The 69177-nt window shown below is 40.3% G+C and overlaps 1 protein-coding gene across 2 annotated transcripts; it reads left to right on the top strand.

The window, feature by feature from the left end:
• Window positions 1–16355: 16355 nt before the first annotated feature.
• Window positions 16356–63339, top strand: TAF15 (TATA-box binding protein associated factor 15). Of its 2 annotated transcripts, none has more exons than XM_060203940.1 (16): window positions 16356–16491; window positions 26416–26455; window positions 29880–29931; window positions 30015–30096; window positions 30277–30379; window positions 33513–33703; window positions 35356–35377; window positions 46661–46695; window positions 47337–47369; window positions 49021–49130; window positions 52450–52579; window positions 60126–60218; window positions 60978–61059; window positions 61176–61264; window positions 61361–61820; window positions 63014–63339. In XM_060203940.1, exons 1-16 carry the CDS (start codon window positions 16485–16487, stop codon window positions 63051–63053), a joined length of 1569 nt encoding a protein of 522 aa, XP_060059923.1. In that variant the 5' UTR covers window positions 16356–16484; the 3' UTR covers window positions 63054–63339. The 2 variants fall into 2 exon arrangements, with proteins under 2 accessions (XP_060059923.1, XP_007517047.1); XM_007516985.3 differs by having other exon boundaries at window positions 35356–35476.
• The last annotated feature ends 5838 nt before the right edge of the window (window positions 63340–69177 follow it).

Genomic DNA, 69177 nt, shown 5'->3' with positions numbered 1-69177 from the left:
CCTTTATATCTAAATGGACACAGTAAAGAAAAATGGAATGGAGCAGGCTTAAATGTTTTGTTTTGTTTTTTGATGTTTCCTTTTTTTAAAAAAAATTTATTTCTTTATTAGGGAATTAATGTTTTACATTCAACAGTAAATACAATAGTTTGTACATGCATAACATTCCCCAGTTTCCCATTTAACAATACAACCCTCACTATGCCATTTATCATCCTTCATGGGCCTGTATTCTCCCCACCCACCCACCCCAGAGTCTTTTACTTGGGTGCAATACGCCAATTACATTTCAGGTTCTACTTGTGTTTTCTTTTCTGATCTTGTTTTTCAACTTCTGCCTAAGAGTGAGATCATCCCATATTCATCCTTCTGTTTCTGACTTATTTCACTCAACATGATTTTTTCAAGGTCCATCCAAGATCGGCTGAAAACGGTGAAGTCACCATTTTTACAGCTGAGTAGTATTCCATTGTGTATATAGACCACAACTTGCTCAGCCACTCATCTGTTGTTGGACACCTGGGTTGCTTCCAGGTTTTGGCTATTACAAATTGTGCTGCCAAGAACATATGTGTACACAGATTTTTTTGGATGGATGTGTTGAGTTCCTTAGGATATATCCCCAGGAGAGGAATTGCAGGGTCATAGGGTAGGTCCATTTCTAGCCTTCTGAGAGTTCTCCAGACTGTTCTCCACAGAGGTTGGACCAATTGACATTCCTACCAGTAGTGCAGGAGGGTTCCTTTGACCCCACACCCTCTCCAGCATTTGCTGCTGTTACTTTTTCTGATGTATGACATTCTCACAGGAGTGAAGTGGTATCTCATTGTTGTCTTGATTTGCATTTCTCTGACAATCAGAGACTTGGAGCATTTTTTCATGTGTTTCTCGGCCTTTTGGATCTCTTCTGTGGTGAATATTCTGTCCAAGTCCTCCCCCCATTTTTTGATGGGGCTATTTGTTGTCTTGTTGTTGAATCTGGCAAGCTCTTTATATATGTTGGTTATTAAACTCTTATCTGATGTATGGCATGTAAAGATCTTCTCCCATTCTGTGAGGGGTCTCTTGGGTTGGGTAGTGGTTTCTTTTGCTGTGCAGAAGCTTTTTAATTTGATGTAGTCCCATAGGTTTATACTTGCCTTAGTCTTCTTTGTAGTTGGATTCGTTTCATTGAAAATGTCTTTAAAATTTATAAGGAAAAGAGTTCTGCTAATATTTTCCTCTAAGTATTTGATAGTTTGTGGTCTAACATCCAAATCCTTGATCCACTTGGAATTTACTTTTGTATTTGGTGAAATACAGTGATTCAGTTTCATTCTTCTGCATGTTTCAACCCATTGTTTCCAACACCATTTGTTGAAGAGACTCTGCTTTCCCCATTTAATAGTCTGGGCCCCTTGGTCAAAGATTAGATGTCCATATGTGTGGGGCCTCATTTCTGGGCTCTCAATTCTATTCCACTGGTCAGTGTGTCTATTCATGTTCCAGTACCAAGCAGTTTTGATGACAATGGCCCTATAATACAGTTTGAGATCTGGGAGTGTGATGCCTCCGGTTCTGTTCTTTTTTCTCAAGATTGTTTTGGCAATTCTAGGTCTTTTCTGGTTCCAGATAAACATTTGTAGCATTTTTTCTATTCTCCTAAAAAATGTGCTTGGGATCTTGATGGGGATAGCATTAAATTTGTAGATGGCTCTGGGTAATATATTCATTTTGATGATGTTAATTCTTCCAACCCATGAACATGGAATATCTTTCCACTTCTTTGTGTCTTTTTCAATTTCTTTGAGTAGTGACTCATAATTTTCAGTATACAAGTCTTTCACTTCTTTGGTTAGGTTTACTCCTAGATATTTTATTGTTTTTGTTGCTATAGAAAAAGGAACTGATTTCTGGATTTCAATTTCTTCTAACTTAGTGTTTGCATAGAGGAATGCCACTGACTTTTGAATGTTAATTTTATAGCCTGACACCTTACTGTATTGCCTGATGATTTCCAAAAGCTTCTTGCTGGATTCCTTAGGTTTTTCCATGTATACTATCATGTCATCTGCAAATAAGGAGAGTTTGACTTCTTCTCTTCCAATCTGTATGCCTTTAATTCCTTGCTCCTGCCTGATTGCTATGGCAAGAACTTCCAACACTATGTTGAATAGTAATGGTGATAGTGGGCAGCCCTGTTTAGTACCTGATCTGAGGGGAAATGCTTCCAGTTTTTCACCATTGAGTATGATGTTGGCTGTAGGTTTGCTATATATAGACTCCACTATCTTCAGGAATTTTCCATCTATTCCCATTTTTTGTAGTGTTCTGATTATAAAGGGATGTTATATTTTGTCAAAGGCTTTCTCTGCATCTATTGATATGACCATGTGGTTTTTGGTCTTGCTTTTGTTGATGTGGTGGATCACATTGATTGATTTACGTATATTAAACCAACCTTGCATGCCTGGGATAAACCCCACTTGGTCATGATGGACAATCTTTTTGATATACTGCTGTATCCGGTTGGCTAGAATTTTGTTCAATGTTTTCGCATCTATGTTCATCAGAGATATTGGTCTGTAGTTTTCTTTTTTGGTTGTGTCCCTGTCTGCAGGGTGATGTTGCTTCATAGAAGCTGGCAGGGAGTATTCCAGTGTCTTCAATCTTCTGGAAGACTTTTAAAAGTAGAGGTATTAGTTCTTCTTTGAAGGTTTTGTAGAATTCATTTGTAAAACCATCTGGTCCAGGACTTTTACTTTTGGGAAGATTTTTGATAACTGTTTCAATTTCATTAGCTGTGATGGGCCTGTTCATGTTATCCACTTCCTCTTTACTTAGTTTTGGAAGTTGGTAGGTATCTAGGAAATCATTCATTTCTTCCAGGTTCTCTAGCTTGGTGGCATATAGTTGTTCATAGAAGCCTCGCATGATATGTTGAATTTCTGCAGTGTCTGTTGTGATATCTCCTCTTTCATTTACTATCCGATTTATTTGGGTCTTCTCCCTTTTTTGTTTTGTGAGTCAGGCTAAAGGTTTACTCTTTCGAAGAACCAACATTTACTTTCATTGATCTTATTACACGGGGAAAGCAGAGTCTCTTCAACAAATGGTGTTGGAAACAATGGGTTGAAACATGCAGAAGAATGAAACTGAATCACTGTATCTCACCAAATACAAAAGTAAATTCCAAGTGGATCAAGGACTTGGATGTTAGACCAGAAACTATCAGATACTTAGAGGAAAATATTGGCAGAACTTTTTTCCGCATAAATTTTAAAGACATTTTCAATGAGACGAATCCAATTACAAAGAAGACTAAGGCACCTTCCCGGTAAACGTGGCCCCTCTAAACAAAACCCTCAGCCGTGGCAGCCATACACCTCTAAAGAGCTCAGGGAACTCAGACAAGCAGTCAGGGAGAACTGCTCCATGGACCAAGTCCGTTTTAAGGAGTTTTTACCAGCATCTTAACACACCCCAGGACTGGAAAGACCTGGCTCGTGCTGCACTCCCAGACGCCCTCTACCTACAGTGGAAGGCATGCTTCCAGGATGAATGCTCTAGGCAGTCACAGGAAAATAGTAACAAACAGGTAGAATGGAATTCTGATGCTTTGTTTGGAGCAGGAGCTTATGAATCTGGAGCTCAGCAGGCAGAAGCCAGGTTTCCAAACAGTTATTTTGAACAGGTACGCATCTGCGCAACACAAGCATGGGAAAGGGTGACCCCACCCGATGTAGATTCGTCAGTCCCCATTAACTCTCTTTGCCAAGGCATTGATGAATCCTTGGCGAGCTTCATCTAAAGGGTGAAGACAAGCTTAGAGAGAAAGGTTTATAATTTTCATTCTCTAACCCATGTTAATCTTAAAGGCCTTCGAGCTCAATTTCCTGATGTTCCTGTACCACAGTTAAAACATATCCTCACTACATGCTCTTCTTGTGCAAGTCTCATAAAGACACCTGCTATCCAGACCCTTGGGGTTAACTCCCGAGGTTTAAAAGCTAATGCTATTTGGCAAATTGATGTCACCCACATACCAAACTTTGGCAAACAAAAATATGTGTTTGTCTCAATTGATACCTTTTCTAAATTTATGTGGGCTACAGCTCAGACAGGAGAAAGCGCTAAAAAGCTTAAAAGCCATATGCTCTCCTGTTTTGTTGTGATGGGTTTACCTCTTCAACTGAAAACTGACCGTGGACTGGTGTTTACCAGCAAACAATTTAAAGATTTTTGTTCCCTCTGGAACATTACTCATACCACAGGCATTCCCTATAATCCACAGGGACAAGGCATTGTCGAGAGGGCCCATCAAACCCTTAAGGCTCAACTAAATAGAATTAAAGGAGGAATGTACCCCCAGAATATCCAGCTAGCAAAAGCCTTAACTACATTAAATCTCTTTAATATTTACAATAACTCGGACCTACCTCCTATCATTCTTCACTGGCAAACACCATCTACCCTCCCATCTATTAAGGTCAAATGGAGAGACCGACCCACTTGATAAAATTTGGAAAGGACCTGACCCACTCTTGACCATGCGAAGGGGTTTTGCATGTGTTTTCCCTCAAAATTTCTCTAAACCTGTCTGGGTTCCTGCCCGCCATGTCCGACAATACCCGCAGGATGGCGCTGTTATCCCTGAATAACAAGAAATACTACAAGAGGACCAGATGCAGGATACATCCCAGGACCCATAATACGACATGGCAGTACCTACAAAATCTGGCTCACAGAGACCTCTCTCCTACCCTTTCCCTGAATGTCTTATGTTATAACTGGCCAGTTGTTTTTGTGAGTGAGTGTGCTGAAAGACAAAAAAAATTTTGTGCCTGACCCATCTGCTCGGTGTACTCTAAAAGGTAATTGGCTTTATATAAAAATGCTGGACGCAGCCAAAGTTTCTGGAGATGTCCAGAAACATTCCAAAATTTTTGTTTTTCTCCCTCTTTTGATTTTTATATATAGTTTTGGTATATATGTAAGTGTTTAGTCTTAAACTGTGTGACTAATGATGGATATAAATTTGTTTTTAAACATAATATGTTTTTATAACAAAAGTTCTTTTCCTCCAGTGTGTTATATGTTTATGGGTATGTCTCAAGTTTGGTAACACTAACTTAACGGTCAAAAGTGTAACCCTACAGCTACACTATTACCAGACAAGGTAAATATTAATTTGTTAAGGTAACTAACTATTTATGTAAAAGTCTAAATGTTTAACGTGACCATACATTCCCAAAACTAAAATATATAAATTTTATATACAGGACACCTTTGAAGGGCCCCCAAAGGTGCCCTGTAAACTATCTTGTGGAAATTAATCCACAACAGATCTGGCATCAATCTGGCACTATAAACGTTAAAATCATTATCATGAAAATGCGTTAACTCTCTAAGCAATTTGAGTCTGTTTAAAATACATAAATACATAAAATACAATTTTATATTTTAAAATACAATTTAAAATACAATTTTAAAATACATAAAAACATAAAATACAATTTTAGCTAAAATTGGTCTCAAGATCCTGCAGTAGAGACTGCTACAGGTGGTCACATTAGATGACCTTTAAATAAAATCATAAAGAGATTTTTAAACCAATTATAATCATCGAGGTATCAACTATAACAAACCTATAACTTGTTACAAGTTCAAATTAACCACGAGAAGCAGATTGTTTGTGTTTCTTTCACAGGAATCCCGGAAAAACCATCTGAACCCCTGCACACCAAGACGTCACCCACTAGACGGCACAACTACAGTGGCACACCTCCCGAAACCCTAGATGTCACTTAACGCGATCTGAAGAACCTGATACACAGACTCCAAGGACAGAACTTTCTTAATGCCTGCTCACCGTTCCTGCTTCTGATCTGCCTGTCACGTGTTGGCAGTTCCAGCTTGCTATCTACAGAAAAGCAGAATTCCAGCGGCTGACCACCCTCATGCAGCGTCTCAATCCCTGCCAACTCTTCCCTTAGCCATCTACTTTGGACTGAGACTTTTATCAGACTTTCTGGCATACCCTATAGACATTCTACACAATTTTAAAGCAGCTTATTTCCCTTCACGCTGCTGGTTTTTTATAGACTGATCCTGAGTAATTCATAGACTTTACAGACTGTTGCCTTGAGGATTATACAATGCCAAATAGCCCTTCTGTTTGGTGGGTCATGCCATCCCACCTCCCCCTCATTATGTACCCTTGCCCCTCCCCCCAAGCAGGGAACGTTCCTTTACACACCAATCCTTCCCTTCACTTCACACTGGCTTTTACTACTCCCCTACTTGTCCCTTCCTGTTTTGTTATATCATTTAGGTTTATGCCCAAAGGGTTTCTGCTCCATGATAGTCTTTTACAGACTTTGAACCATCTTATGCTATTACTATATAGAAAGATAGAAAAGATGTAGAGATATTGTGAAGAGATGGTTGAGCAGGCTGCACTTAAACCTATGAGATGAGTCCCTCCAGGTAAGTCTCTCTCTCTAAAGAGGGGTTGAGCACAGGAGGACACATAAATCTCACAAGGTTGGCAGCCATTTAAGCCTTCCCTCCTCCACAGAAAGTCCTACATCTTACCACATGAGCACAGCATTCCTTAAAAACATTTAAGCCTCTAAAACTCTACAAGAATGGAGTTAAGAGTTTGGAGTATGGCACCAAAGTAAGAAAGCAGAAGTACACTAGAGTTTGCAGTGAGTACCCCCCTAACACTTCCTCTCCACTATTCCAAGCTTTGGGTCCATTATTGCTCAACAATTTGTTTGGCTTTGTATGTTAACTCTCTTTTCAGTCACCAGGTTCCAGATGCCATCAGGATGCTAGCCAGGCTTCCCTGGATTGAAGACCCCACCAATGTGTCCTGGAGCTCAGCTTCCCTAGAGACACACCCTACTAGGGAAAGAGAGAGGCAGACTGGGAGTATGGACCGACCAGTCAACGCCCATGTTCAGCGGGGAAGCAATTACAGAAGCCAGACCTTCTAACTTCTGCAACCCTCTATGACCCTGGGTCCATGCTCCCAGAGGGATAGAGAATGGGAAAGCTACTGGGGAGGGGATGGGATATGGATATTGGGTGGTGGGAATTGTGTGGAGTTGTACCCCTCCTACCCTATGGTTTTGTTAATTAATCCTTTCTTAAATAAAAAAAAATTAAAAAAAAGAATGGAGTTAAAATATCTTCAATCTTTAATATCAATAAATGTCAATGGCCTTAATTCACCTATTAAAAGACACAGAGTACGAAGATGGATCAGAAAACACAACCCAACAATATGCTGTCTACAGGAAGCCCACCTAACTCAACAAGACAAACACAGACTTAAAGTGAAAGAATGGAAAACTATCATACAAGCCAATGGCCCACAAAAAAGGGCAGAGCAGCTATTCTCATATCTGACATGATAGACTTTAAATTGATAAGATTAAAAAAGATAGGAATGGACACTACTTAATGCTCAGAGGATCAGTCAATCAAAAGGACTTAACAATTATTAACATCTATGCACCCAATGAGAAGCCATCTAAATACATCAAACTTCTACTGAAAGAGCTATAGCAATATATTAACAGTAACACAATCATAGTAGGGGACTTCAACACCCCACTCTCTCAACTTGACAGATCATCCAGGCAGAAAATCAATAAAGACATAGGGGAGCTAAATGAAGAGATAGATAAACTATAACTACTGGACATTTTCAGAGTCATTCATCCCAAGAAACTGGAATACACATTTTACTCAAGTCCACATGGGTCATTCTCAAGGATAGACCATATATTAGGCCACAAAGACAGCATCAGCCAATTCAAGAGCATTGAAATCATCCCAAGCATCTTCTCAGACCACAGTGGAATTAAACTAACACTTAACAATAAAAAAAAAATTAGTAACAGTGCCAAAATATGGAAGCTCAACAGTAAACTTCTTAACAACTTCTTGGTCAAAGAGGAAACCAAAGAAGAAATAAAAATGTTTCGAGAGTTCAATGAAAATGAAGACACAAGCTATCAAAATATTTGGGACATAGCTAAAGCAGTCCTAAGAGGGAAGTTCATAGCTATATAAGCACACATTAGGAAACAAGAAAAAGCACAAATAAACAGGTTGATTGCACATCTTAAAGACCTAGAAGAAGAACAGCAAAGGAACCCTAAAGCAACCAGAAGGACAGAAATCACTAAAGTTAGGGCAGTACATTGAGAATAGGAAAACCATACAAAAGATCAACGAAAGTAAATGTTGGTTCTTCGAAAGAGTAAACAAAATCGACAAACCTCTAGCCAGACTCACAAGACAAAAAAGGGAGAAGACCCAAATAAATTGGATAGTAAATGAAAGAAGAGATATCACAACAGACACCGCAGAAATTCAACATATCATGCGAGGCTTCTATGAACAACTATATGCCACCAAGCTAGAGAACCTGGAAGAAACGGACGATTTCCTAGACAACTACCAACATCCAAAACTAAGTAAAGAGGAAGTGGATAACATGAACAGGCCCATCACAGCTAATGAAATTGAAACAGTTATCAAAAATCTCCCCAAAAATAAAAGTCCTGGACCAGATGGTTTTACAAATGAATTCTACAAAACCTTCAAAGAAGAAATAATACTTCTACTTTAGAAGATTGAAGTCACTGGAATACTCCCTGCCAGCTTCTATGAAGCCAACATCACCCTGATACCAAAAGCAGACAGGGACACAACCAAAAAAGAAAACTACAGACCAATATCTCTGATGAACATAGATGCGAAAACATTGAACAAAATTCTAGCCAACCGGATACAGCAGTATATCAAAAAGATTGTCCATCATGACCAAGTGGGGTTTATCCCAGGCATGCAAGGTTGGTTTAATATACGTAAATCAATCAATGTGATCCACCACATCAACAAAAGCAAGACCAAAAACCACAAGGTCATATCAATAGATGCAGAGAAAGCCTTTGACAAAATACAACATCCCTTTATGATCAGAACACTACAAAAAATGGAAATAGATGGAAAATTCCTGAAGATAGTGGAGTCTATATATAGCAAACCTACAGCCAACATCATACTCAATGGTGAAAAACTGGAAGCATTTCCCCTCAGATCAGGTACTAGACAGGGCTGCCCACTATCACCATTACTATTCAACATAGTGTTGGAAGTTCTTGCCATAGCAATCAGGCAGGAGCAAGGAATTAAAGGCATACAGATTGGAAGAGAAGAAGTCAAACTCTCCTTATTTGCAGATGACATGATAGTATACATGGAAAAACCTAAGGAATCCAGCAAGAAGCTTTTGGAAATCATCAGGCAATACAGTAAGGTGTCAGGCTATAAAATTAACATTCAAAAGTCAGTGGCATTCCTCTATGCAAACACTAAGTTAGAAGAAATTGAAATCCAGAAATCAGTTCCTTTTTCTATAGCAACAAAAACAATAAAATATCTAGGAGTAAACCTAACCAAAGAAGTGAAAGACTTGTATACTGAAAATTATGAGTCACTACTCAAAGAAATTGAAAAAGACACAAAGAAGTGGAAAGATATTCCATGTTCATGGGTTGGAAGAATTAACATCATCAAAATGAATATATTACCCAGAGCCATCTACAAATTTAATGCTATCCCCATCAAGATCCCAAGCACATTTTTTAGGAGAATAGAAAAAATGCTACAAATGTTTATCTGGAACCAGAAAAGACCTAGAATTGCCAAAACAATCTTGAGAAAAAAGAACAGAACCGGAGGCATCACACTCCCAGATCTCAAACTGTATTATAGGGCCATTGTCATCAAAACTGCTTGGTACTGGAACATGAATAGACACACTGACCAGTGGAATAGAATTGAGAGCCCAGAAATGAGGCCCCACACGTATGGACATCTAATCTTTGACCAAGGGGCCCGGACTAGTACATATCTTGTAAGTCGCGATTATAGCTATGAGAACCCATGGTGTAGCAAAAATTAAACCATCTCTGAGAGCGTGAATCTGTCCCAGGACAGAAGGAGATAATGACTGGGACACCTCCTCATAAAACGAAAAAATTCCCATGGTGGAGGGGAACGCGGGGCCACAGAGGTGGGTGGATGCCACTTACCTGTGTCTGGGCGGCTTTCAGGGACCTCAGGCCACGTCGTCCAGCGGGGCATGGGTGCGGAACACGATGGGCACCAGACGTTGTTGTGGTTCGGTGTCGGGCTGCACCACGGAGAAGAGAGGGGAAGTCTGGAGCAAGGGGGTACACAAATCTTTATTATACGATGGGGGGGTGGCTCAGGCCATGTGGAGTCAGCCGACAATGGCCATCCCCACTACCTGACCACTGGGCGAGAGAAGGGAGAGAGTCTGCGAGAGGGGGAGCCGAGAGCCCAGAGAGGGGGGGTTGAGGCGGGTTTTATTGGGTGACAACCAGGGGTGATGTGTGGGGCCAGGATTGGTTGAAGGGGGCACTGCTAGGATTTCGTGGGGTGTGGTAAAACCTGGGGGGTGGAGACTGCATCAGAATAATTCCTCATCAACAGTTGTTGTTGGATAGGACAGAGAGAAATAGAGAGAGGAGGGGAAGACAGAGAGGGGGAGAAAAAGATAGACACCTGCAGACCTGCTTCACTGCCTGTGAAGTGACTCCCCTCAGGTGGGGAGTTGGTGGTTGGAACCAGGATCCTTACACGGGTCCTTGTGCTTTTTACACCCACCTGCGCTTAACCTGCTGCACTACCACCCGACTCCCTGTAAATGGTCTTTATTATGTTGAGGTATAGTCTTTCTATTCCCTGTTTCTGGAGGATTTTTTTTATCATAAATGAGTGTTAGATCTTGATATGATATTATTATTATTATTATCAATTGATATAATAATAATATTATTATTTTTACCACTGGAGCCCTGCTCAGCTCTGACTTATGGTGGTATGGGGTATTGACCCTGGGACTTTCGATCTTCAGGCATGAAAGTCTCTTTGCATAACCATTATGCTATCTACCCCGACCATATTATTTTTATCTTTTTTGTTGATATGATTGACTTATGAATGTTGACCCACCCCTATCGCCCAGGGATGAGTCCCACGTGGTCTTGGTGAATTATTCTCTTGATATGTTGGATTTGATTTGCCAAGATCTTATTCAGGATCTTTGCATCAATGTTTATCAGGGATACAGCTCTATAGTTTCTTTCTTTCTTTCTTTTTTTTTTTTTTTTTTGGTAGATTCCTTTCTTGCTTTGGGGATCAAAGTGGTTTTTCACCTCAAAGAATGTGTTTGATAATATTTGCCCCTCTTCAATTTTCTGGAACAGTTTAGGAGAATCAGTGTTAGTTCTTCTTTGAAAGTCTTAGAGAATTCATTAGTAAAGCCATCTGGGCCTGGGCTTTTATTCTTGGGAAGATTTTTGGTTACTGATTCACTTTTTATACTAATGATTGGCTTGTTTAAACTATCTATTTTTACTTAGGCTAGGCTTGTCAGGTTAAGTATGATTCCAGAAATGCATGAATCTCTTCTAGGTTGTTCAGCTTATTTCCATAGAGATGTTCATAATATTCATGTATGATTCTTTGTATTTCCCCTTTTTATGTTGTAATGTCATCTCTCTCTCATTCCTGATTGTTTTTAATGAGTCTAGCCAGTGGTTTATTTATTTATTTAATTTTAATTTTTAAAATATTTTAATTTTTTTTATTATTGGATAGAGGCAGAGAGAAATTGATAGAGAGAGGGAAAGAGAGGGGCCAGGCAGCGATGCACCTGGCTAAGTGTACACATTACAGTGTGCAAGGACCCTGGTTCAAGATCCTGGTCCCCATTTGCAGGGGAAAGCTAAATGAGTGGTGAAGTAGAGCTGCAGTGTCTCTCTGTCTCTCTATCTCCCTCTCCCCTCTCAATTTATTTCTGTGTCTATCATATAATGAATAAGTAAAGTTTTATTTATTATTATTTTTAAATCGTTACTGCTGGGTTACTGCTGGGGCTCGGTGCCTGCACTATGAATCCACTGCTCCTGGAGGCCATTTTGTTGCTCTTATTGTTGTATAAGTAAAGTTTTGAAAAAAAATTTTTTTAAGGGGCCAGCATGAGAGTGCATGTGTTACACTGCACAAGGACCCAGGTTCAAGCCCACAGTCCCCACCTGCAGGGGGAAAACTTTGCAACTAGTGAAGCAGTGCTATAGATATCTTTCTCTCTTTAAAATTTTTTATTAACTTTATTTGTTTATTGGAGAGACAGAGAGAAATTGAGAGGAAGGGGGAGATAGAGGAGAGAGACAGAGAGACACCTGCAGCCCTGCTTCACCATTTGTGAAGCTTTCCCCCAGCAGGTGGGGATTGGGGGCTTGAACCCAGCTCCTTGTTCATTGTAATATGTGCGCTCAATCAGGTGCTCCACCACCCTGCCCCTCTTTCTCCTTCTCTATCACCCCCTTCCCTCTTGATTTCTGGCTGTCTATATCCAATAAATAAAAATTTAAAAAAAATTTAAAGAGAAAGGAGCAGAGATACCTGCAGCTCTGCTTCACCACTTATGAAGCATTTTCCCCTCAGGTGGGAACCAGGGGCTTGAATCCAGATCTTTGTGCACTGTAATGTATACGCTTAACTAACTATGCCACTGCCTGGCCCCTAGCCAGTGGTTTATCTATTTTATTTATCCTTTCAAAGAACCAACTCTTGGTTTCATCGATCTTTTGGATCATCTTTCTGGATTATATTTCACTAATTCATGCTCTGATTTTGACCATTTCATTCCTCCTGCTGACTTTGTTGCTCTTTTTCTTTTTTATAAAGTATTTTTAAAATTTATTTATTATATTTATTTATTTTCCCTATGTTGCCCTTGTTTTTTATTATTATTGCAGTTATTATTGTTATTGATGTCATCATTGTTAGATAGGACAGAGAGAAATGGAGAGAGGAGGGGAAGACAGAGAGGGGGAGAGAAAGATAGACACCTACAGACCTGCTTCACTGCCTGTGAAGCGACTCCCCTGCCGGTGGGCAACCAGGGCCTCGAACCGGGATCCTTATGCCAGTCCTTGAGCTTCATGCCACATGCACTTAACCTGCTGTGCTACCACCCAACTCCCTGTTGCTCTTTTTCTAGTTGGCTTCATTGTGATGTTAGATAGCTTACTCTAGATCTTCACAGTTTGTTAATATGGGCCTGTATCTTTCTAAACTTCCCTCTTAGGACAGCTTTTGTTGTATACCACAGTCTGGTAGTTGGTCTCTTCATTTTCATTGTTCTCCAAGTATTTTTATCCAGGTATTATTCAGAAGTGTATTGTTCAGGTTTCATAGTTTGGGTGTATTTCTTTATTTTTGTGGTTGATTTTTAAAAAAATATTTATTTATTCCCTTTTGTTGCCCTTGTTGCTTTACTATTGTAGCCATTATTGTTGTTGTTATTGATGTCATCGTTCCTGGACAGGACAGAGAGAAATGGAGAGAGGAGGGTAAGACAGAGATAGGGAGAGAAAGATAGACACCTGCAGACCTGCTTCACCGCCTGTGAATCGACCCCTCTGCAGGTGGAGAGCAAGGGGCTAGAACCCGGACCCTTACGCGCAGGTCCTGATGTTGGGAAATTGTGAGGATGTGGTAGAGCCTGTCAGGGCTTGACCTGAAGAGTGTGTCTTTTGCCTTTCTCCACCCCTTTCCTAGCCATTTCCGTTTCTGACTTGCCACTTTCGGGTCCAACCTTTAAAAGCCTTGGCTCTCTGATCAATAAAGAATCGAATTGCCTCACCACCACAAGTCTGTTCCTGAGTCATCTCTCTTGCGTTGTTGAGTGAGTAGCAGCCCAGGCTGGCTCTAGTTGCATTCTCTCCAACCCAGAGAGTACGTGCCCTGGAAGAGGCACCCCCACACTAGCCTGGCATATGGCGCCCAATGTGGGGCCTACCCCCCTTGGCTTCACACAAGCATCAGACCTATGAAGACGCCCCAGCCCCAGGTAAGTACATGGCCGCTTGGCTCTCCACAGGCTCACGTTTATGAAGGCACTGCGGTTCTTTTTCTCCCTCTTTTTATTTTCCTGAGACCCCTCTGTCATGAGCAACCTAACCTTCTTCCTTATCAAGAGGATGCCCAAATCCTTTACTCCTTTTTCTCCAGACAGGTTCTCTGTCTCTGGGACATTTTGCTCTGGGCCACACCTTGGTTCCTCTTGACCATGACTGCAGCTTTCAGGAGATATGTATGTGCACCTTGTGCACTTAACCTGCTGCGCGACCGCCCGACTCCCCCTTGTTGATTTTTTTTTTAATTTCTTTATTGGGGAATTAATGTTTTACATGTGACAGTAAATACAATAGTTTGTAAATGCATAACATTTTTTCAGTTTTCCATATAACAATACAATCCCCACTGAAGGTCCTCTATCATCCTTCTTGGACCTGTATTCTCCCCCCCCCCCCAGGGTCTTTTACTTTGGTGCAATATGCCTTGTTGATTTTTTTGTCCTGATGATCTGTCTCTTGCTGTGAGATGTGTGTTGAGATCTCTAATACTGTGTTGTTGTCTATGTCTCCTATAAGGTCAGTAAGTTCTCTCTCTCTCTCTCTCTCTATATATATATATATATATATATATATATATATATTTGGGGTGCATACATATTGGGAACATATTGCCTTCCTGTTGTATTGCTCCTCTGAGTATGGACAGTCCTTAAACAAATAAAAATAGAATTACCTGGGTGGGGGAGATAGCATAATGGTTATGCAAAGATATTCTCATACCTGAGGCTCTGAAGCTTCAGGTTCAATCATTTGCACCACCATAAACCAGAGCTGAGTAGTGCTCTAGTAAACAAATACAAAGGAATTACCTTATGATCCAATAAACTCTTAAGCATTTATCCAGTGGATACTCAAACATTAATTAGAAAGGACATATGCATCTCTGTGTTCATAGCAGCATTATTTACAATTGCCAGAATGGAAGCAGCCTAAATGCCCATCAACAGATGACTGACTGACTAAAGAAGTTATGGGAGGGGGTACACAAGGGTTAAGTGCTCAAAGTGCAAAGCAAAGCACAAGGACCTGCTCAAGAATCCTGGTTCAAGCCCCCAGCTCCCCACCTGCAAGGGGGTCACTTCACAACAGGTCTGCAAGTGTGTATCCTTCTATTCCTCTTTCTATCTTCTCTTCCTCTCTTTTTCTCTCTGACCTATCCAATAAAAAGGGAAAAAATGGCCTCCAGGAGAAGTAGACTTGTAGTGCAGGCACAGAGCCCCAGGGATACCCCTGGAGGCAAAAAAAAAAAAAAGACAAGTGACAAAGGCTTCCCATTGCCTTCAAGATAAACACAAACTAAAGCATTTTACAAGGTCTCAGTTATTTAATTCTTGTTTTTTTCTGACCTCATTTCCCACCATTCTTCCTTCAGAGGTAAATTCCAAGTAAACTGAGCTACTTGTTCTATAGAGATCCCATCAATCATTTTCTCTCATTTCTGAGCATCACCTGTGGTTTTGCTCAGACTTCACTGTGGCCTTCAGGAAAAATGTCCTCGCGGTTCTCTGTGCTCTCTCAGTCTCACTTCACACACTAGACTTTGAGTGTCCACTAGGCAGAACAGTGTAAAGGTCAAACACACAGACTGGTTTCGAGGATTCTCATTGCACATTGGCCATTCACCAGCTTTATGAGTTTGGGCAAGTGAGTTCTGCTTCTTGTCTGCAATGTCTGCAATGTGGAGTCACTATTTCATCAGTGTGCTATAAGAATAATTGAACTGATGTAAGGTGCCTGACAATTAAAGCTTGTTACTGTTATAGCACTGTGAATTCAAGCCGAAACTTCCCTATCCCCGCCACATTCTGGTGGTCTGCTGTGTGTGTAATTTAATTTAAACGCACTCAGTCATTTCATGGCTTTTTTTTCACTTGCTAAGGTAGTTACACCAGGCCAGGGCTGGTCACGACTTTAGGTCCTGGAGCACGTCTTCTCAGAAGCGCCCCAGGTGGCTCAGGCTTTCTGTAGCTGAAAAACCAAGCGAACTAGGGCATACCATTTGTCAATTTAGGGGACTCGGGATCTTTTCTCAAAATATGGTCTCTGTCCATAAGCTCTCTCCTCTTTCCCTTCGAAACCTCGAATTCTATCAAAAGCAGACCCAACAGAGAGCGAAATGGGACTGTAATTAGAAGGCAGTTACTTAAAGCTTCGCTCCCTCCCCCACCCGAATCCCGCCTTTGGTACTTTCTCCTCCCAGTTCCCTCGCAATAATGGTACGGCCCGTGGAGGGGTGACCACAGAGGGATTCCTAAATTTCCGGGGCTCGGAGGCTGGGGCTAGTACGGCTCCCCCCTCCAGTCGTAGCGTGGTGGTGCCTCCCGCTGCCCCCTGATTGGTTGTCGAGGCCCCGCAGTCGGGCTCCGCGCGCTCGCGCCGCCCCCAGTACAGCTTCGGCCGCCGTGCCGCCTGGCTCTGTCTCTTGTTCTCCGCGGGCTCTCAGGGCTTGGGCCGCGGCCGTTAGTCATGTCGGGTAGGTGATTCCTTCAGGGGGCAGCGGCAGCGGCGAAAAGGGACCTGGCGGGGCTGGGACGTCTTCCCGCGCACCGGAGGGCCCTGAGGGGGAAGCCTCCGGCCCTGAGGGAGGCTTGGAGTGTGTGGGGGGGAGGGGGCGGACACGGCCGCCGCCATGTTGAACTGGAGGGACGCACGCTCGCAACGTTGTGGGTCTGAAGTCCGGGCCGCAGCGTTCGGGATCCGCGTTCTCGGCCTTTCCATGGAACCTGCGGAGACGTTCCGCTCGCGGGGGAGGGTGTGCGAGTGAAGAGAGGTGGGGGGCGGGGGCCGTCTACGCCATCAGCGGGGCGGGGAAGAGCCTGTGACTGGAGCGACAGCCGGGGAGAATCAGTCTCCGCCTCAGGTCTCTCAGCGGGGCCTCGGGCCTGTCACCTCGCCGTCTCGTACCTCAGTTTCCCCACCCGGCAAGTGGAGCAGGGCCATCCCGATGCGCCCATTCATCAGGTGGGGGGAGGGCGGGGGGCTTGACGCTCTTCGAACCCTTTCAGAGGACGCCGCTTGACGCGAGGTCCTGTTCATCGCCACTCCGCTCCGCAGTTGTTCTACCTGACCGCCCTGGGGCTGTTTGCCTAGAACTCGGCTTCCTCTTCATCCCCCCCCCCCCCCCCCCCGTTAGTGACCACCTGCAAGAGCTTGAAGGTGAGCCCTTCTCTATTATTGATAGGCTCCTTGCCTTCAGACATACAGGCCAAAGGAACAGTCTTCCACGAAGCACTTACATGGATAGAAGCCCTCTGTTTTGTGGGAGAGGGAAAAAAAAAATGAAGGGGGAAAAAAAGGCGCATTGGTGTCTTCAGAGCAGCCGATTTAGATCTTAGTAAACCAGGACATCAAGTCTGGAACGTGCATGTTTCTTCTGTGGTTTAACAGCCAAGGTGCTGTGTTGTTGAGCTGCTCCACAAGTTGCAAACGCCCAGTTCTGTCCACTGGTTGGAAGCCAGTTTGAGATGTCACTTTTCAGGTGAAGTAGATTACTTCCCTGCAGCCATATGGCTGGGTGGAAGTGGCTCTTGGAAGATTTTTTTTTTCCTTTACACTTTATTTTTAACATTTTATTTATTTTATTTTAATGAGAGAGATACAGAAAAACAAATACTAGAGCACTTGCTCAGCCCTGACTGATGGTGGTGCTGGGGATTGAACCTGAGGCCTTAAACCCTCAGGCATGAAAGTCTTGTTGCAAAACCCGTTATGCTATCTACCCCTGCTTCACACTTTGTTTTTTAAGGGAGAAGCAGTTAGTAAAATAAAATTTCTATCTTTCGGGGCCGGGTGGTGCCACCCCTGGTTGTGCCCAAGGAATGTTCAAGTCCCCGTCCCTACCTACAGGGGGAAAGCTTTGCTAGTTGTGAAGCAGGGCTGCAGGTGTCTCTCTGCCTCTCTCCCTTGCTGTCAGCCCTCCTCCTGTCAATTTCTGGCTGTCTCTCTACCCAATAAATAGAGATAATAAAAATGAAAAATTTTCTACCTTTTCCCCACCCCATCTCCCACCTCCAGTAATGGGGGAGGATGGGGATATGTAACAGGAAGCATCAGATAGAGAAAAAAACCAAACTAGCAAGAATGGAGAATGATAAACATTCCTTAGATAAACAGTGATGTTAAGCTAGAATATTAGTCTTTTTAAGGAGAAGGTATGTACCTGATCTGAGAGGCCATTGTAACAGATTTTCTCTTTAAATTGCTGTCAAATAAATTTCTTACACCAAAGTAGGTAAATTCTTGGTACAATGTCTTTTGACAGGTGCATACTTTGGAATAGTTTGATAAGACATCTTAGGTTTCAGTAGACCGTTTTCATTAAAAAAAAACTTAAGACCAGTCTTTATCATAATTTTTTTTTCCTGGAGCACTAGTCAGCTTTAGCTTATGATAGTACTGGGGATTGAACCTGGCACGTAGTCATGATAGTCTTCTTTGCATAATGAGTATCCTGTCTCCCCAGCCTGCTTATTATTGATGAGAGAGAAAGACAGAAACCAGAGAGCACTGTTTACTCTGCTTTGTGGCTATGTTGGGGATTGAACCTGGGACCTACCTAGGAGCTTCACCATGGAAGTTCTTTGTATAAATGACCATTATGCTGTCTCCCCAGCCCAAGATTTATTTATCTACTTATTGGTGGGCCTGGGCCGGAGAGGAGGAGGAAGAGAAAGAAAGAGCCAGGCATGTTCCTGACTGGAGATTGGATTTGGGACCCCAGGGTTGAGTCTGGCATTCCATCCATAACACCACCTCCTGGGCTGCAGTGATAAAGAGGGGAAGAGAGTGAAAACCAGAGCAGAGCAGCTTCACTCTGGCACGTGAGATGCTGGGGATCTAATTCAGGATCTCCTGCTGAAATTCCAACACTTTATCCACTGTGCTACCTCCCTGTTCACAGAGTCAGGGAAGAGATAAGCCAGAGAGCATAATCCTGCATATGTGGCTCTGGGGAGGGGTGTCGAACTTGGAACCTGAGACGTGAAGGTCCAATGCTCCAATTGAACCACTCCCCTCCCCCCAGTCATAAAATTGAACATCTTTAATGTTACTAGGTTTTTAAACCTACTTTTACTGCTTAGAGACAGAGAAATTGAGAAGGAAAGGGGAGACAAGGAGTTACCTGCAGCACTGCTTCACTCTTGAAGCTTTCTCCCTGCAGGTGGGGACGGGGGCTTGAACTTGGGTCCTGCACATGGTAACAGGTATGCTCAATCAGGTATGCCATTGTCTCCCCCCCCCACGCTTTAATATTTATTAGTGGGAGAGAGCCAGAGCAGATGAGATGCTGGGGATCAAACTTAGAATCTCATACTTCTGTGTCTAGTGACATACTCACTGTACCACTTCCTAGGCCATGAGTATGGCATGTTAGTATTTGAGCTGATTTGCTTATTTAGTACTGATCTTCAAATTGTCAAAATGACAGGTATCTGTCACTTTGTAAAGTGAGGTTATTTTTAATATTGAGATTTGTATGTATATGTAAAATATTTTAATAATTATAAATTATTCACTTGGATTTCATGCATACATGATCCCCTTACTTCCAATAGACCTTCCTCCCTCCCATAGAGCATCAAAGAGACACACAGGAGAGACACCATAGCACCATTTCACTACTAGTGGTAACTTAGAGACCTGTTTTTTGCAGTTGGTAAACAGTGTACTTTACATAGTTTGATGTCACCTGACTCCTAGATGAAGTTATTACTTGTTTATGTTGTTGCTTTAGTTTTTTATTTTTAAAAATATTCCTTTTTGTTGCCCTTGTTTTATTGTTGTTGTTATTGATGTTGTTGTATAGGAGAGAGGAGGGCAAGACAGGAGGAGAGAAAGACAGACACCTGCAGACCTGCTTCATCTGGCCTGTGAAGCTACTCTCCTGGTGGAGAGCCGGGGTTCGTTCCAGGATCCTTACGCTGGTTGCTTGTGCTTTGGGCCAATTGCGCTTAACCCGTTGCGCTACTGCTCGACTCTGTTGCTCTAGTTTTTTAAATAGAGACTGAGAAAAAGATATTAAAATGTCCCCCAGTGCAGTGGGGGATTAAAGCAGGCTGCCAATCCCTAAATTAAGTTATTCAAAGAAGGAAACTTAAATTCTGTGTACACATTTTATATGTACAAGAAAATACATTTGACTTATTATTAATATAATGACAGTATCTTCAGTGAAAGAATAAACTTAGAAAAACCTCTGGAGCTCCAGTGGCGCAATCGGTTGGTTGGTTAGTACTTATACAGAAAAACCTCTGTAGTCAGCTTAAGAAATAACAATGAGGTCCCTGACATACTATGTGCCAGAGCAGTGCTCTGGTTCCTGCTCTTATGTTAATCTTTAAAAAAAAAAATAACAACATGAAAGTTCAGACTCTTAAGTTAAAAAATGTAATAATTTGTAGCCTGTCCTTCATAAAATCTTTATGGTTAGACTATTTGTAGGATCCAGGAAATCTGTCTTAAGGCAAGAAATTAACAAACATTTGTTCTGGTCTGGCAGTAACCTTGGAGCTTCTAGTAGAAAGTGAAAAATAAGTGTCTAGGAGGTGATGCAGTGGATAAAGCATTGGACTCTCAAGCATGAGGTCCTGAGTTCAGTGCCTGACAGCACATATACCAGAATGATGTTTGATTTTTTCTTTCTCTCCCTATCTTTCTCATTAGTAAATAAATAATTTTAGGTAATTTATTTAAATAAATAAAAAATAAGAAAACTTTACAGCCTAGATTACAAGGGATAAAACAAATACAAAAAACCTTGTAAAAGATAAATTGACAGTTAAAAATCTAGGGAATAGTACACTAAAATAAGAATTTAGTCACAAGGGTGGGGGAGATAGCATAATGGTAAGACAAAAAAGACTTTTATGCTAGAGACTCTATAAAGTCTTAAATTCAATCTCCCCCCCACCCCACACTGTCATAAGCAGAGGACAGCAGTGCTCTGGTTAAGGGAAAAAAAAAATAGTGACAAACAGAACTAAAACTCCTGAAATAAAAGAATATATTTAAATTGTTATCCCAGAAGAAGCTATCAACCTTATAATGAAGATGTTAAAAAACTACATCTGAAAAAGAAAATAATGCAAGTTCTAAAAAGGAAAAAGTAGTTAAGTAGAAATAAAGACTTGGAGGAATAAATTGTTAGTGAATTGGAAGATACATAAAATTATTCAATTTTGAAAGATGAGCCCCCACACCGACAGACATCTAATCTTTGATAAGGCTGCCCATACTATTAAGTGGGGGAAAGAGTCTCTTCGACAAATGGTGTTGGAAAAATTGGGTTGAAACATGCAGAAGAGTGAAACTGAAACACTGTATTTCACCAAACACAAGTAAAAAGGACTTGGATGTTAGACCAAGAAACTATCAAATACTTAGAGGAAAATATTTACAGAACTTTTGCCAATTAAATTTTAAAGACATCTTCAGTGAAACGAATACAGTTACAAAAAAATAAACCAATGGTAACATCAAATTAAAAAGCATAGCAAAGGATACCACTACCCAAACTAAGAAACCCCTTAGAGAATGGGAGAAGATCTTTACATGCCATACATCACACAAGAGGCTAGTAACCAAAATATATAAAGAGCTCACTAAACTTAGCAAGAAGAAAACAAATGACCCTATCCAAAAATGGGGAGAGGATATGAACAGAATATTCACAACAGAAGAAATCCAAAAGGCCACCAAACATGAAAAAAAAAATGCTCCAAGTCATTGATTATCAGAGAAAGGCAAATAAAGACAACAGTGAGATAACACTTCACTCCTGTGAGAATGTCGTACATCAGAAAAGGTAGCAGCAACAAAATCTGGAGAGGTTGTGGAGACGAACCCTCCACTCCTGGTGGGAATGTAAATTGGTCCAACCTCTGTGGAGAGCAGTCTGGAGAACTCTCAGAAGGTTAGAAATGGGCCTACTCTTAAGACCCTGCAATTCCTCTCCTGCGGATATATTCTGAGGAACCAAACATACCTATCCAAAAAGATTTGTGTATATCCATATTCATAGCAGCACAATTTGTAATAGCCAAAACCTGGAAGCAACTCAGGTGTCCAACAACATATGAATGGCTGAACAAGTTGTATATATACATGCAATGGAATACTACTCAGCTATTCACTCAGCTATGGTGAATTCACTTTTCATCTCGTTTTGGATGGAGCTTGAAGGAATCTTGTGAAATAAGTCAGAGAAGGATGAATATGGAATCTCACTCATAGGCAGAAGGACAAAAGGGAAAATAAAGCAGAACTTGGACTGGAGTTGGTGTATTGCACCAAAGAAAGACTGGGATGAGTGGAGGGGGGGGTTCGGGTCCTGGAATATGATGTCAGAGGAGGAGCTAGAGGGGGTTGAATTGTTACACTGAAACTGAGAAATGGGTGATGGGGGGAGGGGAAGAATGCAGGTCCAAGAAGGATGATAGAGACTAGTGGGGGTTGTCTTGTTATATGGAAAACTGAGAAATGTTATGCGTGTACAAACTATTGTGTTTACTGTAGAATGTAAAACATTAATTCCCCAATAAAGAAATTAAAAACACACAAAGAAAACTGAGAATGTGGGCGGAGGGTGGATAGCATAATGGTTATGCAAAGAGACTCATGCCCAAGGCTCTAAAGTCCCAGGTTCAATCCCCCCACACCATCATAAGCCAGAGCTGAGCAGTGCTCTGGTTAAAAAAGAAAAGAAAACTGAGAAATGTACAGACTATTTTACTGTTGACTGTAAACCATTTATCTCTCAATAAAGAAATTTAAAAAAAGAAAGATGAGATGAAAAATGAAAGATTCAACATAACCTAATGAATTTGAGGAAGAGAAAAATAGGGAAGAATCATTAGTTTAAAATTTTCCAAAGTTGATGGATGTTTTGATTCAGTAAGTCTTAAACATGAAAAAACAAATACATATCTGCACATTGATATGATTGATTCAGTAAGTCTTAAACATGAAAAAACAAATACATATCTGCACATTGATATGAAACTCAAGTCCAATAAAATACTGATTAAAAATACCTATAGAAAGAGGGAGATAGTCATAGTGATGGACTCACTCTCAGTTTATGGCTTGTGATGCTGGGGATTGAACCGTTGCTACCTCAGGTATAAAAGTCTTTCTCCAAAACCATTATGTTATCTGTCGAGACCATATTTATTTGTATTACTTTTTTTTTTTTTTTTAAAGCAGGGTGCTGCTCAGCTCTGGCTTCTGATGGTACCTAGACTGAAATTGGGACCTTGGAGCCTCTGGCTATTAAAGTCTCTATCGTAAACCACTTTTGTACCCCTAGTTCGTCTATTGATAGCTTCCTTTTTTAAAAAAAAAATTATTTTTTATTTATTTTTATTTTTATTTTTTTAACCAGAGCACTGCTCAGCTCTGGCTTATGGTGGTACAGGGGATTGAACCTGGAACTTTGGAGCCTCAGGCATGAGAGTCTCTTTGCATAACCATTATGCTGTCTCCCCCGCCCGATAGCTTCCTTTTAAGCAATAAAAACGTATCCCGGAAGGCATGAATCAAAAAATAGGGGCCAGGTGGTAGTATACCTGGTTGAGTGCACACATTACAGTGCAAGGACCTGGCTTCAAGCTTTGGGTTCCTGCCTGCAAGGGGGAAGCTTCATGAGTGGTGAAGCAGTGTTGTAGGTTTCCCTGTCTCCTCCTTCCCTCTCAATTTATCTGTCTCTCTCCAAGATAAATTTAAAAAAATTTGTAAAAGCAAATTAAAAGGTTTTTTAAAAAAGTTATCTTTATTTATTTATTGGATAGAGATAGCCAGAAATTGAGAGGGAAGGGGGTGTAGAGAGGGATAGATAAACAGACAGACATGAAACACTGCTTCATCCCTTGCAAAGCTTTCCCCTTGCAGGTGGGGACCAGGGGCTTGAAACTAGGTCCTTGTGCATCATAACATTGTAAGCTCAACCAGGTGCACCACCACATGGCCTCTAAAAGGTCATGAATTTGAACTATGAATTTTTCTTAATACTTCAAAATGTTGACTATAACAAAAACTGTTTATGTTCTAACCTTTAGAATTCTTAGTAAAATGAAGTATGTATGTTAGCAGTGAATCAAATAAGTCATATGTTAAATATCCTTTTAATTGCCAAATTGAAATAAGAGTCCCAAGTTGTTTACCATTAGTTCCACCCTTACATCCAGTGTGATACAAAACCATTTGTTGTGGTAGCTCAGGAGGTGGCACAGTGGATAAAGCAAACTTCTGAGTTTGATCCCCTTGTACTGCATATTTTAAAGTGGTGTCTGGTTCTCTTCTCTCATTAATAGAAAAAAAAAGTCTTTAAAAAAGTCTTTGCTGGGGAGTCAGGCAGTAGCGCAGTGGGTTTAGTGCACAAGACGCAAAGTGCAAGGACCTGCGTAAGGATCCCGGTTCAAGCCCCTGGCTCCCCACCTGCAGGGGAGTCGCTTCACAGGCGGTGAAGCAGGCTTGCAGGTGTCTCTCTTTTTCTCGCCCTCTCTGTTTTCCCCATCTCCATTTCTCTCTGTCCTATCCAACAACAACGACATCAATAATAACTATAATAAAACAACAAGGGCAACAAAAGGGAACAAGTAAATATTAAAAATTTTTTTAAAAAAGTCTGCCATTTTTCTCTTCACTGCATAACTGAATGAAAAAGTCATGAGGTGGTGAAATCACAGATGTGTGCAGCTACGACACACAAATTTCAGTTTGAGTCTCCTAGGTACACACACACCTACACCCTTGTATTTTTTAGAATTGGTTGTATGTATGTCACCGGAACACTCTGCTTCAGGTTTTTGTCCTACATGTCAGGGAGTAATCCTAGGGCCTTATTTAACTCAGGGCATGTGCTCTACTGCTGAGCCAACTAACTCTCAGATCTCCCCTCCCCCCTTATTTGTTTTTTGGATAGAGACAGTCATAAATTGAGAACATAGAGGTAGGGATGGAAGGAGAGAGAGAGAGAGACGCCTGTAGCACTGCACCATTTGCAAAGCTTTCCCCTTGCAGGTGGGGAGCCGGGGGTTCAAACCTGGGTCCTTGCACACTGTAACATGTATGCTCAACTAGGTGCACCACTGCACCAACCCCTAGGACCTTATGCTTTATAGTTCAGCACCTTATCCACTGCATTACCTCTGCTACCTCTGAAGATCTTTTTCCTCTTTACAACCAAAGTACAATATAGTAGTACAAATATAGTCTAGTATATATTTGACTGTCTCAAGTATGCAAGCAAGTGGGGGATTTAGCTTATCAGAATACTTGTCCTGCCATTTTTGGATCTGAGTTTGTCTTTTTCATATAAAGATAATTTAGCTTGAACTTTGAAGATTTTTTTGAAAGGATGGATTTTCATTGTTTCATGTTGGTTCACTTGGTTCTTCTGATTATCAGGACGTATTGTGTGTTTGTAGAGCAGTGTCTTCCAAAGATAATTACTGTAAAAAGCAAATACTATTTGTCCAGATTTCTTTGCCTAGTATTTCTATTCTTCAGTTTTTCTTTCTATGGTTGTTATTTTTGACATTTCCTTGTAGCAGCTTTGTTAAAGTCAGCCTTTGAAAGAGTTTAATTTTAAGGGGCTACGTAGTGGCACATCTGGTTGAGTGCACACTTTACAAAGCTTGAGGACCATTGTTCAAGCAAGCTCTTGGTCCCCACCTGCATGGGGAAAGCTTCACAGTACTACAGGTGTCTTTCTGTCTCTCTCCTCTATTTCCCCCTTCTTGATTTCTTTCTGGTTTATCATGGTGTGAGGGATTGAACCTGGGGCTTTGAATCCTTAGGCATGAAAATCTTTCTTTTTAAAATATATATATATATATATTTTTATTGTTGTAGTTATTATTGATGTCGTTGGATAGGACAGAGAGAAATAGAGAGAGGAGGGGAAGACAGAGAGGGGGAGAGAAAGACAGACACCTGCAGACCTGCTTCATCGCCTGTGAAGGGGACCTGCCTGTAGGTGGGGAGCCGGGGGCTCGAACTGGGATCCTGACGCCGGTCCTTGAGCTTAGCTAAAATATATATATTTTAATTATCTTTATTTATTTATTGGATAGAGACAGCCAGAAGTTGAGAGGAGAAGATAGAGAGGGAGAGAGACAGAGACACCTGCAAACCTGCTTCACCACTCGGAAAGCTTTCCCCTTGCAGGTGGAGACTGAGGGCTCGAACCTGGGTCCTTGTGCACTGTAATATGTGTGCTCAACCAGGTGTGCCAACACCCGGCCCCAGGCATGAGAATATCTTTGCAATAAACATTATGCTATCTGCCCCCACCCTTGATTTCTGTTTCTATCTAATAAATAAAATAACAAAACATATATTTTTAAAAGAAAGTATAATTTTAAGTACAACTAAAAATTCTTTTTATATGTTTTAGATTCTGGAAGTTACGGTCAATCTGGGGGTGAGCAGCAAAGGTAAAGTATACATACATTTGAATAATACAATAAAAATAGAACTGTAAAGAAAAGATTAATTTAGATTTCCCTCTTGAGATTTGGTGTTTTGATGCCTTTTTTTTTTTACATTATGTGTTACAATATTTTTCTTAGCTTTTCATCTTGATTTAGATTATGCTTTGACTGGCTACGGAAGAAGGGCAAACGCTAGAAGAAGAAGAAGAAGATTATGCTACTTATTTAGTCAAGAGCTAATGATGTTTTAGGACTTCTATTTTTCTTTCTTGCAGAAATAGAAACTTCCCTACATTACTGCTTCACTGCTTGTGAAGTTCCACCTCCCCTTCCCCACGGTGGAGATTGGGGCTTAAACTCTAGTCCTCATTCATGTTAGCATGTGTGCTCTGCCAGGTGTACCACAGCCTAGCCCCCAGTGTTTTTTATGTCTTAAGAAAGTTGTTCAGATAGTAGTGTGTCATAGAGGAGAGTCATCTTGTGTTGTAAAGCATTATGTACTTTTTAAAGACTTTTGATACAATAAGCTACTTTCTAGAGATTAAAATAAGTCCCATAGTGGTCCGGTAGGTGACACAATGGATAATGCGTTGGACTTTTAAGCATGAAGTCTCAAGTTCAGTCCCCAGCAGCACATGTACTAGAATGCTCTGGTTCTCTTTCTCTCCTAGATCTCCCATTAATAACTAGCCCCGGGAGCCGGCTGGTAGCGCAGCAGGTTAAGCGCACGTGGCGCAAAGCGCATGTACCGGCCTAAGGATCCTTCTGGTTTGAGCCCCCGGCTCCCCACCTGCAGGGTGTTCACAGGCAGTGAAGCAGGTCTGCAGGTGTCTGTCTTTCTCTCCTCCTCTCTGTCTTCCCCCTCTCTCTCCATTTCTCTCTGTCCTATCCAACAACAACGACATCAGTAACAACAATAATAACTATAACAAAACAACAGGGGCAACAAAAGGAAATAAATATCAAATAATAATAATAATAACTAGCCCCATAAGTATTATAAAGATCATGCTGTTTTTAGGAAGTTTAAAAAGCCAGTGAAAGAATTTAAGCAACTGTAACATACTTTTCAGAAGCCTTTTTTTCTTTTTTTTTTTTTTTTTACCAGAGTACTCTTGAGTTCAGGTTTCTAATAGGTCTGGGGATTGAACCTGGGACCTCTTAAGCCTTCGGCATGACAGTTGTTTGCATCACCATCGTGCTATCTCCACATGCATTTCCTTAACATTTTTTATTTCACTGTTCATAATATGCTAGTATGCTTTTCTCAATGAATTTCCTTAAATCATCAAGATATTTTTTTTAAGGTTTATTTATAAGATGGGGGGAGATAGAGACAGACCACTGCTTTATTGCTCGTGAAGCTTCCTCTCTGCAGTTAGGGACTGGGGGCTTGAACCCAAATCCTTGTGCTTGATGTATGCTTGACCTGTTCTACCATTGCCAAGCCCCCTATCACTTATTTTAGACTTGTTTATCAGCACAAGAGAGAATAAAGGAGAGAAAGAACTAGAGCATCATTCTGGCACATGCTAAGCTTAGGAAAACTAGTGACCTCATTCTCCCAAGTCCAACACCGTAGCCACTATGCCACCTTTTGGGATGGTTAGCTTTCTATTCTATTCTATTTATTTATTTACTAGAGCACTGTTCATAATGGCCTTTAATGGTGCTGAGGTTTGAACTTGGGACCTTAGATGCCTCAGGCTTGAAAGTCTTTTTGCCTGACTATTATGCTTTCTCCATAGCCCTGTTTCATTCGTACACATATCACTGCTGGAGCCTCAAATGATTCAGCTGCCTCCACGGCATCTTTTTTTTTTTTTTTTTTTTTAATTTTAGATAGAGACTAAGAGAGAGGAGAGACACCATAGCACTATCTCATTTCATGGAACTTTCCTCTGGTGCCATGCATGCTGTTCCCATGTAGTGCTGGGGATTCTAAACTGAGTTTGAGTCCTTATACATGGCACACTGCTCTACTGGATGAACTATCTTCTGGCATCTCAGTGAAATGTATTTTATAAAATTAAGAAATCATGTTAACACTTAATGCTTAAAATATTATTGAATCTTTTTGAAAATCTTTATTTTAGCATATGTTAAGAATGTTTTTGACTTGGTAGAACTTACATGCTTATGAATAAAATTAAAAAAAGAAATTCAGTGGTCTGAGAGATGGCACAGTGGATAAAGCATCAGACTCAAGCATGAGGTCCTGAGTTCAATTCTCGGCAGCATACGTACCAGGGTGATGCCTGGTTCTTTCTTTTTCCTCCTATGTTTCTTATTAATAAATAAATAACAATCTTTAAAAAAAGAAATTCAAATCTGAGGAAGGCATATTTACTCTTATTTTTAGTCAACAAACAATACCTGCACTCTGCTTTACCGCTCATGGAGCTGTCTCTCTGCAGATGGGGACCAGGGACTTGAACCTGGGTCCTTGTGCACTGTAATATGTATAATTAACCAGGTGTGCCACTGCCTTTCCTTCCACCCCCTTATTTTTTCTAAAGAAAGTTTTGGTGGAGTATGGCATTCTAGGTTCTGCTATAATACTGGTGATATAGTATAATTTTGCAGTCACTTGGCCATTTGGCTAAGATCAAATGCAATGTTAATTGTTAATTTACTCCACTAGTATTGTGGATATATATATTTACTGAGGCGTTAACATTGAACTGTTAGAGTGCTATGCTGTGACTTTCCTAGGAGTTAAAAGATGAATTGAAAATTGAAGGCAAACGATGGGAATAAGTTAATCTGTCTCAAATTGTTAACAGGTCATTTTTCTGTTTCAGGTATTGTAGATCTTGCCACCATATAATGTGATCTCATTTACCCATCTTTGCTTACTACCCCCAAGTTTCTATACCTCAATTCCAAACATAATTCTTCTTGGGCTTTTTAGCTCTGGGAGAGTTTTATTTATCTGTGGGAAATTGCCAAAACAAAGCTTTGGGTGTTAGGAACTCAAGAGATCAAGTGGCTTCATTTATATCCTCAATAGTCTTTGGTTATTAACTTTCAGTTTATCTGATTATTTTATGTGGTTCTAAAAATTGAAGCTAGAGCTTTACTCATGTGAAGCATGCACTTTTTATTATTTTATTATTTTATGAACTAGTAAAGGAGAAACCAATCACCCGACCAAAACTTATCTTCTGTCTGTTTTATTTTTGTTTCTCTTATGTATTGCTGGGGATCAAGCTCAGGACTTCACACACATACTCTTTCACTGAATTCTATCACTGAACTACTTTTCTGGTCTCCTTCCAATTTATACTATGAGAAAGACAGATTGACAGTTTCTCAAAAAAAAAAAAAAAAAAAAAAAGCTTGTTTTTGTGTTGAAAGTTGAAGCTAGACTTCATTTTTCAGATTTTACCACATTTCTTTCAAGCAATTTATTTTTCTTTTACAGTTATTCTTCCTATGGAAATCAAGGAAGCCAAGGTTATGGACAAACACCACAAGTAGGTTAAAATGTAAATTGTGTTCTTAAAATAGATAACTATCCTTAAGTAGGTAATAAAACTTGTACTTAACTAAATTTCAGGGCTATACTGGCTATGGACAAACGACAGATTCTTCATATGGACAGAGTTATGGCAACTACAATTATGGACAGAATCAATCAGGTTGGACTGATCTCTTAAACTTTCTATCTAAAAGAAAATTATTTGGGGGACATAACGGGGGAGAGCCCAAAACACTGTTCATTTCTGGCATAAATTGGTTCTCTGACCACTTAAATCTTGCTATTTTAGAAGTTTAAAACATAGACTCTTTACTAAATGGCATATCAATCCAACCTCTAGGTTACTCACAGTCCTATGGTGGTTATGAGAATCAAAAGCAGAGCTCTTATGGCCAGCAATCTTACAATAACCAGGGACAACAAAATACGGAATCATCAGGAGGGTAAGAACAAAAAAAAAGTAATGTGGCTATGTTGGGCAGTGGAATGACACTATGTATTTAAAAGGTTTCACTAACAAAATCTTGGTTCTAATAAGTCCCCTTCCCCCCTTTTAATTTTTTAAACATATTTTTATTTATTATTAGGTAGAGACAGAGAAATTGTGAGGGGAGGGGGAGCCAGAAAGGGAGAAAATTAAAGAGACACCTGTACCCTGCTTTACCACTCATGGAGTTGTCTCCCTGCAGGTGTCGACCAGGGTCTTGAACCTGGGTCCTTGTGCATTGTAATGTGTATGCTTAACCAGGTGTTCCACTGCCTCTCCTTCCACTCCCTTAATTGTTCTAAAGAAAGTTTTGGTGGAGTATGACAATTTGACAGCATTACCATTTGATTTCCTACATTATTTGTAAGATACTTTGCTGTAAATAAACACTTAAATATTGAAAAGAACAATTTTGGGATTTTGCTTTCTTTTATTTTCTCCCACTATGGTTATGGCTGGGGCTCATTGTCTACACAGGACCGCAGCGCTCCCTGGGGCCATTCCCTTCCCAACTTTTCACTCACTTTTTTTCTTTTTATAGAGGAAAAGGGAAAGAGAGAAAGGAGAGACTTGTAGCACTGTCCCACTATCTATGAAGTTTTCCCCTCTGTAGCACATCACATTAGCTCTTCTAGCTTTATTTGCTTTTTTTATTTTATTTTATTCCCTTTATTTATTCCCTTTTGTTGCCCTTGTTGTTTTATTGTTGTAGTTATTATTGTTGTTGTCGTCGTTGTTGTATAGGACAGAGAGAAATGGAGAGAGGAGGGGAAGACAGAGAGGAGGAGAGAAAGATAGACACCTGCAGACCTGCTTCACCGCCTGTGAAGCGACGCCCTTGCAGGTGGGGAGCAGGGGTTTGAACCGGGATCCTTATGCCGGTCCTTGTGCTTTGCGCCACCTGCGCTTAACCCACTATGCTACAGCCCGACTCCCTTTTTTTTTTTTTTTCCTCCAGGGTTATCGCTGGGGCAGTGTGCCTGCATTATGAATCCACTGCTCCTGGAGGCTATTTTTTCCCCCATTTTGTTGCCCTAGTTGTTGTTGTTACTGTTATTATTGTCATTGATGTTGTTGGATAGGACAGAGAAACAGAGAGTGGAGGGGAAGACGGAGGAGAGAAAGACAGGCACCTCCAGGCCTGCCTCACTGCTCATGAGACGACCCGACCCCCCTACAGATGGGGAGCCGGGGGCTTAAACCAGGATCCTTACGCTGGTCCTTGCACTTTGCCCCACGTGCGCTTAACCCGCTGTACTACCACCTGATGCCCTATTTGCTACTTTTAAAAATTAAATTTCATATTTTAGGTTTATTAATTTAGTAATAAGAGAAAACTAGAGCATCTCTGGCATATGCAGTGCTGGGAGTCTAGCATCTGTCATCTACTGTACTACCTCCCAGACCATTAGTTTATTTCATTATATTGCCACCAGGCTTATAGGTGGGTCTTCAGTGCTTACATGACTCCACTGTTCTTGGTGTTCTCCCCCTCTTTTTAAAATTTTTCTAAGAGAGTGAAAGACAGGGAGAAATTGAGATGAAAGACAGACACTGTAGTACTACTCCCATGCTCATGAAGCTTCCCCCCAAAGGTGCTTCCATATGGTGTCCTACGGCTCAAATTTGGGTCCTCATACATGTTAACATGAGAGCTACTGGGTGTACAACCTGTTGACTGTCTATTGATGAGTTTTTAACTTGAGAGTCCTTTCTTGTGTGTCTTTCTTTTTTTTTTTTTTTTGAGACATTAAATTAATAGGAGTGCATATTAATACCATTCCCACCACCAAAGGAGAGTCCTTTCATAAGTACACATTTTTTGATGTGTAATATGTAAATGTAAAGAAAAGGAGATTTGGCTATTTTAAATTGCTGGTTGTATATTGATTGTGCTTTGGAAGGGAATTGGACTTTTTTTTTTTTTTTGGTTGTGATAGAAACAGAAAAATAGGGCTAGACATAGGAAGAGAGAGACACCTAGAGCCTGCTCCACCACTTATGTGGCTTCCTCTTGCAGGTGAGGAATATGTGCTCAAACCCCAATCCTTGTGCTCAGTAATTTGTGAACTTTTCCTATTGTACTACCATCAAGCTTCTCCGTCTTTAATTTTAGACTGTTTTGATCATCTAATGCAGATGTGACTTAAGTTATGACATCTTTTTTGCTTTCTTTTAAAACATTAGAACTAAGAATTCCTTTCAGTTTCCCGTTTTGAGAGCAAGTAGTTAATATGTTGTCCAGAACATACCTAGTATTTTCATTTTGAATTGCCAGAGGTGATAGGAAAGCAATCTCAGTTAAAAATAGTGATATCACAAAACATTAATTTTATTCAAAAAGCTTAAAAAGCCGGAACAATTTATTGCCATTTTTTTCTAAAATGTATTATCACTGGAGATACTTAAAAAATGTGGTAGTTCTAAGAAAATGGTTACAAAAATATGGGATAACATTATTAAAGTTATGTGATCTACAACCTTTCATTTTAGCTATTGAAAGGACTTAGCTCTGTGGCATGTTGAAGAATTGCATATTTTTGTACTTTGGTACCTACTTTTAATTTTTTAAATATTTATATCAGAGCCTTCAGCATGAAAGTTATTTGTATAACCACTATGCTATCTCCCCAAACCCTACTTTTAGTTTTTGTCTTAAGATATGTCTGTCTGTCTGTCTGTCTCAATCAGTCAGCACTTCTTTGCTTTGGCTTATGGTGGTGCCTCAGGCATGAGAAGTTTGTTTTCATAACTGTTACTCCCTTTTTTTTCTACAAGAAGGTGGTAGGAGCCATAGTGTTCTTTCTTTTTTGCTTCTTCCTTTTTTCTTTTCTTTTTGCTTCATTGTAGTTTTCAAAGGTGCATGTGATTTTTTTTTTTTTTTTTCCCCTCATGAGGCATGTCTGATGATAGTTTGAAAGTTCCATTGATGACAAGATTTTGTAAGGTAACAAAAAGATTTTGAGATAAAAGCTAATTCCCATAAGAAAGAATATTAAACATGATTCATGTATGGTAATCATACCTCTTCTGTCTTAGCTTATAGCGCTAAATACATTTCTAGAAATTCTCTTTTGATTTTTGTTTAGCCAAAGTGGGAGAGCGCCTTCATATGACCAGTCAAACTATGGTCAGCAAGATTCGTATAGCCAGCAGTCAGGCTATGATCAGCATCAAGGCTCATATGATGAGCAATCAAATTATAACCAGCATGATTCCTATAATCAAAACCAGCAGTCCTACCATTCACAAAGGGACAATTACAGCCATCACACACAAGGTAAGATAATATGGACTTCTTTTTTTTTTTTAATATTCCCTTTTTTGTTGCCCTTGCTATTTCTATTGTTGTAGTTATTATTGTTGTTATTGATGTGGTTGTTGTTAGGACAGAGAAATGGAGAGAGGAAGGGAAGACGGAGAGGGGGAGAGAAAGATAGATACCTGCAGACTTGCTTCACCGCCTGTGAAGCGACTTCCCCTGCATGTGTGGAGCTGGGGGCTCGTACCGGGATCCTTATGCAGGTCCTTGCACTTTGTGCCACCTGCACGTAGCCCACTGTGCTGCCATCTGACTCCCGATAATAGGGACTTCTTTGGTTGTTTCAATCATTGATGATTTGACAGTGCTGCTATTAACACTTTTTTGGAGTAGTATTGGTATACTTGATTTGGGGGGAAATTATGATCCTATTTGTTTGTCTTACTGAACCTCTTATAAAAAAGACCAATTGCTCCTGGAAGGTGGCACAGTGGCTAAAGCACTGGACTTAAGTTTGAGCCTTGAGTTCTCTGGCATTTCATGTGCTTAAGTAATGCTTTCATTCTCTGTCACAAACCAAACCGAAGTCATTCTTTCTTCTTGATTTCCATAGCACTTTGTACATGCCACTGATATTTACTTTTCTGTACCTTAGAAGTGAATGCTTCAAGGATAAAGGTCTTATTTTATTAATCTTTGTACCTCGTTGCCAGTTACAGGATTTGGTTCATATTTTAATCACCAGGGTGCAGAGCTGGCACTACAAATTTACTGCTATCCATTGCTATTTTTTTTTCTTCTCTCTGTTTTATTTGATAGGACAGAGAAATTGAATTGAGGGGGTGGGGGGGAGCCAGACAGATATCTATCTGTAGACCTATATCACCACTCGTGAAGTGTCCCTCTTGCAGGTGGGGGTGGGGACAGTGTATGTGTTCATATGGGTGCTCCACTTCTTGACCCACAATTCTAGGAAGGTTTTATTTATTTATTTTTTATATTTTCCCTCTATGGCTTTTGCTGGGGCTTGGTGCCCGTACTACAAATCCGCTGCTCCTGGAGGCCATTTTTCCATTTTGTTGTCCTTGTTATAGCTGTTGTTGATGGATAGGACAGAGAAATTGAGAGAGGAGGGGAAGACAGAGAGGGAGAGACAGACACCTGCAGATCTGCTTCACTGCTTGTGAAGTGACCCCCCCCTGCAGGTGGGGAGTCAGGAGGTTCAAACCAGAATCCTCGTGCTGTTCCTTGCACTTTGCACCATGGTGCTTAACCCGATGTGCTGCCACCCAGCCTCCCTCTAGGAAGTTTTATGACTTGTATTTGAATTTAAAAATTTTTAAATTATATTTATTTATTGGATAGAGACATCTAGAAATCGAGAGGGAAAGGGGGATAGAGAGGAAGAGGGACAGAGAGAGACCTGCAGCACTGCTTCACCACTTGTGAAGCTGTCCCCTTGCAGATGGGGACCGGAGACTCGAACCTGGGTCCTTGCACATTGTAGCATACCATGTGCGCCACCATCCAGCCCCTGTATTTGAATTTTGTGTATATGTACCCTTTTCTGAAGAATATATATAGTCTAAAGAGCTATTTAAGATTATGTTATGGAGAAGCTTTGTTTGAAATGACAGTAATCATTTATGTATATGTTCTCTCTTTTGTAGATGACCGTCGTGATGTGAGTAGGTATGGAGAAGATAATAGAGGATATGGCGGGTCACAGGGAGGAGGTAGAGGGCGTGGGGGATATGACAAGGATGGAAGAGGTCCTATGACGGGATCAAGGTAAGTATTTAGGTACAAATCTTTATCTTATTACTCATTTAAATTTTTTAATTTTTGATGTTAACTTTGCTGACTTGATTCTGGCATGTAGTTAAGAGATTTAAAAATAGAGATTATGTTGTAGAGAAGAGGCAGAAAGTCAAATTTTATTTTTAATTTTAAGTTGTTAAAAAAATTACCTTTGAATAGGCTAAGTTAGTGGTTAGTTTGTGGTATGTATTAGACATCACTTGAATAAAGTCCCCTTCTATGCTTGTGGTTTAAACCACTTTACTATGCGTTTCCTCCCAGAGTTAATAGGATCTAAACTCCTTTAAAAGATGACTCTGGTAAATACAAGTGTTTTATATATTTAAAAAAAAAAAAAAGGTAAGTTAATTCTAGATTGGAGGACAAAGAGGCTATTCCTTAGTCTTGAATTCCTTTGAGAAGGGGGTAAATTAAGAGGCAGGAGGAGAGTATAAAGGTAGGTTTGGTTGTTAGAAAAAAAATTTATACTATATTTCCCCTTTTAAATAATTAACTGAAGTAGTTAATGTGAATCATACACTATTGTGTATTTTGTCTAGACTAAGCTGTAAAAAGAGAATTACTTTACATTTAGCTTTTCTTTCTCCCTTACTGGTACTATTAAGTTTTGTTACTATAGGGTATTTTATGAAAGCTGATTTTAAAGTTACTTTAAAATGTACTTGTAAAACTACCACTTTGCCCTAAAACAAATGGCATAGCTGACATTTATTATCCTCAGATGAAATTTGTAGTTGTGAAATCATAAGCTTAAAAGATAGTTTGTGTTCCTTGGCAGCTGAAATTGTCAGTTAGCTATTAATTGAGTCTTAATAATATAACCGTGACAGTTCACTCTCTAGTGTCCTTAGGGATCAAGTGTCTCCTGAGGTGATCTGAGAAACAAAACCAGCTACATACAGCACTGTTATATTTTTAAGTAAATCAAGAATTAGATCTCACTGATTTATATTTCTTACAATGTAGCATACACTACTTTGATATAATGGTAAAAGAAAAGGTTAAGCAAATTCCATCAACTTTTCTAAGATTTGAGCACTAAAAATCTTTTGACTGATAGCCAAAGTCAATTTACCAAGGTGAAATAAATACATAGTTCATTATCAAAAAACAGTATGCTATCATGTGTGGCAATAAATTAACAGTGATGCTTGTTCTCTACTTAATCATCTCCCTTCTACCTCAAACAGATTCCCAAATAAGGTAATCAGTAGGTATATTAACTTTGCCAGTTAATATATTTTAATATTTGGTTGCCTTGGAATGTTACATATTTTATATTAATTTCAATATTTTTTTATAACTAACCTCTATCCTAATATTGGGTTGCTGGTAAAATCATGACACATTTTTACATATAAAAACAAATAATATGTCATGACTTTTCCAACAATCCAGTAGGTTATCTGTTAAACTAGAATAGTGACTAATAGTTGTAGAATTTCACCTCTCAGGAGGAAGGGAGGTGGTTCTTTAAAAAGATTTTATCATTTTTGACAGATAATTCATCTTAGACTTAGAATTGAAAGAACACTAAATGATCCTTCTGGTAAAGGATACTAAACATTTTGGGAGTTCTATTTTTTTCCCCTTGTTTTCATTTTTTATTTGTGATTAATAGTAGGTTACAAGTGGGAGTTTGTTTTTAAGTACCTTGATGACCATGGCAATATATCTCAGTGTACATTTTGGCCTAGAAACTGAATCATGAACTGTTTTTTACCAGAGCACTGTTCGGCTATGGCTTGTGGTGGTGTGGGGGATTGAACCTGGGTCTTAAGAGCCTCAGGCATAAAAGTCTCTTTGAATAACCATTATGCTTTACCCCCACCCATGAACTGTGTTTTTTATTTTCAAGTCTTTTCATATAACCTTAGAACTTCTTTAAATAAAATCTTATGCAGAAGCCCACTTTATATCAGGTCTAAGTGATGATGATATGGTTTAGATTAGTGTAGGGTTAAGGTATGGGTGTAACTCAACTCCTGTTTCTACTCTTCCTGCTCTACTTACCCCAACAAAGAGGTAAATTATTGGTGAAAGGCTGTTTTTAGAAATCTTTGTGGATGATCTATTCTGTTGGCCTGGCAAACTTCTCATGTGAAAGGCCATATGGTAAATAATTTGGAGTTCATAAGCCATAGGGTTTCAGCTGTAAAACTACTCAACTTTGTCCTTACAGTATGAAAGCAGCTATATATACTATTATAAATGAATAAATATGGTTGTATTTCCAATTATACTTCATTAATGAATAATGAAATTAGAAGTTTATGTAATTTTTCTGTGCTACAATATTTTGCTCAAGTTTTACTTTTTTAGTTTATATGAGTTAAGTGTTGAATACCCAGTTTTAGGATTTTCTTTTAAGTATCAAAGTACCCATTTCTTATTAGTCTTTGTCCATGCTCCATTTGTGATTCTGATAATTTTACTTAAAGAGTAGTCAGGTTGAAAATGTAATCCTTAAAAAAAAAAAAGAAAGAAAAAAAGAAAATGTGATCTTTGGGTGGGGGTAGATAGCATAATGGTTCTGAAGTTCCAGGCTCAATCCCCCACACCATCATAAGCCAGATCTGAGCAGTGCTCTGGTTAAAAAAAAAAAAAAAAGTAAAAAGTGATCCTGTTGGTACCCTTTGAAAAAGCGAACTTATGGATGAGGGAGGGCTGTGTGTTTATGGGATATTCTTGGATTCATAGTCTGTATGATTGTTTGGCTAGGGGAAGAATTCAGGCCAAAAGTTGTCTGATTATTAACTACAGAAGAAAAATATTTGAATATTATAGGAACTATGGGAAGCAATGTTTTCTTTGGAAAAGTAGTTGAAGTAAAAAATGATTGACTTTCTAATTACTATCTAAAATTGGTCGCTGGACTGGATGTTTAAGGTCATAACTATTGTTTTTAAAATGTGATGAAAGCCTTACCAGAGTCTCACTAAATTAAGTAGCTGTCTATTTCTTTACTATATTAAGCTTACGCACTGAAGCGTTGTCAGTGTGTCAGCAAAGCTGTTTCAGACTATCTCAAGCATCAAAAGAAAGGCTTTTTTTTTTAAATTAAGATTTAATTTATTAATGAGAAAGGAGAGAAGAAGGAACCAGACATTAGTACATGTGTTGTTGGGGATTGAATTTGGGATAAAGCCTGAGAGTCCAATGCTTTATCCATATCCACTGACTCTGCCACTTCCTGAACCACAGTCTTTTTTTTTTTTCCACATTGGAGCACTGCTCAGCTCTGGCTTATGGTTGTGCTGGGACTGAACCTGGGACTTCAGAGCCTCAGGCATGAGAGTCTCGTAATTATGCTAACCCCACTCGCTTTAAAAAAAGTTATCTTGAATTTCGAGTTTATTTTATTTTTTAAAATATTTATTTATTCCCTTTTGTTGCCCTTGTTTTATTGTTAATAGTTATTTTTGTTGTTGTTGTTGGACAGGACAGAGAAATGGAGAGAGGAGGGGAAGACAAGAGAGGGAGAAAGACACCTGCAGACCTGCTTCACCACTTGTGAAGTGACTCTTGCAGGTGGGGATCCAGGGGCTCGGACTGGGATCCTTGCACCTTGAGCCACGTGCGCTTAACCTACTGTGCTACCGCCTGACTCCGAGTTTATTTTTATATGAGTGTTTTGAGTGACTCCTTTGTAATTATACATATGCATTTATATAAAACAGTGCTGCCCAGTAGAAATATATGTCAAATTTTTTAGTAGTCACATTAAAAGATAATGAACAAGTAAAACTTAAATTTGTCTGTAAATATTATCTAGTGTATTTTTTTCCTAAAATATTTTATTATGCAGTCAGTATAAAATTAGTGTGATGTATGCATTTTTTAAAAAGGCTTGACAGCTTTCTCTTTTTTTATTGTCATCAGAGCTATTGCTGGAGCAATGGATTCACCACTCCCAGTGGCTGTTTTTCCCCATTTTTTTCCTTCCTTTTGTTAGTAGGAACAAACATTGAGATGAAAGGGGGAGTTAGAAAGAGAGAGACACTTGCAGCACTGTTTCAGAACTTGTGAAGCTTCTTGTAGGTGGAGAACTGGCTTAAACCCAAGTTCTTGCATATGGTAATATGTATGCCCTTCTGGGTACACCTGTATGCCCTTCTGGGTACACCAGCATGTGGTTCCACATTCTGTTTTTTTACTAGGACTTTAAAATTTACTTTGTGGGGGGTCAGGCAGTAGCGCAGCGGGTTAAGTGCACATGGTACAAAGTGCAAGAACTGGCTCAAGGATCCTAGTTCAAGCCCTCAGCTCCCCACCTGGATGGGGGTCGCTTCACAGGTGGTAAAGCAGGTTTGCAGGTGTCTTTCTTTCTCTCCCCCCTCTGTCTTTCCTTCCTCTCTTGACTTCTCTCTGTTCTATCCAACAACAGCAGTGACAATAACAAGAAGGGCAACAAAATAGGAAAAATGGCGTCCTGGAGCAGTGGGTTTATAGTGCAGTCACCGAGCCCCCCAATGACCCTAGAAGCAAAAAAAAAAAAATGTGTTTTACATTTAGAGATAGCTCAGTTTAGATAATCCATATTTTATATGATAAGTCACCACATATGACTAATGAATATTGTAGACAGTGTCTTTTTTTTTTTTTTTTCCTTTTAGGACTCACATTTATTTATTACTACAAGGTTGTAAGATATAATGTATCCACACCACACACACCCCCAAAATTCTATATTAGAATGATAATGTCCTGACTTCTTGAAGTACTGGTAAATGTTGACTCCAGAAAGCCATTTTAACATACATGTGGGAGGAAATAAAGAGTACAGCTGGTTTTGAGAATACTGCTAATTAATTAATTAATGCATTATATTGAAATTAATATCAGTCTTCCTTACACTACAAAAACTTTCTGGATTTACTGTTATCAAACCCAAATATACCACAGTTCTTAAAAAATTAAAATTTTTTTCACTTTTAAAATTAATTTTCTGTCTAGGTACTATATTTTCTGAGAATAAAGATTCTTGCATTTTTGTTGTACTACTTGACAATTTTAGTTCTTTGACTAGGAAGAGATCCCCCCCAAGGTTATCACTGGGGCTCATACCTGCACTATAAATCCATTGCTCCTGTGACCATTTTCCCCCCCATTTGATAGGATAGAGAGTAATTGAGAGAAGAGGGGATGATAGAGGGAGAGAGAAAGACACCTGCAGACCTGCTTCACTGCTTGTGAAATGGCCCCCCTGCAGGTGGGGAACAGGGGACTCGTACCAAGATCCTTGTGCTTCATACTATCTGCACTTAACCTGATATGCCACCACCTGGCCCCTAGATTTTGCTTTTTTTGTTTTAATTAAAGATGGGGGGGGGGTCGGGTGGTTGCGCAGTGGGTTAAGCACATGTGGCGCAAAGCGCAGGGACCGGCGTAAGGATCCCGGTTCGAGCCCCCGGCTCCCCACCTGCAGGGGAGTCGCTTCACAGGCGGTGAAGCAGGTCTGCAGGTGTCTATCTTTCTCTCCCCTTCTCTGTCTTCCCCTCCTCTCTCCATTTCTCTCTGTCCTATCCAACAACAAATTGCGTCAACAAGGGCAATAATAATAGCCACAACAAAGCTACAACAAGGGCAACAAAAGGGGGGAAAAATGGCCTCCAGGAGCGGTGGATTCATGGTGCAGGCACCGAGCCCAGCAATAACCCTGGAGGAAAAAAAAAAAAAAAGATTGGGAATAGATGGGGCTGGGGAGTAGTGCAGCGGGGTAAGTGCACATGGCACGAAGCACAAGGACTGTTATAAGGATCCTGATTCGAGCCCCCGGCTCCCCACTTGCAGGAGGGTCGCTTCACAGGTGGTGAAGCACGTCTGCAGGTGTCTGTCTTTTTCTCCCCCTCTGCCTTCCCCTCCTCTAAAGAAAAAAAAAATACTGGGAATAGAGAATTTGTCAAAGAGCATTTTCTCTACAATCATCAGATTAGATCTGCCTTTTCCCTTTCAATATGTAATGCTGTAACAGTGAGCATCCTTAGAGACTACACTAGGGTAGCTGTATCTATATGCTTTTGAATTTAGGGCAAACATTTCTCTGTTTGAATTGAATGTTTGCAATTGGTTTTCTGTGCAGTGGGCAGGATCTCTTGTATAAGTCTCCTTCTTGGAGAAAGACAATTTTGTTGTGGCAACATTGGATTAATAGATGCTTATGTACCTTTGTGTTTAATTATTGAGACCATAGCTTGTGTATAGGAAAGGGACTTAGAATTTTACTCAAGGTTTGAAAAGGTCCGTCCCCCCTGCCGCCATGTGTGAGGCCTCATGTGTTTGTGATGCTGTTGCTTCCAGACCAACTCCCCCCTCCTGCATTTTAAAAATTTCGGATAGAGTGAGGAGTGGGAGAAAAACTACAGTACCAATCATAATCCATGGACTTCCTCTGAGTATAGTGGTATACTTACTCATGTGGTGCCAGAACTAAGATCTGGAACTTTGCTCATGAAAAGGTGGAGAATGCACTCTACCCAGTGAGCTATCTCCTGGCCTCAGAAAGAGTGGTTTTAATTTTGCAGTGGATTACTTTTTTATTCAAATAGAGGGAGGAGGGAGTGTGACAGTAGCATTGGAGCTTTCAGTGCTGTCATGGCACTTCCCATTTGGTGTTTAGGTTCAAACCTGGACTGGCATGACAAGGAATGCCCCTTACCCACTGAGTTCTTCCTCTTATCTGAAAAAGATTCCCACCTATAGCCCTATCTTTGGACTGTTTTCAATGTTTACTTGTGGTTTGTTTATATTGCTTATTATTTCATAATTAGAGATTACAACTAATTAATATCAAATTTCTAATAAGGGAACAGAAAAATGGTTGAATTATTTGAACTTGAAAGAAAACTACACAAGGAATCATAGGCTATCTAGATCTGTGCTTTTTAAAAAGTTTTAAAATTCTGATTTTAAATCAGGTCTGAAATGAGGCCTGAGATCCTGCTTTCTGTAATTTTTTTTTTTTTTTTTTGGCTTGGTGCCTGCACCACAATTCTATAGCTTCTTACGGCCCATTTTCCCCTTCTTAGAGCAGGACGGGGGTAGATAGCATATGCAAAGAGACTGTTATACCTGAGGCTCTGAAGTCCCAGGTTCAATCCCCCATACTACAATAAGCCAGAGCTGAGCAGTGCTCTGATAGAAGCCATGAGAGTGAGTGAGTGAGCAGGGGAGAGGGGATAGAGACACTGGTAGCATGGTTTCACCACTTGTGAAGTGTCCCTCTACTCCTCTCACAGGTGGGGACCAGGACTTGAACCTGAGTTCTTAGTATAGTAATGTGTGTGCTATATCAGGCATGCCATCGATTGCCCCCTTTATATTCTTAGACTTTGCCCATTTTTACCAGAGCACTGCTTAGCTTTGCTTGGTGGTGCTGAGGATTGAATCTGGAACTTGAAAGCCTCAGGTATGAAAGTCTTGCAAGACCATTATTCTATCTCTCCAATCTTTTTAGAAAGTATTTATTTATTCATGAGAAAGATAGGAGGAGAAAGAACCAGACATTACTCTGGTAACGTGCTGCCAGGGATTGAACTCAGGACCTCATGCTTGAGAGTCTGATGCTTTATCTACTGTACCACCTCCTGGACCACTTTTTTTAAATAGAAAAAGGAGAGAGAACCAGGGTATCACTCGGTCTCTTGTAATACTGGAAATCAAACTCAGGGATCTCATGCTTGAGAGTACAATACTTTACCCATTGTGCCACCACATGGGCTCTCTTATTCAGTGTTCTTTTTCCAAGAGAAAAACATTTTCTTAAATTTTGAATAGAGACAGATTCAGAGGAAATAGGGATACAGAGAGGGAGAGAGACAGAGACACCTGCAGCAGTGTTTCATCATTTGGGAAGTTTTCTTTTTGCAGATGAGGACTGGGGGCTTGAACTGGGGCCCTTGTGCACTGTAGTCTACGTAAACCAGGTGTACCACCACTTAGTCCCTTTGTTGAACATTTTAAGACTTGTGATAAATAAGCCTATAGTCTTGAGTTTGAAGGCTGTTTGAAATACACTATGACATTTCTATATTTATGCCCATTGTGTTGAAATCTCAAGTAGTTGTACTCTCAAAGGAAAAGTTCAATAAAGACGGTTTAAATTTTGAAGTCATATAAAATAGGAAAGCATAAACCTATTCAAATGTCATTTTTTTTTTTTTTTTGCCTCCAGGGTTATTGCTAGGACTCAGTGCCAGCACTGCGAATCCACTGCTCCTGGAGGCTATTTTTTTCCCCCCATTTTTGTTGCCCTGTTGCTCTTGTTGTTGTTATTATTGTTAGCGTTGTTATTACTGCAGTTGTTGGATAGGACAGAGAGAAATGGAGAGAGGAGGGGAAGACAGAGGGGGAAGGAAAGATAGACACCAGCAGATTTGCTTACTGCCTGTGAAGCGATTCCCCTGCAGGTGGGGAACCGGGGGCTTGAACTTGGATCCTTATGCCAGCTTTTGTACTACGTGCGCTTAACCCACTGCGCTACTGCCCGACTCCCCAAATATCATTTGTTTTCTATTCCTTTTATTTTGTAGGACTTTTTGCCAATTGTTCCCAATTGTTATTTTACTAGTCAGAATAGAAATTGTAGCAATTAGCTGATCTGTGAGATTGCATATTTTCTCTCAACTATGGACAGATAAACAATTTTGTACTTGGTTAAGATGATAGCAAAATAAATATCTTTTAGCTTTTATGGAAATTTTCTTTGTCTTTTTGATAGAAGTTTTTCTGTTTCAAAGTTTCTCTTTATTCTGAGAATGTCAGTCTCCTGACATGAGAATGTAGGTTTAATATTTCCACTAGGACTGACAAGATACTTTACTGGGTAGAGTGCTTTACATTGCCATATGTTTGAGCACTGGCATCATATTGGAAGTATTATGACAATGGAGGAAACTTGAGTGCTTTGGTACCTCTTGGCGTGTCTAAATGAAAATGTGGTCCAGAGTGGTAAAGTTGTGCATGGGCAAGGTTCTGGTTATAGGTATATATTCATAAGTTCTTTCCTCATCATTTTTTGGCATTCTGATGATCATCTTTGAAGAAACCTAAGCTATCTTGGTTTCTAATGATTAGATTTTTAGCAGTTTAGTTACAAGAACTTTGTTGACTTAAAGTTGAGCAGCACTACACAGGTCATCTAAAAGTAAATTAAAAATACATGTGTCTAATTAAACTGGTTGCAAGTAAAAAAATTTTTAATATCAGCTGGTATAGACTTTTTCCTTTAATCTTTTTTTCCCCTTTTGTTGCCCTTGTCGTTTTATCGTTGTTGTGGCTATTATTGTTATTGATGTCATTGTTGTTGGATAGGACAGAGAGATATGGAGAGAGGAGGGGAAGACAGGGGGAAAGATAGACACCTGCAGACCTGTTTCACCACCTGTGAAGCGACTCCCCTGCAGGTGGGAGCTGGGTGCTCGAACCGGGATCCTTACACCACTCCTTGTGCTTTGCGCCACCTGCGCTTAACCCACTACACTACCGCCCGACTCCCCAGGTAAAGACTTTTCTTAAGATGAATTTGCTACTTTAAAAAATTTGTTAGAGTGGGGTAGTTGAGAGTAAGAACAAGAGCATCAAGTCTGTCATATATGATGCTGAAGATCAAATCGGACCTTGTGCTTGAGAGCCCAGCACTTTATTCACTGTACCACCTCCTGGGTTGCACTTCTAAGTAGTTCAGAGATGTTAGTATATTGAACTAGTTTTTTGGTTCTGTTAGGAAAAGATTGATTGTGATGTATATCACCATCTGAAAACTTAATTGTTTCTATTCCATTCTAGCATATGGATTTAGAGGATAGTTTAATCCAGAGAAACAGAATTAGAACATAGGGATATTTAATTTTATTTATGTATTTTTGGCCTCTGGGGCTTCATAGTTGCACATGATTTTATTGCTCCTAGTAGTGTTTTGTTTTCTTTTTTCCCAGAGAGGGAGGGAGGCAGGGATCGGGAGAGAGACACACACACACCATAGAACTACTGTACCACTTGTGAGACTTCCTTCTTATATGATGCTCCTGTGTGGTAACTAAGGATTCAAACCTGGATCCTCACCTGTGGTAATTGGGTAGTCTATTAGGTGAACCTTCTCTTGGTCCCGTTGACTCATCTGTTGAAGCGATTTGCTAATAAAGTCAGCTGCAATATCAGACCACTGCATTCTGTTTTTGGTAATTATCTACAAAACATTTAAAGACATACTCCAGGGAGTTGAGTAGTAGAGCACCAGGTTAAGTGCACATAGTACAAAGTGCAGAGACCTGGGCAAGGATCCTGGTTCCAGGGGGGTTGCCTCATGAGTGGTGAAACACGTCTACAGTTGTCTGTCTCTTCCCTTCTTTTTCTTCCCCTTCCATCTCATTTTCTCTCTGTCTACCCAGTAAAAATGGGAGGAAAAAATAGCCACCAGGAGCAGTGAATTCATAGTGCAGGCACCTAGTCTCAGCAATAGCCCTGGAGGCAAAAAAAGGACTTCATATGAAATAGAGGGAGTTTCACATAAGGGGAAACCAGAACACCACTTTGGTACATGAGGCGCTAGGAATTTAACTGAATAGGATGGCAATTTTAACTTACTTTCCATGCTCATTTTATCAGACTTTTAAATGACTTGAAATTTTAAAACTGCTTTCATTCAGGCTTATTTTTGTTCTTTATTTCAGTCTCACTTTTTTCTCATCTCATAAAATTCACTATTTGGTTTCATAATAGACTGTGATACTCAAAATTATTCCTGCTAAAAGTCTTAAATCTTGATTTATATATTGTTCTTCTAATCTCCCTTCTTTTTCTCAAATTGAAAAAATACTTCCCCTGGGAAGAATGTTCTGGTTCAACATTCTTCATATTCTGCTAAGTTATGAATTGAATGGTAACCCTTTAGCTTGGGTTTGTGAAGATTTTAAAATGAATATATTATATATGTTCTCTAATAAGCTCCAGGCACCCTTCTGGAAGTATATCCCTGGGATAACACTTAGAAGAAAACACTAGTTTGAAAAACCTATGAAATGGAATTTACTGGCAAGTTAGAGGTGCTACTATTTTTCTAGGTGCTCTACTTGTGAGTTAAGTGTAGATTGAGCCCAGGGCTCAGCACATTAGAGACTTAAGGAAGAAATCATTTCTTCAATTTTTCCTCTGCAGTGGTGGTGACCGCGGTGGCTTCAAAAATTTTGGTGGTAAGTCCTGAGTATCCCAAAATGTTTCAGTGGAAATGCTATATAAATCTAAAAAGCCACCAATATCCCGAAGACGCAGTCTAAGCCCTTTCTTATGTTGTTGAGGCTGGTGTGTGTTATGTGCTTTAAAAGGATACACAGTATGTACATACACATGTATGTGTCAGAGAAACAGAGTTAAAGTTCATCTCAGTTAGTTCAATGGATTTCCACACAGTGAGTTTGCATGAAAGAGTCTGTGGTGACCACTGAATGGGACCTTCACTGGATTTTGACAGTACAATTTTAATAAAGGTAGTTGACATGGTGTTTTTAAATTATTAGGGGTTTCCAGTCAGCCTTCACAACCAGAGCTTAACAAAAGAGACTCCAATCAGCCTTCACAATCAGAACTTAAAACTAAAGTGATACTATCATAATGCCAAAGTGGCAAATGCTGTCTAGGACAAGTTAAGGAAATGTTGACATTCATCTTGATTCTTAAAACTTAAAATTTTTAGTTTATTTAGTTACCTTGTAAATCTGTGATGGTTGACTTTCAAGAATTTTGGGAGTACTGACTTACATGCTTTGGTTATTACATTGTACAAATTATTTCTAATGAGTTGCCTTAAATAGTTTTTTGTTTTCTTTCCCCTTAGGTCACAGGGATTTTGGACCCAGACCAGATGCTGGTAAGGTTTATAATAACTTGTGATTTTGCCATTAAAAGAATGTTAGTTTTTGTTCTTTTTTTTTTTTTTAAAGATTTAAAAAAATTCTCATTTGCTGCCCTTGTTTTATTATTGTAGTTATTATTAATTGTTGTTATTGATGTCATCGTCGTTGGGTAGGACAGAGAGAAATGGAGAGAGGCAGAGAGAAAGATAGATACCTGCAGACCTGCTTCACCACTTGTGAAGTGACTCCCCTGCAGGTGGGGAGCCGGGTGCTCGAACCGGTTTCTTTATACGTGGTCCTTGTGCTTTGCATCATCATTTCTACTTGACTCGCTGAGCTACTGCCCGACTCCCCAGAATGTTAGTTTTCTTTGCACCCCCCCACCCCCCTGCCATGGGAAGTGTGTGTTTGCAGGAGCTAATGGAGGAAGAAAATTTAATTGGCTAGTGCACATTTCTAGACATAATAGGCAAGAGCTTTTAGGGAGATTGGCTAGAAAGTGTGCTTGGGGGAAATTGCTATTTGTGCTTTCCAATGCTATACTTTTTCATTTGTGAAGAAATTCTTGATTTTGTACTATTCATTACGATAAATCAGATATAATGTGATACTTGGTGTAACTGGATAAACAGAAAAATATTAAGAAACCACTACATTGAATTATCTCCTTAGTGGGTCTATGAAATTTGAATTTATATATGAAAGGTCTTATCCCATGCAGAGGCTACTAGGTCACTAATTTCATGTGACTTTGTATTTTTAAATGAAATTCAAGGCTACATGGAGCCTTTGAAAATTATGACTTAGAGATTAAAAATCTATTTGAGCCAAACAATTTTAATATATATTGAAATCAGAACTTTTGTTTTTATTAAGATGCCAAAGTATACTATATGGATGGCAATTTCTGAATTATACCTTGATGGACTGAATTTTTGTACATCTTTCTTACTTTGTTGTACTAATCCAAAAGTGTTCGTGTAAGGTAAGGTGTGTCAAGGTGCCCCTACCCTTTGGTACATACAAAGCCTATTTCAGTGAATGGGAAACCAGCAATTCTGCTTGCCTTGCTTGGAAATCCAAATTGTCAGATTTGGGGAGTTTTCTGTTAGAGAACATTAGAAGTACTGATTAGCCTTAAAAAATTAAAACTCTCCTCCCAAAAAAGGAGTGCTAATTGGGTGAGGGTAGAGAGCATAATGGCAATACAAACAGACTGTCATGCCTGAGTCTCTGAGGTCTCAGGTTCAAGGCACCCCACACCCCCACCCCCACAGTAAGCCAGAGCTGAGCAGTGATCTAGTTTAAAAAAAAGAGGGGTGGGGAGATACTAATTCATACTAATTCCCTTCATCTCTTCATGAGCTAGTCCTGTATCTGAATCTGAAGAGTGAAAGTTATAAAAAAATCTCACTTAATTGGTCTGTGCATTTCATATAGTGTAGACTTGATCCATTTTACCAGAAATTTAATTTTAAGGATGATCCACTACCAAATAACGACGATAGCCACTTTGCATGTTTATATATGATTTTTCTTATATTGGTCCTTTTGGTTATAGACATGGTTGACTATTGTACAGTAAGTTACTATTCTTAATCTAAACAGGATGTAGTAAAACCAAGGAATATATAAAATCTAACCATACTTTTATTTTCTTCTTAGATTCAGAATCTGATAATTCAGATAACAACACAATCTTTGTGCAAGGACTTGGAGAGGGTGTGTCCACAGATCAAGTGGGGGAGTTCTTTAAACAAATAGGAATTATCAAGGTGAGTGAAATGTGTGATTTCTGTTAATTTTTTATTAACATATTCTGATTTAGATATGTAGATAACATAATAAGCCTATACTTCAATAAGGTTTGTCTATTAAAATTCCCTGATGCAGCTGGGTGGTGGTACCCTGCTTGAGTGCACATGTTACAGTGCACAAGGACCCAGGTTCAAGCTTCCGGCCACCACCTGCAGGGAGAAAGCTTCACAAGCAATGAAGCAGTGCTGCAGGTGTCTCTCTTTTCTCTCTCCCTGCCGTCCCCTTCCCTTTCAATTTCTATTTCTGTCCAATAAATAAATAAAATATTAAAAAAAATTCCCTGTTGCATGTGCTCACCTGTATGTTGACCTTTACTAAATTTGCTAAATAGGTGAAGATTTTATTTCTATTTATTCCCTTTTATTGCTCTTGGGGTTTTTTTTTCTTTATTATTGTAGTTATTGTTGTTATTGATGTTGTCGTCGTTGTTGGATAGGGCAGAGAGAAATTGAGAGAGGAGGGGAAGACAGAGGGGGAGAGAAATACAGACACCTGTAGACCTGCTTCATTGCTTGTGAAGCGACTCCTCTGTAGGTAGGCAGCTGGGGCTTGAACCAGGATCCTTACTCGGGTCCTTGCACTTTGTGCCACCTGGGCTTAACCTGTTGCACTATTGCCCGACTCCCTGAAGAATTTCTTATGTTTACTTTTCCACAGCGTTAGCTTTTTAGTTTTAGTGGTGTCAAAACAGATTCTACTGGGAGTCGGGAGGTAGTGCAGTAGGTTAAGCGCAGGGACCAGCAGTAAGGATCATGATTCTAGCCCCCGGCTCCCCACCTGCGGGGGAGTTGCTTCACAGGTGGTGAAGCAGGTCTGCAGGTGTCTTTCTCTCTCCCTTTCTGTTTTCCCCTTCTCTCTACATTTCTCTCTGTCCTAGCCAACAACGATGACATCAATTACAGCAATAATTACAACAATAAAAAAAAAACCAGATTCTACCTAAACTTGTGAGAGTCAAATGAGATTATGAGAATGTTTTATAGATTCTAAATGCAGACTCAAGATTTCACTAATGGCTTGTTTTGACATTCAGTGTCTGCTACATATTGGTCCAATATGTAATGCTTTATTTTTTTCTTTTTTAAATATTTATTCCCTTTTGTTGCCCTTGTTTTATTTTTGTAGTTATTATTGTTGCCATTGTTGGATAGGACAGAGAGAAATGGAGAGAGGAGGGGAAGATGGGGAGAGAAAGACAGACACCAGCAGACTTGCTTCACCGCTTGTGAAGCGATTCCCCTGCAGATGGGGGGCGGGGTCTTGAACCGCCAGTCCTTATGCCGATCCTTGTGCTTTGCGCAATGTGCACTTAAACTGCTCCTGTGCAATGCTTTATTTCATAATTTTCTTGTTGATTGTATACTGAAGTGTTTTGTGCACTATTTTGTGCATATACTTTTTCAACTCTTAATTGGAAGGCAGTATTTAGAGCAGTATTAGCAGATTGTAGTGTTTGCTTGTCATTGAATTATTCTTTTTCACTTTTTGGAGTCAGTTTTCTTATTTATTTATTTTACTTTAAGACAGAGACAGAAAAGCAGACAGAAAGGGAGAAGGAGACCACAGCACGCAAGCTCCCTTAGTGCAGTTGGGGGCTGGTCTTGAACCAGGGTAGTGCACATGACAAAGTGGTATACTATCCAAGTGAGTTTGCTGACCCACTAAAGTTTTTTTAATTTTATTTATTTAATAGGGCAGAGAAATTGATAGAGGCTGAGATGATCTCTTCGAGGAAGAGAGATACCTGTATCACTGCTTTACTTCCTACAGGTCTGCAGCTGAAGCTGGACCTTATGCATTATAACATGGACACCCAACCAAGCGCATCATCACCTGGCCCCCTAAAGTGTTTTTTTTTAAGATTTAAAAAAAATATTTATCCCCTTTTGTTGTTATTTTTGTTTTATTATTATAGTTGTTATTGATGTCATTGTTGTTGGATAGGACAGAGAGAAATAGAGAGAGGAGGGGAGAGAAGGACACCTGCAGACCTGCTTTACAGCCTTTGAAGCGACTCCCCTGAGGTGAGGAGCCAGGGTCTTGAACTGGGATCCTTGCGCTGGTCCTTGCGCTTTGTGCCACGTGTGTTTAACCTGCTGTGCTACCGCCTGACTCCTTGTTTTTTTTTTTTTTTAATACTGCCCTGTAGAATTAACTTAGGGTTTCACACATGAAATGCCATCAAGCAGCTACCTGGGTCCACTTCTTAACATTTTTTTATTTGGAAATTTAGCGGAGGTCTGTAGACACAAGAGAGAAAGGAGGGCAGAGTGTATGAGAAGGAAAGATAGAGAAAAAGAGATACACCACAGCATTGCTTTACCATCCGTGAAATTACCCTGGTGCCAACCATATTCCATGGTCCTTCCATGTGGTGTCAGGACTTGGACCCAGGGCCTCACACAAAATAAGGTGTATTGTCTACTGGGTGAACCTATCTCTGAGCCACACATTTTATTTTATTTTATTTGTTTTTTAATATTTATTTTCCTTTTTTGTTGCCCTTTTTTTTTCATTGTTGTGGTTATTATTATTGTTATTGATGTTGCTGAATAGGACAGAGAGAAATGAAGACGGGGGAGAGAAAGACACCTGCCACCTGCTTCACTGATTGTGAAGCGACACCCCCTGCATGTGGGGAGTCGGGAGCTTGACCCGGGATCCTTAGGCTGGTTCTTGTGCTTTACGCCACGTGTGCTTAACCTACTGTGCTACCGCCCGACTCCCCCCACCCCACATTTTATTTCTTAAAAGATTATTTATTTTGGGATCACCATACTGCTTGTATGGCTCAAGCTTGAGTCCTGGTGTCACATAGGATGAACTATGACAATAGAGGGAGATGTAGCGTTTCTCTGTTTCTGTCTCTGAATGAAAAAGTGGCCAGAGCACCAGTGAAATAGCTTATTTGGATATTAAGCTACTTTGCCATATGCAGCACCCAGGTTTAAGCCCAACCCCCACTGTATTGAAGAAAGCTTTGGTGCTGTGATAACTACTCTCTCTTTACCTATCTCTAAAGAAAGTTCAAGGTCCTGGTTACACACACACACACACACACACACACACACACACACACCCCTCCCTTATTTTATGAACGAGAAAGGGATACCAGAGATTTGTTATCTGTATGCCAGGGATTGAACCCTGGGTCTCATGCATTTAAGGAATGTGCTCTATACCTCCTCAGCCTTTGTGAATTCCTTTATTAAAAGAAATCTTTTATGACTCATGATCACTTTTTCTTAAAATACTAATGCCTTGTTTGTTCCTCAGACAAATAAGAAGACTGGAAAACCAATGATAAATTTGTATACAGACAAGGACACAGGGAAACCAAAAGGAGAGGCAACTGTGTCATTTGATGATCCTCCTTCAGCAAAGGCAGCCATTGACTGGTTTGATGGTATTTCATTTATATAATTTCATCACACAGTTTGGATAAATGTTTTCTAGTCTTGCAGTCAAAATAAGTTCTTGCAGGCTATTTATTTTCTGGAGGTGAAGAGATGTTGAGAGAGAAGAGAGAAAACATAGCACCACTCAGGTACTTCCATGTGTTTCAGAGGGCTTGAACTTGGGTTTTTGTGCATAGTAGTGTGAACTATCATTGCCTGGCCACTCTTCTGGGCTTTTAAAATGTGCTTCAAATAATACATCAACTCCATGCGTAGTTCTGTTTTTTTTAAGATTTATTTTATGAGACAGGCCAGAGCACCACTTCATTATGACATATATAGATTATGGGATTGAACATTGGGCTTCATGCTTTAAATTATATTTTATTTTAAAATATTTATTTGCCAATGAGAAAACCAGAGTATCACCCTGGCACATGTAATGTAAAGATTAAATTTGGGACCTCATGCCTGATAATCTAGTGCCTGTTTTTAGCTTTTTGCTTTTTTGTTTCTTAACCACTATACTGCTCAGGTCTGGTTTATGATAGAGCTGGGGATTAGTGCTTTATCCACTTCCCATTTGCAATTTCCCCCCCACTTTCATAGAAACATAGAGTTAGACACCAACCACACTACTGAAGCTTCCTTCTGTGTTGTGGTGGCTGAATTCCAGCCTGGGTTGTGCACATGACAAAGCAACACACTATCCAAGTGAGTTGTTTTGCTACCCCTCAGAGTATTTATTTTATATACTATATATACACATATATTTAAATGTTACTAGAGTACTGCTCAGCTGTGGCTTATGTCAGTATGGGGAATTGAACCTGGGGCCATACAGCCTCAGGCATTAGTCTTTTTACATAATCATTATGCTTCCCCCCCACCCTCGATTTTTAAAAAATATTTATTTTTATTATTTATTCCCTTTTGTTGCCCTTTCTTTTTGTTGTTGTTGTAGTTATTATTGATATTGTTGTTGTTGGATAGGACAGAGAGAAATAGAGAGAGGAGGGGAAGACAGAGATGGGGAGAGAAAGATAAACACCTGCAGACCTGCTTCACTGCTTGTGGAGCGACTCCCCTGCAGGTGGGGAGCCAGGGTCTTAAACTGGAATCCTTACGCTGGTCCTTGCGCTTTGCACCACCTGCGCTTAACCCACTGCGCTACTGCCTGTCTCCCTCGATTTTTTTTTTCTTTTTTTTTGCCTCCAGCTTTATTGTTGGAGGTCGGCACCACAAATTCACTGCTCCTGGAGGCCATTTTTTCTCCTTTTGTTTTATTGTTAATTATTGTTGTTACTGATGTCGTTGGATAGAACAGAGAGAAATGGAGAGAGGAGAGAAAGACACCTGCAGACCTGCTTTACCACCTGTGAAGCGACTCCCCTGCAGGTGAGGACCCAGGGGCTCAAACCAGGATCCTTGCACTGGTCCTTGCGCTTTCTGCCATGTGCAATTAGATTTTTTTTTTTAAAAGATTTTTAAAAATATTTATTCCCTTTTGTTTCCCTTGTTTTATTGTTGTAGTTACTATTGATACCGTTGTTGTATAGGACAGAGAAGAATGTGGAGAGAGGAGGGGAAGACAGAAAGGGGGAGAGAAAGATAGACACCTGCAGACCTTCTTCACCACTTGTGAAGCGACTCCCCTGCAGGTGGGGAGCCGGGGGCTTGAGTTGGCATCCTTAATGCCGGTCCTTGCGCTTTGCGCCAACTGCGCTTAACCTGTTGCACTACCACCCAACTCCCATGTACTTATTTTTTATTTACTGGATAGAGAGGGGGAGATATTGAGGAAGGGACAGAGAGAGACACCTGTACTCCTCCTTTATCACTTGAGAAGCTTTCTTCCTTCACATTGTGACTGGAGGCTTGATCCTGGGTCCTTGTGCATAGGAACATGTGCTCAACCAGGTGTGCTACTACTGCTCAGCTCCTAGGTCCACATTATTTCTTTTTTTAAAAAAATTATTTTTATTATTTCATAGAGACAGAGAAATTGAGAGGGGAGTGAGAGAAAGGGAAAGGACAGAGACATCTGCATCCCTGCTTCACCACTTGTGAAGTTTTCTTCTTGAAGGTGGGAGCCAGGGGCTTGAACCCAGGTCCTTACATACTGTAATGTGTGTGCTTAACCTGGTGCACCACTGCCTGACCCCTCACATCATTTCTTTAAACTCCTGAAAATATAACAACTGAGTTGGTAATGCTTGTATTTTAAATGTTTAAATATGACATTGTATGGCCCAGGAGGTGGCACAGTGGATGAAGCAGTGGACTTTCAAGCATGAGCTCCCAAGTTCAATCCCCAGCAGTACTTGTGCCAGAGTGATGCTCTGGTGTCTGTCTCTTTCTCATTAAACAAATAAGTAGACCTATAGTAAAACCCACATGATATCGCCAAACTGAGGAGGTGATTTAGAAGAACAGCATGTGCCTTATATGCATGAGGTTCTCTGTATAATCCCTGGCACCACATGAAAGCAACAAAGAGGGAGTCGGGCAGTAGCGCAGCAGGTTAAGCCCACGTGGTACAAAGTGCAAGGACGAGCATAAGGATCCCGGTTCCAGTCCCCGGCTCCCTACCTGCAGGGGAGTCGCTTCACAAGCGGTGAAGCAGGTCTGCAAGTGTCTATCTTTCTCTCCCCCTCTCTGTCTTCACCTCCTCTCTCCACTTTTCTCTGTCCTATCTAACAATGATGATGACATCAATAACAACAATTAGAACTACAGAAACAATAAAAAACAACTAAGGCAACAAAAGGGAGTATATTTATGAAAGCAACAAAGATAAAACAGATGGAACTCCATGGATGGTGGAGCATCCTCTACTCTTTCTTTCGTCTTTGTCACGAAAACAAAAGTTGAGTCAGGGAGATAGTAACTCAATTGTAGAATGCATACTTTGCAAGTATGAGACCCTGGGTTTACTCACCAGCACCACTGGTGATATAAAATTGGACCATAGAGGAGGTAGCTTACTAGCTTCATCTGCTTCACCACTTGTGAAGCGACTCCCATACAGGTGGTGAGACAGGGACTTGAACCGGGATCCTTATGCCAGTCCTTGAGCTTTGCACCACCTGTACTTAACCTGCTGTGCTACCGCCCAACTCCCGACTTTTTTTTTAAACAGTTAAAAATGATCACTGGACTGGGCAATTGCATACCCACATGTCAGTGTACAGGGACCTGAGTTCAAGTGCCCGGTCTCCACCTGCAGAAGGAAAGCTTCATATGTGCTGTAGCAGTGCTGCAGGTGTCTATGTCCCCCTTCCTTCTCAATTTCTCTGTCTATCCAATAGATAAAACTAAAGTTAAAAGGACCAAAAAAGCCTTGGGAGGTGTGAAACTCAAGGACTGGCTCAAAGATCCCAGTTCAAGCCCTCGTCTCCCCATCTGTAGGGGGGTCACTTCGAAGGTGGTGAATCAGGTCTTCTTCTCCCTCTTTCCCCCTCTCTGTCTTCTCCTTCTCTCTCGATTTCTCTCTGCCCTATCCAACAACAACGGCAGCAACAAGAACAATGGAAAAAAAGAGATGGTCACCAGGAGCAGTGGATTCGTGGTATAGGCACTGAGCTTCATCGATAATGGGAACAAAAAAAAAATTACTGAAGTCATTTAAAACATTAAATCATTAAATACACTGGTTTACTCTATTACTAATAGAGTCTAATGCTTTATCCACTGGGCCACCTGTTGGATCACTCTTATGTAATTTTTTTTAAATGTAAAGCTGAGAGTGAACTTACAGCTCTGCAATCACATTATCATCAAACATGCATCTTTGTTTTCCAAAAACTTATTTTTAACCAGAGTACTACTCAACTCTGGTTTATGGTGATGTGGGAGATTGAACCTCTGGCACACACACACAAAAATTTTTTTTCTTTTTGCCTCCAGGGTTATTGCTGGAGCTCAGTGCCTGCACCAATTCACTGCGCCCCCCCCCCCTTTTGTTGCCCTTGTTGATTGATAGTTGTTGTGGTTATTATTGTTATTGATGTCATTTTGGATTGGACAGAAATGGAGAGGGGAGGGGAAGACAGAGGGGGAAAGAAAGATAGACACCTGCAGATCTGCTTCACCGCCTGTGAAGCGACTCTCCTGCTGGAGGGGATCCGGGGGGCTCGAACCAAGATTCTTACACAGGTCCTTGTGCTTTGCACCATTTGCACTTAACCCGCTGCGCTACTGCCCACCCTCTAAAAAACTTTTTAAAATAGATTTTATTTATTTTAATGAGAGATACAGAGAAAGGGAGAGGGAAAGACAGAGAAAGAGAGAGTGGGAGAGAGAGAGAGACTGACCAACCAGAGCACTGCTCAGCTGTAACTTTTGTCGGTGCTGGGGACTGAATCTGAGATCTTCGAGCCTCAGGCATGAAAGTCTCTTTGCATAACCATTATGCTGTCTCCCCAGCCTCAAAAATCTTTTTACATAAGCATTATATTATCTTCCTCTGCCCTGTCTTCCAAAATCTAATAGCATGTTTTTCTTTGAAAATGTAATTGTGATACCCTGTCTGTCTAGAGCCCTGTTATTAGATGTGCTAGAGAGGTGCTCTGGTTCTCTTCCCTCTCATAAATAAATAAATAAATAAATATTTAAAGTAAATGATACATGAGTTGCTTCCTAGGTCAAAGTACTTGCTCATTTTGCCACCTTCAGTAATTAGGACTCTGCCAGGGTCCTGGATTTATAGCTATCAGGGGACAGTTCCCTTCCTCCCTTCCTCCCTCCCTCCCTCCCTTCCTTCCTTCCTTCCTTCCTTCCTTCCTTCCTTCCTTCCTTCCTTCCTTCCTTCCTTCCTTCCTCCAGAGCACTGCTCACCTGTGGCTTATGGTGGTGTGGGGGATTTAACCTGGGACTTCAGAACTTCAGGCATGAGAGCCTCTTTGCATAACCATTATGCTGTCTCCCCCACCTGCTGCATTTATAGCTTTTATATCTTACTTTTTTAGATAGAAAGAGGGAACGAAATCATAGAACTGGGAGTCGGACGGTAGTGCAGCTGGTTAAGTGCAGGTGGCACAAAATGCAAGGACCGGCATAAGGATCCCGGTTCAAGCCCCCGTCTTCCCACCTGCAGGGGAGTTGCTTCGCAAGCGGTGAAGCAGATCTGCAGGTGTCTTATCTTTCTCTCCTCTCTCTGTCTTCCCCTCCTCTCTCCATTTCTCTCTGTTCTATCCAACAACGACATCAGTAACAACAACAAGGGCAACAAAAGGGAATAAATAAATATTAAAAAAAAGAAAAAAAAAATCACAGAACTGAAGTTCCCTTCAATGCAGGGGGACCATACTCGAATCTGGGTTGCACACATGACAAAGCAGCACACTAAGTGAACTATTTTGCTGGCCTATTTCTAACTGTTGGTTCTTAGACATCTTTTTAGAGGATTTATTGATTGATGACAATGATACCAGGGAATAAGTTTGTGATCTCATACTTGCAAGTCTAGTATACTAGCCACTGTACCACCTTCCAGGCCTCTGTACACATTGTTTTCTATTAGTGATTTAATATTGATTTACAAAATTATAAAATAATGGGTATAAATTCACACCTTTCCTACCACTGGAGTTCTGTGTCCCCATTCCCTCCTATGGAAACTGCATTAGTTCTCCCAAGATCACAGATATAAGTTGACTATTATTTCTGTATCTGTCTGTCTATATCTATCTGTACATCTATACACATGTATTTGCCCATTTTTTTCCCTGTGGTCCTGCCTTCTTATCCTTTCTAAATCACACCTACTACTTCTTACTCCCCCCCCCCCTTTTTCCGGGTCCTGATATAATTGGAGTTCAGAGCCCTTTGGTCATCTTCCCCTAATATTTACCCCTGTGGGAGTATGAACCAAATTCTTTTTTTTTTTTATATTCCCTTTTGTTGCCCTTGTTATTTTATTATTGTAGTTATTATTGTTGTCATCGTTGTTGGATAGGACAGAGAGAAGTGGGGAGAGGAGGGGAAAACAAAGAGGGGGAGAGAAAGATAGACACCTGCAGACCTGCTTTACCACTTGTGAAGTGACTTCCCTGCAGGTGGGGAGCCAGGAGCTCAAACTGGGATCCTTATGCTGGCCCTTGTGCTTTGTGCCACCTGCGCTCAACCCACTGAACTAACCCGATTTCCCTGGACCAAAATTCTTTATAGGGTGCAGAAGGTGGTATGTCTGGCTTCCGTAATTGCTTCTACACTGGACATGGGCATTGGCAGGTCAATCCATACTCACAGTCTGTTTCTGTACACATTAATTTTAAAGATGCTATTTGTTGCGGCCAGGTGGTTGCCACAACTAGTTGAGCGTACATGTTATAATGCGCAAAGACCCAGGTTTTAGCCCCAGGTCCCCACACTTGCAGGGGAAAGCTTTGCAAGTGATGAAGCATTGTTGTGTCTCTCTCTCTCTCATCCCTTCCCTCTTGATTTCTGTCTGTCTCTATCCAATAAATAAATAAAGATAATTAAAAAAAGATAACTCTGCTTATAACAAAAATTTCAAAAAGTTTCAAGAGTAAAAAATACAAAACCTTTTTTTATAAAAATTTTATTTTATTATCTTTATTTATTTATTGGATAGACACAGCCAGAAATTGAGAGGGAAGCGCATGCTAGAGAGGGACAAAGACAGATACCTGCAACCCTGCTTCACCACTAGTGAAGCTTCCCCCCAAGTGGGGACCGGAGGCTTGAATGTGGGTCCTTCTGCTTTGTAACGTATGCTCAACCAGGTGAGCCACCACCCAGCCCCCAAAACCTTTTTTCTATCTTTGTTTGTTTCATGAAAAAGAGGCAGAGACCACAGCACTTCTCTCACATGTAGGGTGTGGAAATCAAATCTGAGATCTCAGGTTTGCAAAGCCTGTGCCACTATCCACTGAGATATTTTTCTGACCATTTTCCATCTCTCACCCTCAGTGATCTTGCTAAACACAGAATTTTGTATACAGATGTTTGTGTGTATATATAGGTATGTATGTACACATACAACATGTGCTCTCTTCCTTTAAAGAAAAAAAAAAAAAGAACTGGTGTCCTTTTTTTTCATGTAAAAATGTTATTATTTTTTTTTCCTTAGTAAGAAGTGACTGACCTCCATTGAAAGTTGTTCAGTTGATTTTTATGTTTAGATGTATGTATAGTTACTTAAGCTCTTTGGAATATGAATTTCTTTTTTTATGTATTTTTTTTTCCCCTTTTGTTGCCTTTGTTTTTATTGTTGCTGTTGCTGGATAGGACAGAGTAAAATGGAGAGAGGAGGGGAAGACAGAGAGGGGGAGAGAAAGATAGACACCTGCAGACTTGCTTTACCGCCTGTGAAGTGACTCCCCTGCAGGTGGGGAGCCGGGGGCTCGAACTGGGATCCTTACGCTGGTCCTTGCGCTTTGTGCCAGGTGCGCTTCACCGCTGTGTTACTGCCTGACTCCCTGGAGTATGAATTTTTATAAGAATATGTCAGTTATATCTCTGAAACTAAAATTTCCAACAGTTATATTTTTGCTGAGATGTGAAGTAGTTTCTCTTCCCCCTCCTTAGGGAAAGAATTCCATGGTAACATCATTAAAGTGTCCTTTGCCACGAGAAGACCTGAATTCATGAGAGGAGGTGGAAGTGGAGGTGGGCGTCGAGGTAAGGTTACTTGGTATTAACAAGTCTGGGTAATTATACAGTGGGTTTAAATTTGAGTTTTTGTTCTGTCTCTGTTGTTTAAATGCGTTACTCTGTCCCTTGACCTCTTAAATCTTTTTTTTTTTAATACTTATTTTAATGAGAAGTAGATATGGAGAGATATCAGAGGTTGGGCTTATGGTGCTGAGGATTGAACTTCAGAGCTCAAAGTCTCAGACATGAAAATCTTTTGCACAACCATTATATTGTCTCTCCAGGCCTACCCCTAAGTCTTCTACAAATGAGGGTGGTACTGAATTGAATAGGAGACTAGGTATGTAACATATTATAGTAGCTATGGAAAAAGGTCCTAGGAATCTCTTTGGAATACTTGCTTTATATCTGCTTGTTGTTCACTTGGTAATAAAGAGGTAATTGTTTAAGATAAAGTAATTAGCTGACCAGTTTATAAGTTCCCTAATAATGTTACTGCCAATTTATTCTATTGTTTAATTTTAAAATGTGAAACTTGTCTTCTCAGTTTCTCAAATCTCAGAAGATGTTACAGAAATTAAACTTTGAATTTTGTTCCATTTTATTGTGTGTCTTGAATCTCTTTCCACATTTCTTGCATTTACTATATTACCCCAAATCACACAGTCCTACCATAACAGGCTTAATTTGGGGGACTGTCCAGTTATTTGTGGTGTGTTCTTTCCTCTTATGTGTTTCCTCTACTTTGTTAATAGCTGCTACTTGTTTTTCTTATCTTTCTTACAGGCCGTGGAGGATATAGAGGGCGGGGAGGCTTTCAGGGAAGAGGTGGAGACCCCAAAAGTGGAGACTGGGTTTGCCCTAACCCGTAAGTATCCATACTTTGGTGGGAGTAGGAGTTGGGGTTGGAATTGAAAGATTCAGGAAGGCATTTTACATTCATTAAAAACTATTGAAGAGTCTTTTATTTTCCTCTTCACTCAGATCCTGTGGAAATATGAATTTTGCACGAAGGAATTCCTGCAACCAGTGCAATGAGCCCAGACCAGAGGACTCTCGTCCCTCAGGAGGAGGTAGGTTAGCATCTACAAGGTCCTTATCTGTGACTAGCATTAAGAATACTTTATATTATTCTCTTAACCTGATTGATTTGCATTTCTACCTTGCAGATTTCCGGGGAAGAGGCTACGGTGGAGAGAGGGGCTACAGAGGTCGTGGGGGCAGAGGAGGAGATCGAGGAGGCTATGGTGGAGACAGAAGTGGGAGTGGCTATGGTGGAGACAGAAGTGGTGGTGGTGGCTATGGGGGAGATAGAGGTGGGGGTGGTTATGGTGGGGATAGAAGTGGGGGTGGCTATGGTGGGGACAGAGGAGGCGGCTATGGAGGAGACCGAGGAGGCTATGGAGGAGACCGAGGAGGCTATGGAGGGGACCGAGGAGGCTATGGAGGGGACCGAGGAGGCTATGGAGGCGACAGAAGTGGGGGTGGCTATGGAGGAGATCGTGGTAGCGGATATGGTGGAGACCGAAGTGGAGGCTACGGGGGAGACAGGAGTGGTGGCTATGGAGGAGACCGAGGTGGGGGCTATGGAGGAGACCGAGGTGGCTATGGAGGCAAAATGGGAGGAAGGTGAGTGTTAGAATATATTTGTTAACTTACTACCTCACTGCTTTTAAATTTTAGGGTCTGAACCCTTTTTATTACATTTTCCTTATTCAAGTTCAGTTTTGAACTTGAACACCCTATTGATGTATGGAGATTTAATTTCCTGCATAGTGTTTGCTAAAATGCATTTTGCTTTGGAAAGTCTTATATATACATCCTTATTATTTGAATGTATGCTTGTGTAATATTTTGAAACTATAAATCGGGTGTTCTTGATCAAAGTGAGAAGAGGGCATACCTTTCATATAGATGCTCTTTTTTTAAATCACATATACTGTCTTACACTTGTCTTTCTGGAAATTTTGCTAGTGTCGTTTTCAGATGACAATCACTGGTTATAGTTAGGGTGAGCATGTGCTACACATATGAATGGTGTAGAGGTGGAAAAATTGAATAACCAGTAGTGTAAAATTATTGTATTAAAAAGCTGTGTGCCAGAAGCAATTTAGAGCACAGAATTAGTATATCATGTGACTGAGAGCAGTTTAGAAACAGACTAATTGAGTTTAAATTCTAGTTCTATTACTTACTGACCATGTGACCTTAAGCAAGTTACTTAACCTTTTGGAATATCAGTATTTTCCTCTGTAAAATGGGGCTAACAGTAACTTCCTTTGTGGTCTTGTGTTAGATTGTATAATTATACTTGGCCCATAGTAAATGTTGCATACTTGTTAGCTATTAGTGACTCCTATCTATTATTATTGTGTAGCAAATCCTTTGAAAATATCTTTAAACCTTGATCAACATCATGCAGTAGGTATATTTGCCATTTTACAGAGGAAGAAGTATTTAGTGACTTTTCCAGGGTCACATATCTAGAACTCATAAGTGAGTTCTTATTCCACTATGCCATTCTTCTATTTATGCTGGAATTTGCACTATCTGTGACCTCTTGAAATATCATAGTGGACTGGAGTTCTTATTGTAGGCTTAAATTTTTAAGAGAGTGGTAATAGCTTTTAGGAACTTTGTGGATCTTAAAAACTGGTAAACTAGACTTGTAATAAGCACATCCGAGGAGAAGTAAATTAGGCATTGTGTCATCTTTATAGAAATTGTCGAGCTGTTGCCTCTGATTACCCTGAAGAAGTGTTTGATGCTCCCCCTTGATAGAAAATTAGAATTTAGACTGGCTCTTTATTTTTTATTTCTAGAAACGACTACAGAAATGATCAGCGCAACCGACCATACTGATGACTGTTTTGAATGTTCCTTTGTCTCTGACATGATCCTTAGTGAAATTGCCAGAGTTTTGCCTGCTGCTTTCCTCGTGGCCTCTTCTTGGGTAGTGAAATTAAGTGACATTTGGATTTTTATTTGGGAGGGAGGGGTGGGACAGTTTTCCTTCTTAGATGTCCACTGAAATTTCCTCCTAGTTTCCCTTCTTCTTTCCAACCCTTGAAGCTAAGTGCGTTGTAAAATATTGCCAAAATGGAAAAGTGTTTTGTAATACTGCAATAAAGACTGATTGTTTTGTGGACTTTTGTACATTAGTGCATTGTTCTGTTACACTCAGGACTAAGTTATAGCAGAATCTAACCATAAAGGATTAGGATAGGGACTGGGAGGTGGTGTGCCTGGTTGAGTGCACATGTTATAGTGTGCAAGAACCTGGGTTCGAGTCTCCGGTCCCCTCCTGCAGAGGGAAAGCTTCCCAAGTGGTGGTTAGGCTGCAGGTATCTCTCTCTCTCTCTCTCTCTCTCTCACTTTCTTTACCCATTTCCCTCTCAATTTCTGGCTGTCTCTATCCATAAATAAAGATAATTTTTTAAAAAAGAATTAGGATATTAATTTCACTTCATTAAATTAAAATGTTCCTTTTTTTTTTTTGCCTCTAGGGTTATTACTGGGGCTCAGTCCTGGCACTATGAATCCACTGCTCCTGGTGGCCATTTTTGCCATTTTATTGGATTGGACAGAGAAATTGAGAGAGGAGGAGAGAAAGATAAGACATCTGCAGACCTGTTTCATTGCTTGTGAAGTGTGCTTCTCCCCCCCCCCCCCCCCCGGCAGGTGGGGAGTCAGGGGCTTGAACCCAGATCCTTGCATCCTTGCATGGTTCCTTGTGCTTAGTACTATGTGCACTTAATCAGGTGCACCATGGCCCAGCCCCCTGAAATGTTATTTATACTGTTTAGAATAGCACTTTTCAGGAATGACTGAATGCCAGAATCACCTAAAGAGATCGTCAAAATTATATAGACTTCTAGGCTTCACCCAAAATCTAGTTTACTACTTGATAGGGCATGGGAAGTAGGACTGGGATTCTTTATGAATATCAAGCTCTACAGGTGATTTTCATAGAGTGCCAGCTTCCAGCTGTGAATCATTTAGGGCAGTGTTCTAAGTGCTGGGAATATTCTAAAGGCTAGGCATGAAGAATAAAGATAAGCCAGGGCTGAGATATCATTGCATGTAGTATGTTATTTGGGATTCATTAAATCTCCTTCCTTCGTAAGGGTAAGGCACTATGGCAGATGCTGACTTTATTGCTCATCTACCAGAGAGATAATAATCTGATTAGTGCTCCACTAATAATTATAAGGTACTTTGAGGGATGATTAGAAGAACTTTTAATCATTTAAGATTGGGAAGATGTGAGTCTTGAGGGAAGTGTGATAATTAGCCAAAGAGGTTGAGGGTGAGGGAATTATATTCTCAGCAGAAACTAATGACATGAACAAATAGTTAAGGTAAAGTAAGGATTAGGTTCTACTCTTGAGGATAGTTGTGTGTAGTGCATAGTGATTGAAAGGAGGAGTCCAAGGATGGGCATGCAAGATATAAAACTGGAGCGGTAAAGAGACTATGATAAGATGCTTGTATTTCCCTTTTGCCCTGCCCCCAAAGAGGAGGCAAGAACTAAATAGATTTCAGAGATGACAGAAATTTGACAAAATTTGACTGGATGGCAGAATAGGGAGGGAAGAATGACGTGCCTGACCTTAGGCTTTGGTGTTCATTTAAATATAGCAAATAGTGGGGAAAGGTTTGGGAGCAGTGTGGGTTATGTTGAGTTTGAGACACTTAAAAAAAAAAAACAGCACCTCATCCATAGCTCAACTTGAATTACCTAAACATCAGAGGCCCCAGATTCAACCCCTGACACCACCATAAGCCAGAACTGAATAATTCTTTGGTTAAAATTTAGGGATTGACCTAGTAGATGGGCAGTGGATTAAGCATTGAACTCTTAGGCATGAGGTGTTGAGTTTAACCCCTAGCATCCTAAATGCCAGAGTGATGCCACTGGTGTCTTTTCCCACAGCCCCCTTCAAATGTACATATATGCACACACATTAGTGGTATTCAGTAATACACTTATTCCTACCTACTTCTCTGTCTTTTACTACTTTCTGTATTTGACTTTTACATGTCAGCAGTTTCTTCAGTGCTTGCTTTAATCCCCTTTTTCTTTAAAAAAAATATTTATTCCCTTTTATTGCCCTTGTTTTATTGTTGTCGTTGTTGGATAGGACAGAGAGAAATGGAGAGAGATGGGGAAGACAAAAAGGGGGAGAGAAAGATACCTGCAAACCTGCTTCACCACTTATGAAGCGACTCCCCTGCAGGTGGGGAGCCAGTAGCTTGAATTGGGATCCTTATGCCAGTCCTTACACTTTGTGCCACCTGCGCTTAAACCCACTGCGCTACCGCTCAACTTCCCCCTTTCTCTTTTCTATATACATTCAGTCTTAGGCTATGGGTTTTTAACTTCTGAAATATACTTAAAGTTTAACTCATCTTTATGTTCTTAGTTACAGTCCTGCTGTGAGTCATCTCTATTATGGACTATTATCACTAGTCTGTAAATAGCTGCACAATTTTTTTCTTTTTTAAAAAATTTTTTTTATGTTTATTATTTTCCCCTTTGTTGCCCTTGTTTTGTTGTTATAATAGTTATTGTTGTTATCGTCATTGTTGGATAGGACAGAGAAAAATGGAGAGAGGAGGGGAATATGGGGAGAGAAAGACACCTGCAGACCTGATTCACCGACTGTGAAGCAACTCCCCTGCAGGTGGGGGGCCAGGGGCTCAAACCGGGATCCTTACCCCAGTCCTTGCGTTTCATGCCATGTGCGCTTAACCCGTTGCACTATTGCTGGATCCCCTTTTTAAAAATTTTTTTTTATTTATAAAATGGAAATATTGATGACTATAGGATAAGAGGGGTACATTTCCACAAAATTTCCACCCCCCAGAACTCAGTATCCAATCCCCTCCCTTGATAGCTTTTCTATTCTTTATCCCTCTGGGAGTATGCACCCAGGATTTTGTTTGGGGTGCAGAAGTTGGAAGGTCTGGCTTCTGTAATTGCTTCCCACTGAACATGGGAATTGGCAGATCGATCTATAATCACAGCCTGTCTCTTTCCCTAGTGGGGTAGGGATCTGGGGAGGTGGGGCTTCAGGACACATGGTGGGGTTGTCTTCCCAGGGAAGTCTAGTTGGCATCATAGTATCATCTGGAACCTGGTGGCTGAAAAAAGCGTTAAGATAAAGCAGAACAAATTGTTGACTAAGCTGCACAATTTTTAAAAAACCTTATTGGAGTGGTCCGGGAGGTGGGGCAGTGGCTAAGGCACTAGACTCTCAAGCATGAGATCTTGAGTTCAATCCCCGGCAGCACATATGCCAGAGTGATGTCTGGTTCTTCCTCTCTCTCCTACCTTTCTCATTAATAAATAAATAAAATATTAAAAAAAAAAACCTTATTGGAGAGAGAGAAAGAAATTGAGAGGGAAGAGGGACGATAGAGAGGGGCAGAGACCGAAACACCTGCAGTGCCGACTCTGTTCATGAAGTTTTCCCCCTGCAGGTGGGGACTGGAATTTGAACCCAGGTCCTGTGTACTATATAATGTGTGCACTTAACCAGGTGTGTCACCACCTGGCTGCACAATTTTGCCTCAAATCTTTTGTAACAGACAATAGCAGACAGATAAGGTTGAAAAGCTCAGACCACAAAAGTATCTTTTTTTTTTTCTTTGCTCTGCAGTACTGGGAAGTTAACCCATAGCCTCATACATACTAGATGTGTGCTCTACTGCCAAGCCACACCCCTATCCTCATTGTATAACATCCATACTCATCTTGTTTTAACTACTTGGTTATAACTTTTGATGATACCAAGCATTTGTTTTAGTATCTTTGCATATGCTTTGTTTAGGACTCATTCACTGCTAACATTGTTCATATGACTTACTACAGTATTGGATCAAGTTTCTTCTTCCTTCCCATCCTTCTGTCCTGATTTTGTAGGTCTTTCCAGACCTTCTATTTCTTAATTTCATATTAATATGCCCAGTCACTTTTACACACCCTACACATTATGTCTTCACTGTATATGTTATTTGAAATGATGTTTTTTATGGTTAATTAAAAATATTCTTTTAAAGATTTTATTCACTAGGAAGACAGGAGAGAAAGAACCAGACATAACTCTTGTGTATGTGCTGCCGGGAATCAAAACTCAGGACCTCATGCTTGAGAGTCCATTACTTTATTGTGCCATCGCTTAGACCACTATGGTTAATTTCCAGGATATAAACTGGAGAGTAAGGAACACTCATTCACTGTCAACCTCAGCCTAGAACAGTGTCAGGCATAGCTACTCATTGAATATAGACTAAGTGAGATTTCAGAGTTGATAAAGTGATGAGCACACATAATAATCATAATTTTTTTAACCAGAGCACTGCTCAGCTCTAGTTTATGGTTTGGAGAATTAAGATCTCAGAGCCTCGGACATTAGGGTCTGTTAGTATAACCATTGTACTATCTCCTCCACTTAGAGTATACATAATTAAATAAGGTTAATGGTTCTTCATCCTAACTGTATACTAGAATTAGATAGAATTTTTTTTTAAACACAAAGATGTCTGAGCTGTGCTCTAAAATATTAACATTTGTAAGACTATTTTAGAAACAGGTAGAAAGGCAGAAAGAGTGAAAGAGACCACACCGCTTTATTGTAAGGCAGAATACACATGGGATAAAGGTACATGAGTGTACATGGGGTACTGGGTATTGCCTGAGGGTGTGTAAATCTCATGCTCTACCAGTTGAGCTATTTCCCCTGACCACAGCACTAAAATACTGACTTCCCTATATTCTGTTATCACCCTTTCTCTCGTTTTTTTTTTTTTTTTTTTTGGCCTCCAGGATTATCGCTGGGGCTCAGTGCCTGTGCTTTGAATCCACTGCTCTCAGAGGCCATTTTTTTCTCATTTTTGTAGCTCTTGTTATTGCTGTTACTGTTGTTGGATAGGACAGAGAGAAAGACACCTACAGACCTGCTTCACTGCTTGTGAAGTGATCCCCCTGCAGGTGGTGAGCAATGGGCTCAAATCGGGATCCTTACACCGGTCCCTGCGCTTCACGCCATGTGCACTTAACCTGATGCGCTACTGCCCAGCCCCCCTCATTTTGTTTCTTAGTAGTCAGCTTGAACTCCATTAACCACTATTACTCACTAGTTCTATAATGTCACTATAATCATTTTGATTAGTACCAATCTCTAAATGGTTTCTGTTCTTATAACTGGGTTTCTTTATTAGAGCTGGCAGAAATTCATACAGACTGGTATTCTTCCCTAATATTTGGCTCCTCATTTTCTTTTTAAAGTTTATTAGGAGATTAATGATTTACAGTCAACAGTAAAATACTATAGTTTGTACATTCGTAAGATTTCTGTTTTCCACATAACAATTCAGCCACCACTAGGTCCTCCTCTGCCATCATGTTCCAGGACCTGAACCCTCTCCGTACCTTAGTCTTTTACTTTGGTGCAAATGGCTCATTGTTAAGCCTTCATTGTCACTGGTAATTTTATGGATTCTTCATCCCAACACTTCTATTTTTACAATGCTTACTTCAAATCTGCTATGCTATCCTCATCTTCTGCAGTCTCTTAAAACTATGTAACATGGGAGTCGGGCGGTAGTGCAGTAGGTTAAGCGCAGGTGACGCAAAGCACAAGGACCGGTGTATAGATCCCGGTTAAAGACCCAGGCTCCTCACCTGCTCCTTCACTTCACAGGTGGTGAAGCAGGTCTGCAGGTGTCTTTCCCTCCTCTGTCTTCCCCATCTCTCTCCATTTCTCTGTCCTATCCAACAGCAACGACATCAATAACAACTACAACAGTAACTAGGATAATAAAACAACAAAGGCAACAAAAGGGAATAAATACTAAAAAAAAATTTTTTTTAAAGTCCTGCTTAAAAAAAAAAACAACTATGTAACACTTCTCCAACTCACAGTAGACCATTAAACTTACTCTTAAGGGGAGAAAAAAGATTTCAAATACTCTCAACTTC

This window comes from Erinaceus europaeus, chromosome 12 (genome assembly GCF_950295315.1).
Source record: "Erinaceus europaeus chromosome 12, mEriEur2.1, whole genome shotgun sequence".
Lineage (NCBI taxonomy): Eukaryota > Metazoa > Chordata > Mammalia > Eulipotyphla > Erinaceidae > Erinaceus > Erinaceus europaeus.
The sequence above is the reverse complement of the archived record's forward strand: the minus strand, read 5'-3'. Positions and strand labels throughout refer to the sequence as shown.

Bases quoted from the DNA above. Each gene is read 5' to 3' on its own strand.
- TAF15 (XM_007516985.3), top strand. The intron at 30,097-30,276 runs GTTGGACTGATC...TCCAACCTCTAG, and splicing joins TTATGGACAGAATCAATCAG to GTTACTCACAGTCCTATGGT. The intron at 61,265-61,360 runs GTAGGTTAGCAT...TCTACCTTGCAG, and splicing joins CTCTCGTCCCTCAGGAGGAG to ATTTCCGGGGAAGAGGCTAC.